General features: G+C 37.7%; 4 protein-coding genes and 1 pseudogene across 5 annotated transcripts in view; 2 read left to right on the forward strand and 3 right to left on the reverse strand.

The window, feature by feature from the left end:
- Nucleotides 1–209: 209 nt before the first annotated feature.
- LOC148158431 (putative G protein-coupled receptor 139) lies at nucleotides 210–1,182 on the forward strand (annotated as a pseudogene).
- Nucleotides 1,183–3,080: 1,898 nt separating this feature from the next.
- eif2d (eukaryotic translation initiation factor 2D) lies at nucleotides 3,081–9,109 on the reverse strand. The gene is made up of 15 exons (XM_014973008.2): nucleotides 8,624–9,109; nucleotides 8,138–8,328; nucleotides 7,973–8,056; nucleotides 7,802–7,892; nucleotides 7,606–7,713; nucleotides 7,063–7,364; nucleotides 6,793–6,910; nucleotides 6,664–6,709; nucleotides 6,475–6,581; nucleotides 6,208–6,360; nucleotides 4,958–5,047; nucleotides 4,416–4,511; nucleotides 3,950–4,070; nucleotides 3,351–3,525; nucleotides 3,081–3,258 (listed from the first exon to the last, which is right to left on the reverse strand). Exons 1-15 carry the CDS (start codon nucleotides 8,677–8,679, stop codon nucleotides 3,188–3,190), a joined length of 1,809 nt encoding a protein of 602 aa, XP_014828494.1. The 5' UTR covers nucleotides 8,680–9,109; the 3' UTR covers nucleotides 3,081–3,187.
- Nucleotides 9,110–21,637: 12,528 nt separating this feature from the next.
- On the forward strand, nucleotides 21,638–27,933 carry fmodb (fibromodulin b). Its single transcript, XM_014973752.2, has 2 exons — nucleotides 21,638–22,531; nucleotides 27,041–27,933. The coding sequence occupies exons 1-2, from the start codon at nucleotides 21,643–21,645 to the stop codon at nucleotides 27,190–27,192; spliced, it is 1,041 nt and encodes a 346-aa protein (XP_014829238.2). The 5' UTR covers nucleotides 21,638–21,642; the 3' UTR covers nucleotides 27,193–27,933.
- An 8,642-nt stretch (nucleotides 27,934–36,575) lies between these two features.
- Nucleotides 36,576–50,418, reverse strand: csf1b (colony stimulating factor 1b (macrophage)). 2 transcript variants are annotated; one of them, XM_014973756.2, is made up of 9 exons: nucleotides 49,875–50,416; nucleotides 48,342–48,461; nucleotides 48,204–48,266; nucleotides 47,917–48,087; nucleotides 47,581–47,782; nucleotides 47,353–47,489; nucleotides 37,433–37,476; nucleotides 37,306–37,343; nucleotides 36,576–37,202 (listed from the first exon to the last, which is right to left on the reverse strand). In XM_014973756.2, exons 1-8 carry the CDS (start codon nucleotides 49,914–49,916, stop codon nucleotides 37,307–37,309), a joined length of 816 nt encoding a protein of 271 aa, XP_014829242.2. In that variant the 5' UTR covers nucleotides 49,917–50,416; the 3' UTR covers nucleotides 36,576–37,202; nucleotide 37,306. The 2 variants fall into 2 exon arrangements, with proteins under 2 accessions (XP_014829242.2, XP_087863390.1); XM_088007264.1 differs by having other exon boundaries at nucleotides 48,204–48,461; nucleotides 49,875–50,418.
- Nucleotides 50,419–65,991: 15,573 nt separating this feature from the next.
- The window catches only part of ren (renin), a 6,684-nt gene continuing 586 nt past the window's right edge, over nucleotides 65,992–72,089 (reverse strand). Inside the window, exons 2-9 of the mRNA XM_014973754.2 lie at nucleotides 71,696–71,843; nucleotides 71,145–71,268; nucleotides 70,423–70,541; nucleotides 70,114–70,310; nucleotides 67,700–67,822; nucleotides 67,423–67,564; nucleotides 67,235–67,333; nucleotides 65,992–66,456 (exon numbers count right to left, since the gene is read on the reverse strand). Coding sequence (XP_014829240.1) covers nucleotides 66,295–66,456; nucleotides 67,235–67,333; nucleotides 67,423–67,564; nucleotides 67,700–67,822; nucleotides 70,114–70,310; nucleotides 70,423–70,541; nucleotides 71,145–71,268; nucleotides 71,696–71,843 — 1,114 coding nt within the window. The 3' untranslated portion in view covers nucleotides 65,992–66,294. The remainder of the gene's footprint in view (nucleotides 66,457–67,234; nucleotides 67,334–67,422; nucleotides 67,565–67,699; nucleotides 67,823–70,113; nucleotides 70,311–70,422; nucleotides 70,542–71,144; nucleotides 71,269–71,695; nucleotides 71,844–72,089) is intronic.

The raw sequence follows: 72,089 nt of genomic DNA on the forward strand, positions 1-72,089 counted from the left end.
ATTTCTTTAAATTGAGGATTGAGGATTTCCTTATTGCTGTTGCAGAAGGACCGCTTGGTCATCAGTGCCTCACAAAAGTACAGATTGTTTACTCACTGTTATGATTTTTATAATAAGGTGAGGTGGGAGTGGCTGTCTGCTGCCTGAGGCTGAAATGAATACTGATCCTCCAGCTTCCACATACTGCAGCTTCTGTGGGGTGAGAAGACATGAGCTCAAACAACCATTGGATGGTGACACTGCAAGAGCTCTTTTATCCAGCTCTGGCTAAAGTCGGGATCCCATGTAAGTAAATGTTAAGAGCTGCTGACTGATTTCACTCCGACATGCATAATTCCCATTTGACTTATAGGATCTGGTCGGGGAAATATCAGCTATGATTCCTCCACTGATCTAGTTATTATCCTCAGCCAACACCCTCAGCTTCCTGGTCATCTGGAAGAGGAGCTGCATGCTCTCCAGGTCCAGCTCATACTATTTAATGGCAATCTCAGTGGCGGACAACCTCGTCCTGATCTTCATTGTGGTTCTTGAGCTTTCTCTGAAGTACTACCAGCGGGAGCTGTTTTGGAGTTTTGAGCCGTGGCGCAGCCTGAGGGACGTTTTTCACCTATGGGGCCTACAACGCTTCGACGTGGCTGGTGGTTCTATTCACAGCAGAACGTTTCATCAGCATCCACACCTGGAAAATAAAAACTAAAATTTGCACGCAGACGTGCGCTGTATGGACAGTCGTCACAGCTTTTGTCGTCAGCCACCTTTCTGCTGTTCCTTACTTTTGGTCCAACGCTTCGATCCAGGAAAACAACCACAGATCATGCGTCCACAAACAAGAGGCCCCGACTCAGTTTATCCATACCCTGGTTTGGCTGCAGACACTGCAGGCCTACATTCTCCCCTTTGTCGTAATCTTGAGTCTGAACGGGCTGACCCTGCGTCTCATTTCTCATTTCTCTCAGTAGCAGAGTTCACAGCTCTGCAGATGCAACTTCCGGGAAAGTCAGACTTCTTCTTCGCTCCCGGTGGAGAAAATCTGTGCTTCTTTTGGTGACCGTATCCATGAGTTTTGTGATGCTGTCCATCACCCGCGCTACGACTCAAATCATCCTCGGCACCACTGACATGTACACGTGGGATCGCGATGATTACGAACTAGCGGTAAACATATCTTACCATATGTGAGAGTTCAACACTAATATGAAAAGAGGTTTTACAGACGAACTTTATAGGCGTCACGGAACAGATGGAATATCCCACAGGTCATTCTCTAATTATGGCTTTGTTTTTCTTAGACACAAAGCGTTGTATCAATCTATAAAACATTTTATTACTTTTATTCACTCTGTCCCTTTATTTAAAAGCCGGATAATGGCTAAATCTCCATACTACCCATGCTGGCACATTTCTGCAATATTTGGTCTTGGACTCTAAACATGCTGATTTAATTTCCTGCAGTCGGTTTCCAGAACCCGAGCAAACAAACACGAAGATCGGACTTGACAAACATTAGGTCCAAACTGAAATTATGTGGGGTTTTTTTTTTTGTTTTCTTGTGTTACCAATAATTGCATTTAAACAGAACCAACCACTTTATTTTTCTTAATAAAGTGACAATCTCGACAATCTATCAACACAGGAAACACAGAACTTTGTGGGACAACAATTTGAAGAAAATATTTACTAAACATGCATTGGTTATATTATTGTAATGCATTGAATAATAGTGAAATGAGAAAAAAAAATTATGTATATATATATATATATATATATATATATATACACACACACACACACACGCACACACACACACACCCACCCACCCACACACACACACACACACACACACACACATATTGTTTTGTTCTTGAAACTATGAAACGAAAGCCCTGAAATGAGGAAAAGACTTTTTTGAAGAACCATTTTCTAAGACTGACCAAATTTTCTTTTTCTCTCAACTATAAAACTCGGGTGGCAAAAAAAAAAAAAAAAAAAAAAGTTTTTATGTTTTTGTCTTTCCTTCGTGAAACATTTTTCCCCAAAGATGGGCATAAAAGATTGTCAAAATACCATAGTGACAGATTTAACAAAAACAACAAAAAAAAAAAAAAAAAAAAAAAAAAATATATATATATATATATATATATATATATATATATATATATATATAAAGACATAAAAGTTACCCAACTTTAAAGGCTATTCAGAACAAATCTTCTGAAACTGTTTTGTTATTTGAGAAATATTTCCAAGTTGGTGGTCGAAACAGGAAATAGAGATGATTACTTGAGACTTTTACTTTCTCTCCAGACTGTAATACATTTTTCACATATTTCAACAAAAAAGCATCTTATCATCTTCAAAAACTCTGCAGCAAGGCTCTTACAAATAAACAAAAAAGCTCACGAGTCCTGTTTCAACGTCTTTAAAGAGGCTACCTGGTCACGTTAAAATTCAGACTTTGTCTATCAAGCTCCTTTCTTTGTTACTGAATTGTCGGAGCCACACACACACTAACTCGACTGCTTAAGCCTTAAGGCATCAAACTAAAATCTACCTGTAGGCCAAAGGACCAGGTGTAAAACTTGATGAGATTTATTTTTTTTAATTGTCTTGAGAATCTCGACTCATTAAAAAAAATAAACAATGAAGGCATTCTTATTTAATTGTGCTTTTCCTTAAAATAAATATTTTGTTTTACTTTTTTTTCATATTTAATTTATTTGTGTTTTAATGTGTACACTCTCTTACTGAAGTAAATTGTGATTTTACCAGTGACAAGTGCTACATAAATGTACTTTACCTACTTACTAAATGGTTTTACACTTACAAACATAACTGCGTTTAGGGCCTCAGAAGTTCCAAAATACATAAAAAAATAAATAAATTCAAACAAGAATTTTGAAATAAGTTTTATACCAAATGTTTTTTTTTGTGTTTTTTTTTTGCCATCAGACGTTAATAATCTTGCTACAACAACAAAATGTTATCTGGCGTAGCTGAACTCATCAATTAGTTCCATCTTGGATTCCTCAGTCCAGACTGTAGCCAAAACCTAACAGGAAAATAAGTTGAACCTAATGTCAGGAAGGGATAGTGAATGCAATTTAATTAAAAGAATGGGCAGCATTACATGTAACTTGATAACAGTTTTAAGTGCAATAAAAAGCAGGCACAGCTAAGTCCAATTTTATTTCTTTTTCCCACCCTTGGGAGCTTTGTCCAGGCCCTGGATATACTTGCGAGGAATCTGATAATGATCTGCAATTGAATTAGCGAAAGGAAATCATAATTCAGTTTGTTCAAATAAATATATTACCAAAAAAAAAAAAAAGAAGAAGAAAGGTTCTTACCAAGCAACAGGTTCCCAACCTGATGAACCTGGTTTCCTTGGATCTGGACCAGGACTCTGTCTTTAGCTCCAGGGAGGATCTGTAAGACAGCGCTGGCCTGGACTCTGTGCTGCAGAGCAGTGGCAACTACTGCGGGATCCAAACCATACACTTCCAAATTCTTTATTAGAGTCACCTACAGATGTAAATAAACAACAAGTAAAAACAGAGAAAGAGCCCAGATAATATTGAATTATTTTAAGGTATTTTGTTTATCATATAAAGGCTCTGAAAATTTGACGTTTTCAGCTAAAATGCTCCACAAAGTAAAAATATCCACTAGTTTTGGATTGTTTTTCTCACATTCAAAAATATATATTATTCAATATCTGTTGTACCCAGAGTTGAGTCAGCCTTTAAAAAGTGTTTATGTATATATTCCTACATAACTCACACTCTACTCTGTGATTGAACCTGGGATTAGGTCACTTCTGGCCTAATGTGACAGCTTAAAAATCAAAACCTGAACTGGAGTAAAACAAAAACTAAACAAAAAGGAAATTTTACTGGCAAATATCTATGTAGAGCTACAACTGTTAAGTTAGGAAAAGTTTTGTCACCTTCTTATTCGAACCTCGAGAAGCCACAGAAATGTCTATTGGCTCAATGTGACCCTTCTTTACTGTTGCCACCTGTCCAGGAAACACAACCTGATAACACTCTTGCATTCTTCCCAATGTCCTGTGAAGAAGAAGAGGATATTGAATAAAAACTACTGCGACAAGTATCGTGTCCCCCTCCCACGTTCTTGGTTTTCACGTGAACAGAAAATTTAGTGGAAGGAAACATTTCTATTTCTGAGCCATACACAGAGTCAGAAGCATCTTACCAACCTAAACAAGTATTTTAGTAGGTAAACACTTCAGTATTAAAAATCTGTTTTAAATTGGTGTTTGTATACCATCGTCAACTTAACAACAACTGGAGTGTGCAGTTAAAAACAGCTGGAAAAATTACAAAATAATGTAAATATGAAGCCACAAGCAGGGTACGACATTCATTCATATTCTTTACATTTTTTTTTACCTGCTAAAAAGATCATCCCATTTGAGAGACTCTACCTCCTGGTATTCTGATTTCTCCAGTAAGCAGTCACACAGAGTCGGGTTTATAGTCACATAACTGGTGGAAAGAAAAGAAGAGCTCTGGTTAAACTGTTGGCTCTAAACAAGGAAAATGTGGCCTTGTTTCCTCTGGTGAGTTGCTAATAGATTTGATTCGATTTCTTTTATTTGCAATTATAGTCTTATTTTAGAACATCTTGAGAATCGCTTGCTTTCACAGCATGGCAAGAAGAACTTTTTACTGCATCACATGTTCTCAGTACTAAATTTACTTAGCCGTGAAGGTGGACATTTTAACCACAGTTCTAAAAAACAATGAAGGGCGTCTCATTTTGAAGCTTATTTTTGTTTAATGTGAAGACAGACCAGGATAAACGGATGTAAAACAATAATTAATCAAAATAAGACATTGCTACTAATGTTAATTTTTGTGGTGTTTCCTAATTCTTGAGGCAATAATTGCTGCAGTTTGCTAATCAGAACAATTGTTAAACATCCACTTACTTTTTATTATTCTCATCCACCAGCTCATTTTTCTTCACATATTCAGTGATTATACTTCTGACATCAGCAGGAAGCATTGTCGTCCCTTTCCTAAACAAGCACACGTCAATCTTTTCATCAGAGTGAAAACGTCACAAATCTTCCAACACATGATTAGTTTTTGTTCTTGAAGCATGGTATCATGTTCCTCCTGGAACATCCCATCGTGTCCAGCCCCAAAGCATGACGCTGCCGCCACCATGCTCAGAAGCTAGTGCAATGCTTAAAGGTTTAAAAGCCTAATCTGGATTTCTTCAAACATTCCTTTTTGTCTTTAAGGCCAAACAGATGAACCATTGTCCCTTCCGACCACAAAGCACTTCTCCAGATGGCATTTAGTTCATGTGAACAGCAGTTGTGATTAGGAGTCAATTTTGTGGCACTGACTATTTTCTTGCTTCGACAATCTCTGAGACTATGCTGGTTTTAAACATCCTTCAGTAAAGACAAATAGTGTTTCAGCAGCTTGGTGGATTGTTTCTGACTACTTGGGTCAGCTGGATGAAACATGGAGAATAACCTGAGACACATATCAACCTGTGTTTGGTTAAAGTGGCTAACATTAAGCTTCTTGGTCATGACTCCAACCATGCTGAAGTCACAAGTTAATGTGGCTTCTATAGGTTCAAGTTCGTGGTGACAAGATGCAAATGGCCAGAGCCATTACACTTTGAGCTCAAATTTTTTGCCTTAAATCTGGTTGTTCCTAAAGCATAAAATCCTTTTTAAGAAAGTTAATATAAACGGGCCAAACCATTGACATAAAGTATTTCAAAGGCCTTCGTAAACTATGCTTCATCTGCTTTGTTCCAAGAATAACAAAAAAGTACATTTGTCAAATTTCTTTGTAGATGTACAGCTTTATATTTTCTTGAAAATGGGAATAAAAGAAAAAGAAAGTATATGGTGTCACACTAAAAGAAAAGAAAAACAAAAAGGATGATCTTGGGGTGTGCAGAAGACTAATATTGATTTGACTTTCACCTAGGGAATATTAACTTATCCCTTCACGAGAGAGATGAGAGGGTAAGGTCAGTTTAAGCAAACCCCGGACACTGTCCCTGCTGTGGTGCTGCACTATCTCCTCAAAGTAAACACCGGCTCCAGCTCTTGCTGTGATGGCCACCTGCTGCCTGAACCATGCAAACATGAGCCTGCGTGAGGAGCCTGGGGGTGAGGAAACTTCAAAGTGGACACACACACGCACACACCTCTTATTTGCATCCAAAAACAGTGGCTCCAACCGAGCAGAGACAGAGTACAGAGTAGTGATCTCTGGAGGGTGGTACGGGGTTTCTCCTTCTCCACTCAGCACCGCTGTTTCTTCAACACCTGCCTCCTCTGGAATGCTGAAGGACCGTAGTCTGAAAAATGTTTTAGTAATTCAAAGAGCGACGAGCAGAGTTAAATGTGTGAGGCTTGCAGAAATTAAATTAAAGCAAAAAAAAAAAAAAGAGATGAAGCAGGGTTCAACTCACTGTTGATTTTTCCAGTCTACCTCCACAATGCTCTCCACGCCCTTGGTGAGTTCCTTCACTCGAATAAGATTATGCTGCTGTTGCATGACTTGTAGAAACTTGGACAGCTGTTGAAAAGGTGCAAATTATACATGACGATAAGAGTGTAATATAGCTATGGCTTAGTCCTATTCTGGGGATATTTTGTACCTTTTTATAGCTGGATTTCTTAATATCCAGTTGCTTTCCGCTAGGGCTAGAAAAAAGAAGAGGATGCTCTCAAGAGTACTAACTTCAATTTGTTTTCAGCAGGTTTGAACAGATTGGTGAAGACCTTACCAGCAGGTGAACATGTGGTTCCGGAGAAATGTGCTAGTCAGCAGAGGGAGCTCTGACTTCTTAATCTTGCTCTTCAGAGCATGCAGGAAGCACTGCAGCAGCAGGGCGTCCATTTCCTCTGTAGGATCAGGGTATAAAACTTTTTCTGTCTCATGTTATTTTTCTAACATCAAAAATAAAATCTTCATCTACAGGTGAAGCTTTGAACATATCAAAATTGGGACATTTTTATCCATTTGTAGACAAAATCTATTTATTTATGCTTGCTACCTTGAGGAGTTTTCTGCTCGTCCTGGTTCTCCTCGCCTTTTTCATTGCTACTTTCCACCTTGTCTTCCTCCGTCTCAGTGAGGTTCAGCTCCTCAAAACCAGAAGAGGCTTGATCTGTAACGGTTTCGCCAGAGCTCTGCTGCTCCTCTGCACACGTTCCAAAATCATCATCATCATCATCATCATCATCATCATCTCTACGTTCTTCTTTCTCGCTAACTTTGCATTTCTCTCCATTTGTATCTTCTATTTCATCATCCTCATCTGGTAAGGAGGGAGGATTTGATTTATCTCCAAACGCCCTGTAAAATAAAATACAAATTTTGAAATGTATCCATCTATGAGGATGCATTTGCATGTAGTGACACTGAATAAAGTCCCTACAAATGGGGGTGTTAATAAATAAAAAAGAGCAACAATATCACTGTGACTTCCAAGGAAGTCAAATAAAGCTTACTGAAATAAAAAAAAAAAAAAAAATCAACACCAACTCGTAAATGCCTGATTGGTTTATCTCTTATGCAAAAGTTTTAAGTCCCTCACCAGAGGTAATCCATGTACGTGTGAAGAACACACACTCCTCTCCCTTTCATACCCGAGCTCTGCATCTCCGCACTTGATGCTGCAGCTTTTCCAACAGCAACAGGAGCCCTGCCAACAGCAAGTAGAGCACAGTTATCCTTATATCATTGAGGGTGGTGAAAGAAAGCATCTGCATTTTTTAAAATCTGTGCCACACCTATTATTCACAATCAAAACAGCACAGCAGGACCCTTGTTTTACATCTGGAAGCCCGCATGAAGGCATCACCACACCTGGCAGCATGAGATCTGTGGAGAAGCACATCATTTTCATTACAACCGAGACAAGCAGAGACACAACATATGTCATGCTGAAAAGGGAAACTTACCGGCCCCTCCAATCAACTTCTGAAGCACAGGAGCCCATGTTCTGAATACTGGTAGGAGAGAAGGGTGTCGCCATAGAACATATACTGAAAGAGAAATCAACATTCCGAGCACATTCATCATGCTTTAGTTCCTGTTTACATTATGCTTTATTTATTTTTTAATACCTGTAGGATAAAGTCGTTTCTCCACTTCAAAGAAGATAGGGTTTTTATGAAGAACATAAAGAGTCACAGCTTCTCCTTTGTGTGCATAAATCTTCACGACATTAATTTCTTCTTTGTTGGGGACGAGCTCAGACAGTTCATCAGCAGAAAGGGATGGAAATACAGCTGAAAGGTCAGTTTTCAACTTTCTCCTACATGCAGTTAGAAGGAAGATTTTTCTGAGTTAATTTCATTTTCTTAATTGTATTAAATGGCTTTTAATCAATAAGTTTAACGATTGAACATTGTACTAGAGCCTAGAGAATAACACTTAAAGTGCTCAAATTAATAACGGACAAAACACACACACATAAAAACTAGAAGTTTGGAAGGACACATGTCCTTAGTAGACACGCCAATTAATAATTTTAAAGAAATTGTGGGGTCTATCTTAAACACATAGCTCTAAGAAATATAGTGTTTGTGGTGTCAGCAGCACTGACTAACCTGTCTGATCCTTTGAGTACAGTGTTGGATTTGACACGAAACGGTTTGGCAAACATCTTTTCGCAAATGAAATCTTTACAGCGACTACTTTACCGCATCCACCATGAAACCTCTGTGGTTTAATAAGTCAACAAACATTCATTACAGCTGCATGTTTCTCCCACAGTAACATGTCTCCACTGTTTCTAAATAGCTTTGCAGCGATCAAGTGCTTCTCGGTCCTACGCTTATTTGTTTCCGTCTGGAACATCTACCGCGACTTTAGAGAGGAACATGAGTTCCGCGCAATCAGACGCTTCTTACTTTTTCTGTTAGACGGAGGTGAGTGAATAAGTACCCAAAACTTGTATTCTTGTATCCCAACAAAGTTAAAAAAAAAAAAAAAAAAAAAAAAAAAAGCAAAACAGCCATCCAAGAAATTACTCAATTAAAATAAAAAAGTATTTGAGTGCCTGATCAAAACATCTGATTTAAATAAACCTGGTCTCATCAGATAGATAAAACATAAAAATATGTAGAAATTGTGCTATTCTAAAGACTAAAATAATGATTAAAAAAAAATCAAATAGCAACAGATTCACACAGAACAAACATCTTCCAAATAATACTTATAATTAGAAATAATGTAATCACAGCATTTACTCATACTTACAACAGTTCACCCTGAACACACCATAGTAATGGTGGCATTATGTTGTGAGAATTGTTTTCTTTTAAGTGGACTAGAAAATTGGTCCGTCAGTGGTCATGAAATGACATTCATTTTTCACGCACAGAGCGTATCTTTATTTTTTATCTCACCCACTTCGGTTATTTGCAGTCTGTGTAAACACATGATGAGGAACAAAGTCTCTCGAAGCTCGATATACTTGCTCAGAATGAACAACCATCATGCTTTTAGCCCGCCTGCCTTTTGTCACATGTTCACAACAGTTCGCAGAAAGTATCAAGCTGTGATTTTCAACGAAAGTGAACAAATGTCTCATATGTTTCCAACTACTGAGTTTACTGTCTTGCAGTAAGAAACAGGAAGAAATTAGATTTAGATATATTGCCAGAGGTGTTGAAGTGGATTCCTCATTATTCTGACATAAATAATTGCTGAATCTTTCTTTCTGTTTTTGGTGACACGTATTTTCTGGCATTTAAATGTTTAGACTCAGGCAGATTTTTTTAGTGTTTCATTCTATGCAAGTATTCAAAATTAAAAAATAGGACCCTAGCCATCCATGCTTAGCTGTTTGGAGAGGCAGTTTATTATGTGAAAGATTTCAACTACACAGAGAAGGAGAGATGCCAGTTTCTGTGCAGAGCACCATGAATGTGGCCATTGGTGAGTGAAAATGCATAACATGTAAAGGGTACTTTTGTTTACATTTGTGGTGATACTTTCTATAGTAAGAGAAAAAAAACAGAAAAGAAATATAATTTGTCTGATTACATGACCTTTTTTTGTTACCACAATTGGCTGGATTTAGATTTAGGAGACAGAAAAACAACACATGGTTTTGATTTGCCTGTTTTGTGAGGTACAGCAAATAGTTTTTCACAAGTGGTCCCAAAAGGCTGAGTTTGACTTAAAGAGGATAGACATTTGAGCTGCCAAGCGCTCATGTCAGAAATATCCAAAGATCTTCTTAATTAACATAATTTACAGCAAAAACAACTCAATTAAATGCTTTGTCTAGCATTCCCTTTTTACAATGCCTATGAAGTAACAAAATAATAGAATTTATCTGATAAGCTTTTAGTAGGAGAGACAGATAAGCTATGTAAACGGTTTACATTTGTAAACAAATGTTTACATTTGTTTTATGGCTCTAGATTTAGTCTCACAACTGTCTCCCCTGAGGCACTTTGTGTAGTAGTAGGCAGCACTACCCCTAGTCACTGTCTGTTTGGGGTGTTCCTGGTCAGGATATCAAGGGAGTACATGAGGTTCGGGAAGATAAATCTCATCTCATCACTCAAAGATGTGACTCTGTTCACATCTTTGGAACATGGCCCCATTGTTGTGCAAGGGAATAGTTCACAGACAAGGGTTAAGCAGATGGGATACAATTGAGCTCCTCTGACCCCACAGTTCTTAGTCAAAATAAAGGCTAAAACTGCTCCCTGCAGCTTGGAGAGCAGTTTTAGCCTAAAGTGAAAGAGTTTAAGTAGGGGTAGACGATGTGGCTGAAAGATGTTTCAGATCAGTCAATATCAATTATTGATTAGTTTTCTGTTTTAAATATCTGAAATACTACTAAAATGTTGGTGCGACCCTTCATGTTTTATTGACAGTTTCACGCCACACTACTATTTATTTTTAAGCAGTTACGAGACATGGTGGCAAAGCCTTGAACTGCTGCTGTGCAAGTTACTCAGCAAATTGTTGCTAGGTAACCGAGGAGTGAGTGACCACCAGCCTTACTTGGTGGCTGAGTGACTGAAGTATTTTCTCTGCACATCCCCCAGAATGCTGTGTGGTTCTGGTTTGAGTCCAGGGAAATTATTGAATATTTTACCAGGCATATTATCTATTGATATTGATCACGTATATATTGCAATAGATATTGTTATTGTTTTATTGTTCAGCCCTAAATTAAAATATTTGGGTGTTTTTCTTCCCAATTTATGGCAGATTGGACCTAGAGGTGCAGGGGAATTGATGCTTCGTCTGTTGTTATATGGACATTATTCCGCTGGTCTGTCGTGACTCATGATCAAGAAAGAAGTACACCAAGTACTTGAGTGTGGGGTTCCTTGGACACTGTTATGACACAATCTGCATGAATGGATGGATGGTTTTACAGGAGGAAGAAAGGAAGTAAGAAAGGAAGTAAGAATGGATAGACAGACAAAGGCTGAAACAACACCTTAGTTTTTAAATATTTAACTGTATTTACTCTGGGCCACACAAGAACAAAATCTGATTGTTCTTGTGCTTCTGCAGAAGGAGGAGTTGCTGCTTGTCCCTACACAGTACTCATTGTCACTGCTGATTCAAATCTCATTCAAAGGTAAGAAGCTCCATCTCGGATGAAACAGTTTTATGTAAGCCAAGCACTCACAGATAGGTGCAAAAATAAATTTACGCTTTTCAGGGTTCATTGTGAGTTGATCACACAGTTAACAAAATTCTGGAAAAAATACAGTGAAAATTAGTTGTTAATGAGATGCGGATCGTTAATGAGATGCGAATAAAAACGATTGAAAGAATATGAGAAAATATTTGGGACTGTGCAAAACCTAATTTGTATACATTGCATTGCCACAGTCATTAACGGTAAGCAGTGCAGTAAGGATGCTATAGATAATGGAAAATTGCTGGCAATCCAGCTGCCAGTAACCTTCTATAAGTGCAATAAAAAACAATAGTACACTAGTATCACCCAAATCCGTTAAAACAGTAATGTGCTGTATAAATAACACCTTCAAATAACAATAATTGATGGCAACTCTGCTGCCAGTAACTTACTGTAAATATACAAGACAATTCTTTATAGGGAATGAGATTTTCTTCCCTGAAGAAAATACCTAGTGTACTGTATTTTTCTAGGTTGTGCTGTTATCCTACGTGCTACAAATAGGCAAGGTCTTTGGATTCACTGTTGCAAAGGAAGTAACAGATGCCAAAGACTGCACTGCCAAGTATAAGACAGACATAGTTCCTTTGCCACAGTATTTATGGGTGTAATCAACATGTTCTATGCTTTATGTAGTTGTCTAGTTGAAACATTCACACTGTGCACAATAAATATGTGTGGGGATTCTAAACGGAATATTACTCAATAAAAGTTTCACAAAATGAGCTCTATGTTGTTACTACCATAAAGAAGAGATAAACTTAGAAACAGTTTGTTACCATCTACTTGGCTTGACAGTGAGCAGCTGTTACTGAATTACTTTATGAGATTGGTGATGTGTTCTGTGGCTTTGACATTTAGTATTTTTGAAGAAGAAAAATGAAAACAATTAGTTTCAAAGGCTTTTACTAGCAGATACATAAAACTTATCACAAGAGTTAATATTTTCAGTGTTAGACCTTCAGTTTCATAACCGCTATTCACTCTGGCTTGTTGAATCCTCCTTAGAGAAAAAGTCTTGATGGGGATCCATTCTTGTCTTATTAGTGCCTGGAACTCATCACAAAAAGTTGGCCACCAGATTCCCCACCAGCTATTTGAGACATAAACACAGCTTGTAGTTTCCTAAATAATGAAGCCATAAGCTTGACACTCTCCGTCCTTCCCCTTCGGTCCACTTGATGACGAAAACGACAAAAAAACCAGACTGTGTCCTCTTGATAAAGGTTAACGGTATATTTCAAAAGTAAAAACGGTACAAATGTTACTTTTGCACAAAAATAATAGAGTAAACAAAAGAGTCCTAAGCGAGAGAAAGAGAGAGAGGTCAAAAAACTGTGTGGCTCCACTCCAACTGCCCAACTGATTCTGCCTGGCCACACCCTAAAATCCTTAACTGCAATTCCATATGCAAATTTACTTAATTTAGCCCAATATAACAAATTAGTATGCAACAGAGATTTAACTAGTAATAATTTTTATCCAAATAAACAAATTGCCATAAGAAATATAAACATAATTTATCCTAAAGGTCTGAATGAACTAAAATTCAATTTAGGCCTCTACACAGCCTGTTATTGGTGTTTCACGGATACAGATCCAAAACTTCTGTGTTCTGATCTTTAAACTGCCTCATCACTTATTTAGTCTGGCACAGTTAACTACAGATGAACACCAGCCAGTTCTCTTTCGAGGACCTTTTGATCTCACCTTTCAGCAAGGTTCTTGGGATAATTTATTGTAAAGTCCACTCCTTTGGATGAAAAGCAAGACCACACATCATTTCAGGTTGCTTCAAGATCTCTTTCAGAAATAATGATTTCCAGCTGAAAGGTTGATTAATCAGAGAAAATGACTTCATACATGTCCATCTATGAAAGCTGCAGTACGTAACTTTTATAAAGAATGTTTTTTTTTGTTTTTTTGTTTTTTTTACATATTTGTTAAAACTGTCACCATGTTGTTCCAGTATGTTATGAGACAGATAATCTGTAAAAAGATTGAGCTCCTTCACCTCCTGCCTGAGCTGCTCTGCACCGCTCCTGATGAAAAACAGCAAATAGGAGCCACAAGGACGTCTTGAGACTCAATGTGCTCAGTGTGTTAATGGCGAATAAACAACTTACCACTACAGAAAAACTTTTTATTTGCCGTCGTTGGTGGATATGCTAACTAGCCCCGTTAGCAGATGCTAACGGGGAAAAAGGGAATGAGCAATGCCACATGAGATTGTGACTGACAGCACTACTTGTCTCCAGTATTACCATTTCCAAATTATGTGATCAATTTGCAGAGACAGAGACATTAAAATAACTTTTGTTCAAGTGAGACCAGTTACGCTTAATGTTCATTTTGAGTTTTATTCCAGAATTTCTCTTCCAATGTTTTTCGCTCACCTTGTTTTTTCACCTAAACACAAATTTGGATGAACAGTAATTAATAAAATGAACACATAGCTATTTGATGAGTTTGTGCAAAGATATTGAGACTGATGGGAAAACTCTCATATCGACCATTTATGAAAAATACTGCTGCAAGGTGAAAACAATTACTTTGCTAATGCAGTGTGAGTATAACTTTACAGGTGCTGGTCATAAAATTAGAATATTGTGATAAAGTTCATTATTTTCCATAATGTCATGATAAAAATTAAATTGTCATATATTTTAGATTCATTGCACACCAACTGAAATATTTCAGGTCTTCTATTGTTTTAATTTTGATGATTTTGGCAAACAGCTCATGAAAACCCAAAATCCCTGTCTCAAAAAATTAGAATATTATGAAAAGGTTCTCTGAACGAGCAATAAAAATAATCATCTGAATCAACAAAGTAACTCTAAACACCTGAAAAAGATTCCTGAGGCCTTTAAAAACTCCCAGCCTGGTTCATTACTCAAAACCGCAATCATGGGTCAGACTGCTGACCTGACTGCTGTCCAGAAGGCCATCACTGACATCCTCAAGCAAGAGGGTGAGAAACAGAAAGAAATTTCTGAACGAATCGGCTGTTTGCAGAGTGTTATATCAAGGCACCTCAGTGGGAAGTCAGTAGGAAGGAAAAAGTGTGGCAGAAAACGCTGCACAACGAGAAGAGGTGACCGGACCCTGAGGAAGATTGTGGAGAAGGGCCGATTCCAGACCAAATTAAATTTTCATCTCCATAAAACTTTTCAGCAGATGGAAGCATGAAGTGCTCCAAAATCTTCTGATAGCTGCTGCATTGATCCTGCCCTTGATAAAACCCAGTGGACCAACACCAGCAGCTGACATGGCACCCAGACCATCACTGACTGTGGGTACTTGACACTGGACTTCTGGCATTTTGGCATTTCCTTCTCCCCAGTCTTCCTCCAGAGTCTGGCACTTTGATTTCCGAATGACATGCAAAGTTTGCTTTCATCCGAAAAAAGTACTTTGGACCACTGAACAACAGTGGTCCAAAGTGCTGCTTCTCTGTAGCCCAGGTCAGGCGCTTCTGCCGCTGTTTCTGGTTCAAAAGTGGCTTGACCTTTGACCTGGGGAATGCGGCACCTGTAGCCCATTTCCTGCACACGCCTGTGCACAGTGGCTCTGGATGTTTCTACTCCAGACTCAGTCCACTGCTTCCCCCAAGGTCTGGAATCGGCCCTTCTCCACAATCTTCCTCAGGGTCCGGTCACCTCTTCTCGTTGTGCAGCGTTTTCTGCCACACTTTTTCCTTCCTACTGACTTCCCACTGAGGTGCCTTGATATAACACTCTGCAAACAGCCGATTCGTTCAGAAATTTCTTTCCGTTTCTCACCCTCTTGCTTGAGGATGTCAGTGATGGCCTTCTGGACAGCAGTCAGGTCAGCAGTCTGACCCATGATTGCGGTTTTGAGTAACGAACCAGGCTGGAAGTTTTTAAAGGCCTCAGGAATCTTTTTCAGGTGTTTAGAGTTACTTTGTTGATTCAGATGATTATTTTTATTGCTCGTTCAGAGAACCTTTTCATAATATTCTAATTTTTTGAGACAGGGATTTTGGGTTTTCATGAGCTGTTTGCCAAAATCATCAAAATTAAAACAATAAAAGACCTGAAATATTTCAGTTGGTGTGCAATGAATCTAAAATATATGACAATTTAATTTTTATCATGACATTATGGAAAATAATGAACTTTATCACAATATTCTAATTTTATGACCAGCACCTGTATAAGCTGTAGGTGGATTTTTATACACTGGGATGTTTTTAGAGAAAAGTCTGGAAAGGAGAAAATATCTAGTAAACAGCAGTGGTGAGGACAAAGATCTTGAAGCCCCATAAAACCACACTGCGTACCACTCAGCTGAGAACAGGAATCTTAGCCACCAAATCACATACGGACCCCAAGATTGAAAACAGCAGATTGGGAAAACATTCCCAGTAAACTCCCAATGAGTTTCAACAGCCTAAGACTGTTGGGCTACTATGGGTTCATAGATATGTACAAACATGCAGCAGCTATGCTATCGTTTTTAATGTGGACTAAAGGAATTTTTAAAATACCACGTGGAATCTATTAATTTTAAGGCAAAAGGAGGTCTAACCCAGTACTAGTAAGTTGAGCACATTAACGTAACTGGTGAGTGTTTTTTATAATTCTGTCAACGCAGTCATTTCTTGAAAGTTAAGGAAAACGTCTTTTGTATTTTTCTAAAGTAACAGTTTTAAAGCAGCCCACTGCAGGTTGAGAGTAGATAAAGAGCTAATAATGGGTTAGTCTGTAAACAAAGGAGCAGAAAAAAGTCACAGGAAAAAGACTGAATTATGTCATGCGATTCTTGCCATCAACCACTAAATTCTTTGAATTGCAAGGCAACTTGAGACTGAGCCACAACAGAAAGACAAGTCACCTTATTCTTGGCCTTGTTGCTGAAGGACAGCAGCTGGTAAAGCAGTTTATTTTTGCGCCTAAACATATCTAATCAACTTTATTTTTGAAGTTACTTCTTTGCAGTTGAGCTTGATATCTTAATCTAGTAATACATCTTCATAGTAAAGGTCTGCCTTCTGTATTTTAGAGGGTATGTTGGACTTGCTATTGGCTTCTGCCAGCTTTCATCACAGATCAGCATGTAACCCACATGTAGTGTGTTAAGAAAATAAATTTTAAATATGCTAGTTTTAAAACTTAACATGTCTTGATTGAAATAGCCTAATTATAGTTTTAAAATCAGTAACTTATTCTGGCCTATTGACCTTCATGTTACCTGTAGTTAAAGCAGATTGTTTGCTAGGATCGTTTGAACTGCCTTTTGTCTGTGTGGGAAAACAATACAGTAGAAGTTCTAGCTTTTCACATTCATCTGTGAAAAGCCGTAAAACAGCAGGAGTTCCTGGCTTTAGAGAGGGTCAGAGGTAGCTCCTGGTTGGAGGAGCAAAGATACGCCTTATTTGAATAAATTAAAGATAAGAATATGCTTTTTACTATAAAACTTTCTACACAGAAGTAACAAATTAGATTTGCTCTTGCAGTTCTCCAGACGCCTGCCTTTCTTTCTTTCTTTCTTTCTTTCTTTCTTTCTTTCTTTCTTTCTTTCTTTCTTTCTTTCTTTCTTTCTTTCTTTCTTTCTTTCTTTCTTTCTTTCTTTCTTTCTTTCTTTCTTTCTTTCTTTCTTTCTTTCTTTCTTCCTTCCTTCCTTCCTTCCTTCCTTCCTTCCTTCCTTCCTTCCTACCTACATTTCAATTAAACTAATTTTGATCTGAATTAAATTTACTTTAATAAGATTTTCTTTTGTTAATCTGTTAATTATCAAATCAAATTTTATGACCTCTATTTATGGTGCATTAATTGCTAAATGCAAATTTTAAGTTACCATCCTCTGACTAAAGGAGAAAATTGAGGGTTTTTTTTTTTTCTTTAACTTGAAACATGCATAAAAACTATTCAATGCACTAGAAGGGTGCTATTAAATTTTCACTCTTAATGAACCAACAATAGCTTCCAGAACAAGCATACAAATGTTCCAGGTTTAGAGGTAGATTGGATGCAAAATAAAAAGACTTCACATTTGAGGTAAGAAAATTATCTAGATTATCTGATTTAGCTATTTTGTGAGCTGTGTTTTTTTTTTTTTAAACTCTCCTCCTGAAGTTAGGCTAAGCTCTGCTTATTATGCATAGCCATTTAGTAACTTGTGTATGTTGCTATTTCACAAGCAGTAATTATTTGGTTTGATATGAGGGACAGTCAATATTTGGACTTTGCAGTGAGACCTTCTTCCCTTCAGCATGAGGAAACAATAAAGTTGGTATTTGTTGTTGAAATTTGAATGTGTGCACTTTGTTACGACTGTTTCTCATTTAACAATAAGACAAAGCCTCTCCTTATTTTTCCACTTCTCTGTTATCTCATAAATTCCAAAACAATAGTGGTATCAAATAATGCAGCATAACCAAATAAAATTGAGTAAAAGTGGTTTGGAGAACAATCCTCCTGATACCAAAAGATTATTATTTTATTTTACTTTCTTAGACAGTTTGTTCAGCCCCAAATGAAAGACGGATCACCAAGGCAAAGCTCTTACACTCTCTGTAAAAATAAAGAAAAAAACAAAAAACGGTGATCACGGAAATAACTTAAAACTATCAAAAGTAATCATAAATAAAAAATTACAGATATTTAACCAATGAAAATCTGACATTGCCTTTGAATTGTGGTTTAACTGAATCTGTTGTGATCTGTGTTTTCTGTGTATCTATTTTGAGATTTTTCTGTTTATTACAGTGGTCTGTTCCCCTGAGTCTCTGCCTTCCCTGTTGATTGTTCCCAGCTGTGTCGTTTCTTTGATTACCCTCCCAGTGTATTTAGTCCCACCTGCTGTCTTTGTCTGTTGTCGGATTCTTGTCATGTGTGCATCTCTGTCTTCTCCGTTGCTCCCTGTGCAACCTGTTTGGATTCTGTTCTTTTGTGGAGTATTCATCATTAAACCATCATTCAACTTTATCCTGGGTCTGCCTGCGTCTTCCTTCACCTCACCAAACCACCAATCATGACAAAATCATACACAAATAAAAAACTAATGAAACAGGCAGGCCTGGACGAAAAATATACTAGTCCCTTAATATTTTGTTGTGCAATCTTTTGAGGGAATCACTGCAAATGATTTCTGTAAACATTAATGAGACTTCTGCACATGTCTACAAGTATTTTGACCCATTTTTCATGACAACTGGAGCAGTTTTCATGGGTAAACTGCTCCAGTTGTCTCAAGTTTAATTGGTGCCTTCTCCAGATGTCATGTTTCAGCTCCTACCACATGCTCAATATGCTTTAGATCAGGGCTCCTTGAATCCAGTTTAAAAAAGTCCAGTGTTATCTTAGCAATTCTTGGGTGTTTTTAGCTGTTCTTTTTTTAGTCACTATTGTGATGAAAGACACATAATCAGTTGGCAACATCTCTCCAGGACACCTTAATAGTCTTGAGTTTAAAACCAAGCTTCTATTTCACAGCAGGTTCTTTGCTTGGTATGCTTCACTTTTGCGTCTGTGAACATAGAGATGATGTGCTTTGGCAGAAAGCTCCAGTTTTGTTTCATTGGTCCAGAGGACATTTTCCCAGCAGCTTTGTGGCTTGTCAATATGCAGTGTGGCAAATTCTAGTCTGGCTTTTTATGATTCGTTTTTCAACAGTGGTATACCCTCTTGTTAAATATGTGTTTTATATTCATGTAACTAAAAACAGCAGCTATTAATGGATAGCATTAACGTTTTTGTTGTTGCATAGTTTAATGTACCAAGCGATTTGATGTCAACTAATGTTAACCCTCTTTGAACATATACATTTTTATGATTTTAGGTAGGTAAATATTGTAGGTTTCCTTATGAATTTTTAAAATAAGTTACATCAAGCTGTCAAAACTGACTTTGTTAAACTGAATGTTGTAAGAAAAAGATAATGATTCTAAATGTTCTTCCTGGGTTCAATTAGCCTCAAAGATTGTAATTTAAATTCAAATTTTAACAATAAAATATCTAATGTGAGAAAGTTAATTTCAGTGGTTTACCACTTGACCTTGTCCTTTAAAGATTTTACTTAGGCTTGTCCCTAAAAGATTTTATACTTCAGTTAGTCAAAGTGACTGTTTCACTTGGTTTTAATATCCTCACCCAAAGCATTGAACGAGTGACACTCATTTCTACCCTATCTCCATATTTAAGTCAACTTGACAACTAAAAACACAAAAACCTGCTTTATTGCTTTTTCAGCAATAAAGCAGGTTATTGCTTTTGCATGAACATTTGGATAAGACCCTGTACCTTGATTCTGGTTTCTATTATTGTATGCTTCTTGTTTAACAATCAGTGGCAATCAACATTATGAGGCATTGTCACTGTCTAACACAAAAATCTATGCCATAATTTCTATGAACTCCAAAAACACAACAGTAAAATTACTTTCTTTAATCCTGTTTGTCGATGCTCATATAATATAGTCGATGCTACTAAGCCTAAAGCATTGTTCCCAAGCATAAAAACTTCTCTTTTAAGTCTCCTTCATAACTGCATCTTGGACCATATAGAGCATGTTTTACAGCTCATTACTGTTAGCCCAACTAGCCCAGACCTGTAGGGTGCTTTCCTAACTGTGACACACTTCAATTATAATATTATTATTTATTCCCTGTTTAAATGCTTAAAATTTTCAGGAAGTCATATGAGGGAAAAAAACCTGCCTTCAAAATAAAACCTCAACATTTTAAATTTATATCTCCACCAAAAGCTATACAAAAGACAATGACAGCCATCTTAAAAGTGTATGTTTTGGAATATGTAGTTTGACATGCTCTTGTGTCTTTATAAATATGTTTTCATTAGTGTAGAATGATGGGCCCTGAAGTGTTTGAAAATTGATTCATAATCTTTCCCAAATTAATGAGAAAAACAATTGCTTTTCTTTGAACATTTCCTGCCCACAGGCTAGCATGTGCCAAAGCATACAGTTGGCAAGTGTTGTTGGACAAACAAATAATGACACAAACTGGCATGGCATAGTATTCTGACAGCTTAAATGAAATTGAGGGAATTTTTCTGTTTTTGTTGTAATCTAAAGCTCATTAAGATCCATTACCTTTTTAACAAAGCTGATTCTTAAATCAGCATGTCGTCTTTGCTTCCTCAGTGTGGCCTGGAAAGGAGATACACAAAGAATTCACATAATCACTTGAACTCTGCATCCAATTTTCTTACCCCAGAGGAGGATATAAGTAGTTTTTCTTTTTTTTTTCTGAATCGCAGTTTACAGGACTCCAATGGTTATCTGATGTATCCAGGCGCCAGCAAAAGCTGAACTTCTCCATGACTTGAATACTGTATTTGTTGAAAACAGACCTTGAAGTATTCAGAAGAAATAGGTAATGGTGATGTTCTTGGACAAACAGCAAGATTTAGAATACTTTGTTGACGCATACCAATTGTAGTGTACAAAAGCACACAGAAACAATGTGATTGTATTTTAAATGATAGCTATGATTATCACATCTTTTGTGGTTGATTAAACATTCAATATCTGAGGCCCCAACCTCTTCATAACCTCTATGACACAAGAGTAAATGACAAGACATACTTTGAGTTGCTCGGCTAATAATAAGGTTTGAAACTGTGATGGAAAACAAGGAGGTTGAAAAGCAGATGTCGCAACCAGCTCACAGATGGTACTAATATTTACGTTGCTGCAGGGTATAGGTTGTTATGTAGGTTACATGAAAGCGGAACAAAGGTATGTGTGGTAATGAAACAAACTGTTTGGGGCCACAGCTGCAAAGGGGGTGGCTGGTGATATTTATTTTAGGCAGGCAACATATTCCACTCATTCACACTGGGATACCAGAGAGGTGGATAACAAGGAGGCAGCAAGAAACTGGTAGGTATACTGCAGCAACATTGGAATGAATCGTGTGTATTTATCTTTAAAATATTCTTTACCTTTCCTTAAGTGATCATGCGAGCATTGGTGTTCATCCTCTTGATGGAAATGGTGGATGTGAACGTCAGCCAGGAATACAGCCCCTTCCAGTGGCTGTCCCAACTGCGAGGCCGGAGGCAGAATGCAGGCTGGCAGTCTGAGGCTCTCGATTGCCCCCTGGAGTGTGATTGTCCAGCAGCCTACCCCACAGCTATGTACTGTCACAGCCGCAACCTGCAGCACATTCCCTACGTCCCATCACACATAAAGTATGTCTACCTGCAGCGTAACCAAATCACAGGCATTCAGGATGGAGTGTTCGACAACGCCACCGACCTGGTGTGGGTGATTTTGTCGCATAACCAGCTCAGCTCGGAGAAAATCAGCGACAGTGTCTTTGTCGAGCTGGGAAGCCTGGTTCGACTCTACCTGGATAACAATGAACTGACCCATGTGCCTCGTAACTTACCAAGATCCCTCACTGACCTGCGACTTTCCTACAACAAAATCACAAACATCTCCTCCAACTTGTTTGAGTCCATGTCCGACCTCACCACCCTTCAACTTCAGGGAAATGACATTGAAGAGGTAGACGGTGGGTTAACGGGACTAAAATCTCTTATGATGCTGGACATGAGCAAAAACAAGCTGATGAAAATTCCTGACAACTTTCCCAAAGAACTACAACAGCTCTACCTGGACCATAACAACATAAAGAGTGTCCCAGCTGGTTTTCTTACCATGTATCCCAAACTACAATTTATCCGCTTGAGTCACAACAGTTTGACTGATGAAGGACTTCCCTCCAATGTCTTCAACACCAGCACACTCGTTGAGCTTGACCTGTCCTTCAACCAACTGGAGAAGATCCCACTTGTTAGCAGGAACCTGGAAAACCTGTACCTGCACGCCAATAAGATCAAAGGTACGTACACTTCTTTAAATCTTAAAGTAACAAAGTGAAACAAAAGTTTTATTGAGAATTTTAATGACACTAGTGTTAATTTTATTTATCTTAATATGTGTAGTCACTTTTTAACCAGAGACAATTCGTTAAAGGTGACCTGTTATGCTTCCTCAAATAAGTTTTTGTAAGTTTGTTTACTTTTTTTCCATTAAATTTGATGCTACTGCCTGCTGCATTTGGATGCATTCAACAAAAATACAACATGACATGTTCTTTTTCAAGGACTGTAAATCCATTCCCACTGGCCCTACCCTCCTCAACTATAACTGGGACAGCCTATTCATTAGAAACTTTGGGTTAAAGACAAAAGGTGCAGGGCAAGAGGTGGAATGGGAAGGAGTAGGAGAGCTGCAGCCAAAATGTTTCTCCATGAAAACTCAGATCTAACAATGCATCTTGGTGCAGAGCAGGAAATGAGTCAGCAAAGATCGTGGGAGTTTTTCCACCAACCAGATCTAGCGCTAATGGGGTGTTATCAGTAGCTGTGTATATAAAGACCAAAGTGCAGGCACAGCAGCATAAATGCAAAAATATTAGATCAGTAACAAAACTCAAAGTCTGAAATTTCAGAGAGTCACAGAACTAGAACAAGATTAATATGGAGGAAAGTGCTTACTGGAATCAAAAACAGGCCAGACAAGTTTAAAAAGTAAAAACAGCTGAGAGAAAACAGACCACAGGAACAGAGGGGATCAAAAAAGAGAAAATGACTGGAGAGAAGCCTAAATACTGTTCAAACAAAAACGTAGCATAACATTTAAAGTGAGTCAAAAGATGAAGACGAATGATAACAAAGAACCCCAGAAACAGAAGTGACAGAGAAAACAGCAGATACGTAGAACACTAATAAAGATGGACTTCCCAAATAAAGCACGAGCTAAAATCTACAATGAGAAACAATAGCTGACAATCACAGAACTATAAACATGAATGTATCACAGGCTTAAAGCAGCAGTATGTACGAGTTGTGTATATATATACTGCTCAAAAAAAATAAAGGGAACATTTCACTTTAATTTTGTGTGTGGCTCCAAATCCAGGCCTCCATTGGTTAATAAATTTGATTTCCATTGATGATTTTTGTGTGATTTTGTTGTCAGCACATTCAACTTTGTACAGAACAAAGTATTCAATGAGAATATTTCATTCATTCAAATCTAGGATGTGTTATTTGAGTGTTCCCTTTATTTTTTTGAGCAGTGTATATAATGATGGCCTCAAAAAGCCTTGAGACCCAGAAACAATTTGTTTTCATAGCCCCAGCTTTATGGGACAAGTTTTTCTAGTCTCTGCCCTTCATTGTCAGCTGAATGGCCCTGGAGCACTCATCCATGTGTTTACAAGTTCATTGCATCAGTTAATGCATTACTAAGGGGTGCGTGAGACTGCACCTCCACAGGCTAAACCACCAGCCTATTAACCCAACCAGGGGTATCGCTGTTGTCCTGCATGGCAGTTTGCACCTGTTCTTGATTATGGCAGCTTTGGTCTTCCATACTTGAGGTTGTGAATGTGACTCAAAGAGTTCTTTATTAAAATCCCCCAACTAAACAGCAAATATACACATGTTCACAGCTTGGCATGCAACTGAAGCTATAACTCCAACTCCAGACTTTAAATATCCATTGTAAAACTTTCTATGGTAATTATTCATAATGTACTTGTGTAGTGGCAAGCATGTCGCTGATACAGTAAGACCAGATGCACAAGAAAGTGCATGTACACAGAGGCGCAAAAAATGGGTATGCACCGTATGCAACGCATAGGGGCGCAGCACCAGAGGGGGCGCCAAAACCCCGTCTGGAGGGGGCGACACACCGATTATGTTTTAAAATCACATACCATGAAAATGACCCAATTTAACACATGGCAATGACCCAATTTAAATTGATTAATTGTTATATAGAGCTAAAAAGCAGCAACACCCAATAATATTTTGTGTCAAGCTCATTGATCTTTGCTTTTTATAAGGAGAAATGCTGCAGATATTTTGAGAACTTGCTGTGCAAATTGCAGAATTGTTTATTTATATCACAGAACTCAGACAAAAGTCAATTCAAAGTGCTTTGCACAAAGTTGAAATTCAATTTAGCCACGCTCCAGTTTAAAGTTCAAAAACCAATAAGATTTGCAAATAGAGCAATTAAATCTTTTTGTTTACATTCTGAAAGCACAATGCACTGGCTGACAGGAGAGGAGACTGGTATGTCATCCTTTAGAGAAAACTTAGCTGTAATATATCAACATGTAGCATGTTGTTGTATGATTTTGTTATGTCACTGTTGCATATAAAACTTTGACAATGTGAGCGTTTGATGTTGCCAAATCCTCATTCAACCCCGAGTTGGTGATCAGAACATGCGGTCAACGAGCAGATAAACATTTTGCAGTATGACATTTCATTTGTTTATCTGGGATCTTTTCACATCAGAGACTGTGAAAGCAGAACAATCACCTGTTATTCTACCTGCTTCACTCGAATTATGTATGTTAAGTGCTAAATTTTGAAACGTGAAAGTTGGCTTATTTTTTTTACAAACAATCTCAGAGGGCAATGCCATTTAAGCAAAAATGTACTGCTTAGGATACTGGTCAAAATCGGATCAATTTAAAAGTGAGCTTTATGTATATGCTGTTTTTGTCAGTTAACACACATTTTATGTGGAAAGTCCCCAACATGTTGTTATGAAGGTGACGGCTAATTAAGTCAGTCAGATGATAAGAACAAGAGGCGTTCTTATGTCGATGTGGCTGCGGACAGCCACATCGACGTTACCTAATTGGTGCAGCAAATTAAGATTTCAAACAATCAAACAATATAAATGATCGTATCCGCAGACTGGTGTGCTGCTTGTTGGGTTTCTGCTCTCTCCTCCTCCTTTCCAGGGTGTGATTGGCAGGTGTAGCTTCCAGGTGGCATGCATTACTGTCATCAAGGAGTAGTACTTAGAGGAGTGGCTTCTCAGAGACAGAAACCAGATGGTTAACTACTACTTGTGATAACTACTGCTTAGTCTGCTCTCACAATTGAGTCTTCTTGAAAACTTACCCTCGATCTCCTCCTTCATCACAGTTTAGTCGTCAGTGTTCATCCTAGATCCTCAGCTTCACCCTGTGGATTTCCTCTCCCGGGATCTCTCTCTCGTTCTCCTTGCTGCTCCTGTTCAGGGCACCCACCTGTGGCTCACCTCCGTTACTCAACTGCCTGTCCACCCTCCAACGGTCCATCCTCTCCTACTAACGAAACAAGAGCAAACTGATCACAACTGACTATTGACAATTGATCCAGCAAGCAGCCAAGCACCAGATCTTTGGATACACCGCTCCCCTCCTCGATCGTTTCCCTTCTTTATAAAGTTAGACCCTGATTCCATCCATCCATTTTCTTTACACCCTTATCCCTTAATGGGGTCGGGAGGGGTGCTGGTGCCTATCTCCAGCTAACGTTCCAGGTGAGAGGTGGGGTAACTCTGGACAGGTCACCAGTCTGTCGCAGGGCAACACAGAGACACACAGGACAAACAACCCTGCACACACTCACACCTAGGGACAATTTGGAGAGGTCAATTAACCTGACAGTCATGTTTTTGGACTGTAGGAGGAAACCGGAGAAAACCCACGTATGCACAAGGGGAACATGCAAACTCCATGCAGAAAGACCGGGGCCAGGAATCAAACCTAGAACGTTCTTGCTGCAAGGCAACAGCTCTACCAACTGCTCCACTGTGCAGACCCTGATTCCTTCTTCTGCAAAACCAGTTCTACTGTAGATCACGCCCACTAACAACCTCTCTGTCTTTCAGTGTAGAACAGGTCATGACTTCGTATTTTCCCTCTTGCAGACAAGTCTTTCAAGCATTTCTTCTCTTCAATAAATAAATCATTTACCTTCCAATCCCTGCGGTCTGTAATTGTTGTTTGCATCAGAGTCAAACACAATCAAAACATAAAGCCAAAAAACATAAAAAAGCTACAGATCATAAAACTGACAATGACCAAGTCATGCGGTACTACTTATAAAACATGTCTGTAATATTTATTGCAGTGGTATCAAAATGTGATTCTACATGCTGAAAAACAACAGGGTCATTTATTGCATTTCTGTATTTTATCACTTTAATCTGGCAACATCCACAAAGCAAGCCACATTCAGCAAGCACAATAAAAAATGGTGATGTAGAGGCAACTAAACCAAGCCAGTATGGACCTGACTGGGTCAAACTGATCTATTCTGAACTATGGAGATAATTTTATTTATGCGCCTGCGTATTTGGCATGAATACAGGAATGCAACCCAAACACAGTCCTTGAGGCAAGGCATAATCCACCAGGTGCGGGAAATAATATGTTTTCTTGGTTTTTTTTAAGTGTTTCTGATTCCGATTCCAATTTTCTTGTGGTTTGTTTGGCAGTTCTTTTGATGTGTTCATGTTTATAACCTGTTTCCACATTTCTCTTCCCTTTCAGAGTTTTCCCTGAGCAGTTTCTGTGACACAATCGACGGAACAAACTTCTCCAGGCTGAGAGTGCTGCGTTTGGATGCCAACAAAATCAGCGCCAGAGACATTCCTGTTGAGGCTGCCTACTGTTTGAGACTGGTTTCCTCTGTTAATGTTTAGAACTTCGTGTTCTGTCATGATTTTTTTTCTCCATCTCTAACTCATACTCTCTTTGTTACACGTCTGCTTCATTGGTCAAGACATTTTTTTTATCAAACAATTATGTTAATAACATTTCAGTGATATCATAATTCCAGTGTTAGTCAACAGGAAATACCAGTGTTGCATAATTGAATATCCAGATGGCAGTCAGATAGTCATGAGAGAGCTGATGGATTTTCTTTAGAAACATTACAATCTAAGTTACTGGTTTATGCCAAACCAACACTGTTACACATAATTACACAATAGCTGATGAAGACAATTTTAATCAGCATCAAACTGTCAATCATTTGTAGAAGATTTAGTTTGGATCTTTGCCTCCACCATGTGGAATGCCACAAAACTTCACATCAAGAAATGGTTTGTTGTTTTTCTTGAAGACATTTTTTCTCACTTCATCACTTTACTGGTTGCACAATTCATATAAAATCTTTTATTCCAAAATGTATGCACTGGGTCGCTATATTATTTTGAACTGACTTTAGTTAATATGCAACTAAATATTTACTTTGAAGCCCACATGATCTGGTTTTAACAGCATTTTATAAAGTTAAAACTAAGGAATGGTGTATATGCATGAGATGTTGAAAGCAAATGTTACACTTGATAACAATAAAGTCTTTTAATTGATTTTTTTTCTTCTTTTGATTTTGTATCTTTTTTTTTTAATTTGTGATTAAATCAGGACTGTTCCAAGCAGATTTACCTCAGTTGAGTCATTCATTTTGTGTTGTACATATTGAAAGGAACGTTCTGGACCAGGTCTGGTGTTATATCCAGTTTTTTTTAGCAGCAACAAATTCCACCAAGAACTGTTTTGTTTTTCCAAACCTGCTCCCATGGTGTCCAAGCTGTTTTGGCAGTGCCTGACCTGGGGAGGCCAGTCTATGTCTGAAGGTATTCCATTGCTTGTTTTTCTATCCAGGTGTGACGGTGAGCTGCAGGTGTTTTATTTTCCTTTTACTTTGCATCACAAAGGAATCATATTTCTTTTATGGGACCCTGATAAGAATGTGAATACATTTAAATGTGTCACTTTTCGGGGCAGTTTCTTAGCTATTCCCAGGACTGTGCTCTTCTAGAATCAGGTTTCAGAGGTTGCTCCAGGAATCTGCTGCAGTCCCTCACCAGGGTTCAAGGTCACAGCCTGAAACACGCTGTTGACCACTGAGGCCTTGACTCTCCACAACTTCTCCATTTCCTCTTTGAGCCATTTGGTATTACTCTCATGTTTCTTCTTCTTGAGGTTGTCCCTTGAGACCACTATGGTTATCAGATCTGCTCATTTTTTCTTCCACTATGTCTGGTTGTTTATTATGTGTTGGACTGTGTCAGAAGCATCGTTGTCCCGAACAGACCTCTATTGCTCTTGTGCTGAGTATTTGTTCCTGTAGTGCCATGATTTTGTATCTCTGTGCTTTCCTTTAGTCCTCGTAGTAATTCACTTTGCCAAGCCTTTGTATTGCGATTCAAAGGCTTGTTTCCACCCGGTTTTGTCTTGCAGTCCAAGTTCGTGCTACTTGAGGCATTTATTTAGCAGTTTGTAATTTTTTTGGTTATGCTCCCATTGAATTTCAGCTGTCTTGTCCTGGATAGTAATGTTGACAGATTTCTTCACCTCCCGCGTTCCTCTTGGTCCACAGTCTCACACTCTGGGTGGAACTAATAGTCAGTGTAGGGAGCTTTCTTGTCTTGATTTCATTAACTGATCTCTCCCTTTAGTCAGGAGTATATAACAGTGGTAGTTGGTGAAAGTAGTTCCTGGTGGGGCTGATGTGCCAGAAGATTTCCCTTCCTACTCTAGAATAAGCATTCAGTCAGAAAATGACTACAATTCCATGATTTAAAAATTACATACTGCATATTTCACTGGACAGACCTTCGTATGTACAGATATATTTGTATTTAATAAATTACTTTAAATCCATCCTGTAATCTGGTATAAAACATTGAGTTCATATTTCTGTATTTGGAATGTTTACTGTAAAACCATAGGTCTATGCAGTCCTTCGTTTTGAAGTGTGCCCCACAAAGATCTCAGTTATTAGGGCCAAGAACGGGGCATCCTTTTTACCCTCCCCCATCAGTGAAACAACTGCAATGCTTTAACCCTCACCATGCATGTGCAAAACACACAGCTAGGGTTAAACATGAGGAGAGAGGAGGGCAAAAGAGATTTAATCCCCTTTACCAGCAAACTCATGCTGAATGTTTAAGATTCACACAGCGATTCTGATCTGTTTCATGTGGTGTGGACATTGTTCTAGTTAAGCGATTTATTGTTTTTCAAACTTCATTCCAGTTTGTGTGTGATGTTTCATCCAGACCTCTGCTTCTGGTTGTTGAAGCCCTTCTAAACTGCAAACTTATTCTAAAATAATACCATTTAACCAGGAATGCTTCCAGTTTTTGCTGAGCTTGTTGATTAAATGTTTGGCCCATTTTCTAACTACATTGTCATAAAACACATTTCTGCTGCCTTTGCCAAAAAGCAGAGGCAGAATTTATGGTGTTAGTATTCCCACAACACCCTGACTTTGTCAGCGGTGCGATACTCAGTTTTCTGATCCATATTTGGGTGTGACCCACCACTCTTTTGTAGCTGGAAGAGTAAACCTGTGGTGCTATGAAACTCTTATCTTTGTTGGTATTAATAGATCTGAATGGAGATGAAGATGGTTCTTTGTGGGACACGCTGCCAAAGCTATCATCTGTGTGACAGGCACAAGACCGTTGCTTCTGATTTTACAATCCACTTCAAGAAGCTAAGTTGTCATTTAAACCTTTTGTGTTCGTCTGACATCTGTTTAGGACAGTGAAGATAAATTCAATTCAATTAAGTTTATATAGCGCTAAGTCACATCACATGTCATCTCAAAGCACTTAACAATAAAGGCATTTCAATTCAATCACATTATTTCTATTTTGATCAAAGAATGCAAGTGTTGCTATTCAAAGTAGTTTTAGAGCATATACACACAAAAAAGGAACAGAAGAACATACAACCCCTGGCAAAAAGTATGGAATCACCAGTCTTGGATGAGCAGTCATTCAGACATTTCATGCTGTAAAACAAACTCGGATCAAAAACATGATACAATATTAAGGTCATTCCAAAGTGCAACTTGTTGGCTTTCAGGAACACTCAAAGAAATGAAGAGAAAACATTGTGGAAGTCAGTGAATGATACTTTTATTGACCAAACACAGGGAAATAAATATGGAATCACTCAATTCTGAGGAAAAAAGTATGGAATCACTCAAATTGGAGGTAGAAAAAAGGACACACCCAGTCTATTTCCTTTCCCTAAATGGACACCTGCCCCAGATTAGATGTGCCCGTTAGTGTGCAGTTCAAAACACCTGCAGTCATGACACCTTGGAGGGCTGCTGGACGAAGTGGAGTGGCGAGAACCATGACTCCAACAAGAGAAATGTCCCTTGAAACAAAAGAGAGGATTGTGAAACTTCTTGAAGAAGGTAACCCTTCACGCATGGTTGCTAAAGATGTGGGCTGTTCACAGTCAGCTGTATCCAAGATATGGTCCAAACACAAACAGCATGGAATGGTTGTTAAAGCCAAGCGTACTGGTAGACCAAGAAAGACATTAAAGCGTCAAGACAAACAACTAAAGGTCATTTGTCTTGAAAACCAAAAAAGTACAACTAAACAGATGAAGCATAAATGGGAGGAAGCTGGAGTCAATGTATGTGACCGAACCGTAAGAAATCGCCTAAAGGAGGTGGGATTTCAATACAGGAAAGCTAAATGAAAACCAGCATTGACACCTAACCATAAAAGAACAAAATTCCGATGGGCTAAGGAGAGGCAATCATGGACTGTGGATGACTGGATGAAAGTTGTCTTCAGTGATGAGTCAAGAATCTGCATTGGACAAGGTGATGATGCTGGAACTTTTGTTTGGTGCCGTTCCAGTGAGATTTATGAAGAGGCCTGCCTGAAGAAAACAACCAAATTTCCACAGTCCTTGATGATATGGGGCTGCATGTCAGGCAAAGGCACTGGGGAGATGACTGTGGTTAATTCTTCTATCAATGCACAAGTTTACATTGACATTTTGGACAGTTTTCTCATCCCTTCAATTGAACAGATGTTTGGAGATGATGAAATGATTTTCCAAGATGACAATGCATCGTGCCATAGGGCAAAAACAGTGAAGGCATTCCTTGAAGAAAGACACATTCAGTCGATGTCATGGCCTGCAAATAGTCCAGATCTCAACCCAATAGAAAACCTGTGGTGGAGATTGAAAAAAATGTTCCACAAGAAGGCTCCAACCTGCAAAGCTGATCTGGCAACTGCTATCAAAGAGAGTAGGCACCAAATACTGTTTGTCCCTCATCAAGTCCATGCCTCAGAGACTAAAAGCTGTTATAAAAGCCAAAGATGGTGCAACTAAATACTAGTGATGTATTTTGAATGGTCTTTTGTTTATGTGTTTTTCATGATTCCATACTTTTTTCCTCAGAATTGAGTGATTCCATATTTATTTCCCTATGTTTGGTCAATAAAAGTATCATTCACTGACTTCCACAATGTTTTCTCTTCATTTCTTTGAGTGTTCCTGAAAGCCAACAAGTTGCACTTTGGAATGACCTTAATATTGTGTCATGTTTTTGATCCGAGTTTGTTTTACAGCATGAAATGTCTGAATGACTGCTCATCCAACACTGGTGATTCCATACTTTTTGCCAGGGGTTGTAGGAGTACTTTCTATGTTAAAGAATAGTGAATAGCAGGATGACGTTTAATTTAATCTTAGGTCTTTATACTTGTGTGGAAAGCTTGTCATTTTTTTAATGTAGATACCGTATTTTCCGCACTATAAGGCGCACTGGATTATAAGGCGCACCTTCAATGAATGGCCTATTTTAAAACTTTTTTCATATATAAGGCGCACCGCATTATAAGGCGCATAAAATAGACATTACAGTAGAGGCTGGAGTTACGTTATGCATCCACTAGATGGAGCTCCACTAAATGGAATGTCAACAAAACAGTCCGACTCCGGTCGGCGAGGAGAGCCTTCCGCGACTGGGCCGGGGCGTGGCCGGATGATGGTCACCCTTCTCTGTTCGCGCACAGCATGTTCATGGAGAACGTGGTGCTAAATGACCTGCAGACGACCTGATTATAGACCGTCGGTAGGTAGATAGGTCAGTCAAACTTTATTAACAAACCAGCGTTCTGACAACTATCCCAGCATGCACCGCGCGCTTCTTCTTCTTCTACGGGCGAAAATGAAGTCGGCGGCTGCTTACCGTAGATACTAGACCTGTTGTGGCTCAATATCGGTCCATATATAAGGCGCACCGGATTATAAGGCGCACTGTCGGCTTTTGAGAAAGTTGAAGGTTTTTAGGTGCGCCTTATAGTGCGGAAAATACGGTACTTTTGAGTGTCTCTAAACTTTAAACACTTTTAAAGCTTTACTAACAAGATATATGATCTTATGAAAAGGGGTAATTTCATACAGAAATCAGTTGGTGTGACATGTTATTATAAAGCTGCAAAAATCATGAACAGAATCATTTGGGCCCTTAAATCCATGCAATGTATGAATGGATTAGGCTAATAAATCAAACACACTTTAGTGTCAAATTAAATTGCTGTCAGAGCTCTGTTCTGTGACTTAGTGTTATTTTTTTTTTTTTTTTTTTGCTAGATTCCAGTAATAAATAAAAATTAAAGCTCCGCGGAGCCTCAAGCGGCCCTCGCAGCCAAGCGCCGCTCAAGCCTATAGCCACCGCGTATGTTCCAGCACCGCCTCCCGCCGGCCACCGCCGACGCTCGCGCGCCGTCCTCCACGCGATCCGCTTTTATGCCTTCGGCAGCGTTCCCTGGCCATGCACCCAAAATCTGGAGCAGATTGGGCCATGTGGCAAGGAGATACAGCTGTTTGATTAACCTAGGGGGCGCAGTGGAGTCAAATTGCAATTAAACTGTATTGGGCTCCTCAGAGGTTCACAAGTATCACTCATAAAAAGTCTGGTGCAAATTGGATGATGCGTTTGTGAATAGGAGACGATCTTATGCATATGGCGAGGGACAGCCATTTTGCCACTCCCCCACGGGTCAGTAGGCATTGACAAAGTTTATCATCATCTCATGTTATGTCAGTCTGCACAGGGTTGGAATCCATGACACATCAAGATGTTTTAGAGTGTAAAAGTACGACATACAGTAGAAAAAACAGGTGACTTCCTGTCGGAAGTGGGCGGGGCTAAGGTGATTTCATCAATCGACCACCTAACTGTGATGAGGACAGGTCTATAATGAGACATAGAAAGTCTGATGCAGCTGTGACCTTGTATGTGCATGTTATGTCACATTCATGTTTCATGGTGAATAGTCAAAGTTTGGGACTAAGCCACGCCCACATGCTTTGACACACAAAAATTCCTGTGATAACTTCTGACCTTTAATGTCTCAACTCTCTGCTGACTGAGTTTGAAGTCTGTATCTCGAAAGCTGTAGGAGGAGATAGATCAGATGTGACGTCTATGAAAAACAGTAAATGGCGGATTTTGATCCAAAATGGCCGACTTCCTGTTGGGTTTGCACCATGGCTCCAAGAGACTTTTTTGTAGGTCCTGACATCATACACATGTGTACCAAGTTTCATAATTCTAGGTTAAAGCATGGCTTGGGGCTGATTAATACATGTGGCTAATGAGACAATATGTTATTCTAGCATTATTGAACACATGATAATATTCTAGACATAGCCTATGTGCTAAAAGTGAGGACAAAGCCACTTTGATTCACTTCTTATGAGAATATTCAGAGATCGAAATTTTGGAAGGACATTTTGGATATAAAACTTTCTTCCAAGGTATTTTACTTTCCAATGTTGGTTTATGAACACGGGACCCCTCCTGTTTCCATTGTGTGTTGTGAGAAGAATCAATTCACTTCAGTTTATTTATATTGCACCAATTCGTAACATGCCGTATCAAGGCGCTATACCAAAAATAAAGTAATTTTAATCCAATCATACATGCATTATCCCAGTAATCCAACAGTCACAGTAGTACAAAGTGAATGTACTTTGACTACTGTGACGGTGGCCTACTAGGTAGGAGTTGTCGGTTCAAATCCCTGCTTTATTTGTCTCAGTTTTTGGCCACAACTGCCTGCTGAAAGGACCCAGGTCAGCTGTGGCTGAAATGTAATTTACCACCATCAGTGTGTGACTCAGTCTATGAATGGGTAAATGACTGAATGTTGTTTCCTCTGGACTTGATATACACTATACAATGAAAGGTATTTTACTATTAAGCTCACCTCTGGAACTTCCTCATTCTGTGAGGTCAAATAGGACACAAAGTTGCTGAGTTTGAGTTCTTTGAGGACTTCCTGGAAAACCATCTTTGCTGGTTAATTCGCTACGTCTTGGGAATATTCTTCATCTATCATCCTTGACACCTCCCTTCCTGTTTTGCTCTGCAGAACCAATAGGTTACTCAAGCAAATGTAAGCGAGGAAATATAACTAGTCACTATCCACCTCTCAGGGCAATGCCTTGTTTTAGAAAATTTGACAAATAATCATTTAAAATGCATTTTAAATTCTAAACAGAATATTAATGATTTTAATTATTTCCATTATCTGCCTGGAATCTGTCTTAACTTCTCTGAATGACATGTAGTCTTCAGAGAGATTACAGAGGAACCATGGGTATTCAATAAGTTACCATGGTAACAAGGTGTTTGCATACACTACCTTAACTCAGGCGAGACATTATTTATTTGCTGAAAGGATCTTTACTTACTTTCTAGACTTGAGTCTTACAAGTGAAAATCTAAATCGATAGTCACACTGCCAAAACTGGAACAAATCCAACAATATTTTCCCATACTTTACCTCTATTTGATCTTTTTATGACCTGGCTGTACGTCACAAATCAGATTTTCTCAAATCAGGCATAGGGAAATTTCACATGTGCTCCTAAACTGGAAATGTTTCTGAACGGTCATGCCTCATTTCTTCTCACTCTTAAGTGATGACATATTTGATGTGACAGATTTAAGAGGCAGGAATTTATTCACACAACACCCCAGACAGCCCTACTTATTACATGTGCTTCAAGGTAGCAAATATTTGAGCAGACATTATTGAGCTATCGTGACACAAAAAATAAATAAAAATTACCTTCCACTTGCACAGCTATCATACAACAAATAACATATTATTACGCTATTTTTACATCTTATTACTTTTGTAAGCTCAGTGGCTGAGTGTGATACGTCTTCTTCTGCACATGTGCATCACTTCACCACTTTTCTAGACCTTTCATGCTTGAACATGATTGAAGTCACGTTACCACTATAATGTAAACAACCACACTAAGAAAGCATTAAGACATGCATTGTGTGGACACAATCTCAGTTGTTGCTTTGATTTTCTATCTGTGATTTTTACTAAGGAGCAGCTCAGAAAATGTTTTGGAACAATATTTCTGAGATGGAGACTTTGTGTTTTCAGACAGTAAAAAAAGGAAAAAGCTGGGAAAGTTAAGAAAAAAAAAAACACAGGGCAGGATCCCTTCTAACAGTCTTGCTAGGCAGTTCCCACATCATTATTGTTGAAGATAACTTGTCTTTTCATCTTGCAGTCTATCACTCCACAGCTGCTTTTAATCCCCCAAAGAAGAGATCCTACATTGAATTAGAAAAATACTTTCCCTGTTCAGTAATGGAGTAACGTCTTTGGATAAAAAATTGATCACTGCCACTGCAGAATGATTTGCAAAAGGAAAAGTTGTAGCTCCAGAGAATACGTTTGTTGGAGGTCATGTTGTATTGCAGTCTACACATGCTGTGTTGTTGTTTTTTTTTTCTTTTTTTCCCTTTCATCCTCCTCATCTGCTTCCTACACAGATACTTAAAATACAACAGCGAGGCCAACACACATGCACTTGATCACATGTGGAAATATTTTCACAGTTTTTACTGATGGGCTCCTCTGAGACACCAACAAAGGTTTCACTATATAAGAAGCAGATTTCCCAAAGTCAGACATTATGCAATTTGATATTATAAAACATAAGGTGTGACCATTCCTTGGTAAACATGAGTTGAAATCATGACAGACGGCATCTTTTTTTAGCAGTGTAGTGTCATGTTATTATCAATTACTACGTATTAATGAATAAATATGATACACTTATGAATAAACTGTGGCAGGATGTTATTCCTACCACATGACATGTGGTATGATGTGAATACATCCCTTGTAAAACTGCCACAGTGAATAGTTTGTGCATATTTCATTCATTCCGTCACTTTCTTCCAGTAGGAAAAACTCAGAGGAAGTGATCAATAACAGTTTATTGACCAGAGTTTCTGTTGAATCTGCACAGCAGTCCAGTATGGCAATAAATTTTGATATACAAATATTTAGTGAGAACTTGCTTAAAACAGACATGAGAAGATTTATTTACACTGAACATCACATGATATCTTATCGGAACTTCAGTGCTTTCCAGAGAAGATGCTGTCTGTGAAGTTATGGAGATCCTTTAATAAAACATAGATATAAACTGGTAGCTCACAGCACAGGGTGAATCAATTAAGTCTGCTACTCATAGTTATGTTTTTATTATTATTTTTTTATTACAGTGATTGAATAGACTTATGTAAATAAATAACTTATGGGAACAACATCACAAACACTTGGTTAAGTGGACAAAAACAGAGAGGAAAAAAAATGCCACAGTAAAAACAAAAGAAATTAGTTAACCTGAAAAAGACACCTGCAACACATAATGCTCAATATACACAGCTCCAAAAACATCCGTTTTTGTTTTTGGTCAAATCTAAGCTTCTGATTAAACTGGTAAGCTGAATACGTCACACATATATGGACATGAAAACTTGGATTGGACAAAATGTACAGCTTCCCAAGTACTGTGATTGCTGATGCAGTGGTGGGCTCCTCGATGTCTGAAGAGAGAGAAGAAGAATGAAAACAATGACATTATTACACGTGTTCAGCTGTATATGTTTGACTGTATGCAAAATCATACAGTATTTGATGAATACTCACATCACTGTGGTTCCATCTCTATATCCTGTTGGTCGGTGCTTTAATCAGAGAGTGGGCACGTTAGTATCACTTTTGCATTTGTGAGAAAAAAGCATGACTTTTGTTTTGACTTTTTGCATGTCCTTACTTTAAGTTTGTGTCTAATCTTGATCCATGATGGCAGTAAATTTTCTGTTTCGGAAAGAAAAGATTTCATGTTATGAGACAAATATGCATAATTAGAGAAAACTAAAAACAAGAACAAGAAACACAAATCATTTTATTGAATTTCACTTTCATTAAATATCCTAAGGGCAAAAAAGTGAAGCAGTGAATTTTGTGCAGTCAGAATATTACTGGAACAGAACATAGTTGCAGCGAGATGACTGTGATTATTTACACATTGTTTCCACTGTTTCAAAATCACCACAGATTCCACCACCTACATCCAAGTGACTCATTTTTCTAGGTTTTTTGTCCAGATCTATCAATTTCACAGCAGATGAACATCTCATTCAGACAAATTTGTGGTGGAAAGGCCCCAGGAACGAGGTGGTTATGTGTTTTTTTTTTTCTCTTGCCCCTGTCGTGCAATTACTAGGCAGTAGATGCCATGAGGTAAGAAGCAAGTTATTTTAAAGAGAATCACAGTCAAGATAAATATGTCTTTTGGAGTCAAACATAAGCTGGACAAAGTCAGAGCAGGAAAACTACATTGTAGTAAGGATGGATCAGTATCTTTTACTGTTTTTCTCAGTTGCATTGGTGCATTTCTCAAATCATTTTGAACATTTGGAAACAGTAAGTGCATTTCTCAGAACAATTTGTACAAACAGCAAAACAGCCTGGACTACCTGCAAAATCCAATGTCTTTCTCAAAATCCTTAAATGAAATGTCTTTATCAATGAACATGTCAGTGCTTCACAATGTCAAGTCCTTGTTTCATTGAGTTTGGGCTAATCAAATGGATAAGTCATGTTGTCAATGTGGCGTTGTACTCTGGAGGGATACTTTGGTGTAAACTATGGCTAAAGCTTTGATGACAAGAATTGTAAATTATGATGGTGGGAGATCCAAGATTCACATTTGTGATGTAATTTGTTGACAAACTATGGAGTTGTGATACAGAAAGGAGAGCACAATTAAAAAACAATAATAATAAAAAAATTAAAGTAGCAATAGGAAGGAACATACTTAAAAAAAATCTCCTTAAAGAGATTCACTGCCTTGGGAATTACAGTCCAGTCTTTCTACACATTTCATCTCCATGCTGAGAAAATTCCTCAGTAGGGTTAAGGAATGAAGAGTACGGTGAAAGGAAATCCATTTGAATCTTGTTGTGAGTCTCACACCATTGCCTGATGATATTGGAGCAATGGAAACGGGCACAATATCTTCAGCCTCTTCCTCAGTTTCGCCTCTTAGCTCCTTTGCCACACCCTCACTCCTCTTCCTCTTCTCTCTGGCTGTTGACTCCGTCCAAGTCCTTGTCCTTCCACTGTCAGAAATGTAACATTGTGTTGTTCTCTGGCTTTATTCATGATGTGCTTGCCAGTTGATGCACCTTCAGTCTATTCAGAAAACTGGTTGGTCATTGGTTGATCTAATGCTCCACACATTTACCTACACTGGAGAAACTCAGGAATCACCTGGGAGCAATTTACCAGTTCAGGACAGATTTAGAAAAAGGTTTAATGGAAATGTCTAGAAATATGATAGACATATTACAACAATCTGTTCAAGCATTTTGCATGTTAAGACTTATACAATGAAATTATGCTTAAATGTTGTGAAGATCGAGTCTGTTCAACAGAGACCAGTAGAATACATTTTGATCAACATGACAAAAGCAATTGAAAATGTAGGAAAAAGCAGATGATCATACATAATCACTTGCATGTTCCACAAACGCATTTGCAACTTGTTAAAAGGAACATAAAATTGCTTTTTTGATGTGTACAAGTGACAAATTGAAGACTGAGCAAGTAGTTTTGAGAATTTCAATTCTGTTCTGAGAAATGCACCAAAGCGACTGAGAAAAACTGTTCTTCTGTTTGTATCCCCGTTCACTTGTAAGTGAGTCCTTGGAAAGCCCAGGAGCAACAATCTTATCAGGTTTGATGAGATTTAAATGAATAACTTTATGTTATATAGCATCTAGTATTTTGGGCATCTAGGCTGCGTACAGAATATGTTGAGCCAATTACAGAGCAACTATTTGAAAAAACAGGAGGAGAAAACGCAGGCTAGAGATAATTTATCTTCCAACGTGATAGAGACCCGAAGCACTCAGTCAAAAAGCAGAAGAGTCTGTGAATCTACTTGAGTGGTGCAGCCAGAACCCAGACTTCAATCCAAATAACTGTTTCTGAGAACACCTAAAAGAACAATTTACTTTCACTTCCCATCCAAACTGACTGAGCTTTATAGGATCTGCTCAGAAAAAGGGTAGAAATTTCTCAAACCAGTGTACCGAGCTTGTAAAGACACAGCCAAGAAGACTTAAGCTGATTGCTGCCCAAGGCCCAAAACAAAAAAAAACAATGTTAGGTCGAGAGTGTGAGTACATGTGAGAAACACTGGACTAACAAGCTTTTGGCAATTATAAAAAAAAAGAAAAAAAAATCTTATCAAATCATTACAGGGTACTTGATTAAAATACTTGAATCATTTTTAAAATAAGTAAGAAAATATTTACAAAGTCAAGGGGTGTGAAAATTTTCTGGTGGCATTACATGGATTACAATGATGCCAAAAAGATAAACAGAATTAACAACAACATCATGTGGAACCTTACTTAATCCCACAAGGTTCAGTTTGTTTAAACACCAAAAGTTAGGCTATTATTGTTACCCAGGACCAGATTTTTGTTAGATGTGGAAGATTGACCAAGATTACTTGAATATGTAAATTGACATCTCAAAAATGACTGTTAACTGTGCTCACTGATCCACACGCCCCCACAAAGACACGCTGGCAGCAGTGGTTTGAAAAATAACTCTGTTGTTTACAACTGTGGCTACTTCCTGCGCATTTTAGCTACCCTGTTGTACAATAGCCAAGCATTCTCCCTGCAAACACAGATGATTTTGATCAGTGTGCAAGCACTCAATGCTTAGGCACAGCTTGTATGACAACGTATCTTAGCCACATGCGGCAGGAATAAACACTAAAGAGAGATTCTAAAGGCAAACAAAAGACTTTAAGAGCACACAACTTCAAACCTAAGAATAGTCTTCCACATGTGAGGAATTATCCACTTTAAGAGGAACTTTTGTTGTTCCACTTTTTGTGCATTTACTGTAATAACATTTGACCAAAGGAACAGATAATTTGAAAAACTTGTGAACCTTTCAAGGTCATAGATTTAAGGTGAGCAAGATTGTGCCACACCATTTTTTTGACAGACATCAAACTCTTTATGGTTTGATACGGGGTCGATTTGAATAAGAACACGTTGTTATGTACGCATGTATGTGATTTGTACATTTATGCTGGAGTAGTGGAGGGTCATTTTTGTGTTAAAGGGGGAGGAGACGTTTAAAAAAAAAAAAATTTCCTGGAAACACTTCAACTGAGAGCATGAGTCGTATGTGCAAATATGTCCACAAGTTAAGTAATTTGCAATATCTATCAATCTATGGACAAATATAAAGCAAAGTTAATATACTATATATATATATATATATATATCAATCCATACTATCCATCTATGATGTTCAAAAATAAGTCTTCTAGAGACAAAACAGCACTTTTTAAAAACAGGGTCAATCTTTGAAAATTTCTTTCAAAACAACAAATCAACAGTGAATAGTCTCTTGTACCTAAACTAGTAAATTAGCAATATAAAATCATCACATTATATGATTATTTCTGCAATTAAATTATGTTTTCTGCTGGCTGTGTCTCAATCTGAAGAATTTAATCATCAAAATAAACCACGCTCTGTTGTCCAGGGGTCATCTGTGGCTTCATGTAGATATCTGTGTTGCTCTAATGCCATAAAGGGTTTCGAATATTCAACCAATGCAAGCAGACTTTCAAATATTGATCTAACAAGCATTCACAGTTGTCCATTGGCTACGGCGCATTGCATTTGAGAATAAATTTCCACAGTTAACTGTAACTTGAAACCTCTTGGTTAGGGACTGCATCTGTCTTTTGACTTCCAAATTTTTTTGAACACCAATTACAGCTCATTAGATTGACTGAAAAACACAAACATAATTTGGTCAGGCCTTGTTCTTTCGAATCCAATACAATGTCTTGCATGTTTATAACTTTTGCAACTGTCTCTAACTACCTAAATTCAACCCATCTAAATTGTTCTAGCTTCAAGTACAACTAGAAGCTAGAACATTGTCTAACCTAAATTAAAAGCTTGAAAGCTTGTGATCAGTGAATTCTGCTATCCTCACTGCCAAGAACAAGCATACTTGATGAATTAATAAACCAGTAACTAATTAAATGCTAAATTTGCAAAAGGTGTTATTACATATATTGAGAAATAACCGGAGTCAAATGTTACATTTGATTTGTGGTGTACAAGCTATAGGATTAAGAAAACCCCTTTAAGTCATTCAGTCCTAAAATATTTACTTTGCACATTTACTAGAGTAAATAAGTGTAATGTACATGCAGAAAAACAGTAGAGCCTCATAATAATCACAATTTAAACACTACTATCATGTGCATATTGCTCCCTCCTCTATGGTATGCCATGCCACTTGAAGGAATCAGTTTGAACAATTGATACTTCCCAGAAGAGAAATGAGTCCCACATGCTTTCTCGTGCTGTCTGCTCTGCGTACCTGCAGTTTAGGGTTCGGCCAATGAGTCAATCAAATCATGGCTGAAAGAGAATGTTCCCATCCCTTTTCTCACTGGAGAATCGTCCTATTAGTATTCAGTAATATTTGTCAGCATAGCGCAAATTCCTTTCCACAAATAGTGGTGAACGTTGCTAATCCTTTTAGACAGGAAAAACAACATCAAATCCGTGAAGCATAATCAAAACTGTTTCAAAAAGAGAGCATGCCAAACCATATCAGTGAGAGCATGAACTCATCTAGTTTCAGCTGCGAGGGAAGGAACTCAAGTCAAAAAAACTCAAGAGTGCACTGATAAATGCCTGAGAAGATGATGGCAGAGCTATTTACCTCTTTTTATTTCACCACACCACAAGACTCTGCTGGACTGTTATAAACTCTACAAATGAGGGGGAAAAGGAATTCAAAATTACATCTATTTGTCAACCCCTATAAAAGCTTGAAAGGACGACTGAAGTATTTTTATTTGAGCAGTTCTATTTTATCTCAATCTACTGTCTTGTTCTGTTTCCTTCAGCTTGTAAAGAACCACAGGAGTCCTGGTAGGTATTTCTGTCATTATCCTGACATCATTTTATCCCATAATGGGGTCTTTGCAATTAACACAATAGGGCTGTTGTGAGTATACTCAAAAACAGCCACAAATTCCCCAAAATATAACCCATCACTGCTAAAATTAAAAGTGTGTCAACAAGCATTATTGTCTGGGTCAAGACAGCAAAATTACAGCAAGAAGTGAGAGGGAGGAAGTATTTTAAAAATGTCAGTAGGGGCAGATGCTGACCTAACAGAGGAAAAGCAGGTAACATGCTGACACTATAGATGAAATGCATTGTTACAACCACCGAGTTATGACTCAGGTGCATAATTTTTTAGATCACAGCATGCTGTGATATGGACGCATCCTTTTGTTGTACACACAAAGCTCAAAGCACACGGTTATAGTGTAAAGACCAAACAGGATTGATAGGTTGATAGGTTTTGGTTTATCAAAATACCTTTGGGATTTCTGGGGTGTAGTTTTATCCCGTTTTTCCATCATCACCTTCAGGAAGATTGTTCTCTGATTTTATTGAAAGGAGCATGACAGTTGTTGGGTGAGAAACCGAAATCGATGTTCGGTAATTCTCCCGAGGTAAGTACAACGGTCAGATCCATGTGTGTGCTTATAAAGGACAGGCCGGTATCACAGAATGAGATTGATGTAAGCATCATTGTTGCTTGTTTTCAGAAATTACAGAGATGTGAGAACATTATTTTCACCCACAACTTTCTTTGTTTTATACTTGTTGTCATGCTTAAATGTTTCAGATTCTCAAACTACTTTTAGTTCCAAGCAAAGATAACCTGAGTAATAAAAAAAAGCACTTTTAGCAGGATGATGTCATTTGTTAACCCCTTAAATGCTATTTCTATTTCATTGTTGAATCATGAGGCAAGTGAGGCCTTGAAATCTGAGGATGTTGTTCTTTTTCCATTTGCGACTTTCTGGACGAGATTTGCAAGCAATCTTGGATTGATTTTAGGCCAGCCACACCAAAAAGTGTTTATTATTGTTCCATGTTATATATATATATATATATATATATATATATATATATATATATATATATATATATATATATATATATATATATATATATATATATATATATATATGGGTCATTCTATAATTGCAGATACATTTGATGTCCAGAGTCATTATTTTTGGTCTGGTATATTAAAATATTTCAATTTTTAAATGTTTTCGTAATTTATTACTCATTTTAATGGATCATAATATTTAACAAGTAAAAACATTTAAGTAAATACATTTAAAATTGTTTTATATAGCTGAAAAACCAAGATTTCTTGTCGTCCGAGTTGGGTACTGTCTTTTTTATTAACCTGAAAAATGATGCAAAAACCTATGTTTTATTATTTTTCTTTGGTGAATTTGTTTTTTCTGTCTTTTTTTAAACTGCCTAAAAGGTCAATTTAATAACAACATCACATTAAATTAACTCAAAATACCCTTATTTTTGAAAAAATATGTGTCCGAGAATTTTTTGTCAACTCTGTTACCATATGGTTTTGTCCCTGTAAATCTGGGAAATTGCCTTCTACGGCTATATAAACTGCATAAAATTAAGTCATTTACTTTTACTGATAAGACCTGAAACACACAGAGGTCTATGTGCCATTCTCTGGGAAATATTTTAGTTTAAAAATCACAATCACCAGGTGTTATCGTTTTCAACGTCAATCTTGTTACCAAAGAATCATGAGAAAAATACCACAGATTTTTGATCAGAGACAAGTTTTTTTAATGGTTTTTAAACCATTATCTCAGTGGTGTCATGTTTTTTCACAATTTCTACTCACAAGTGGAGTTTTTAATAAAAATGTTTGAAATTGTCAATTCTGTTACTGTCAACTCTGTTACCAAATAGGGTAACAGAGTTGACAGTAACAGAGTTTTCAGTTCTAAATTATTATGGTCCTGTCAATTCTGTTACTAACACCAACTCTGTTAGATAACAGAGTTGACATGTTTATGACATACTTTCACCAAAAAAAAAGGAAAACTGTTGTCTAGAGCACCATATACATTGTTGGTTGACTTCTGCTGTGATTTAGTATTACTGACCAATTTTATTTCTAAAAGAATGATGGTTTTCAATGAGTTTTAATGAAAAACGTTTGACCCTATGCGAACAACTCTGTGAAAAGTTGAGTATCTTTTGATTGTTTAAAATGTATTTTTAAGTAAAACATCTCCATTTAAAGTATTTGGGTAGTAGGACACTTGGTGTAATGGAATAAAAATATTTTAGTCTGCTAGAATTTATTGTTTTTTTCACTCACTGTCTATATTGTCCGTAACAGAGTTGACATAACATACCGCAAAATATACGTTTTTTCTGAGAAAAAATTATAAAATATGTAGCTAATGTTTGGCAATTACAGATTTTTTTAAAGTTTAATGCCTTTTCAATAGACTACCTAAGAAAATTTTTAAGAAATGAAAAGTTTTTTTTGGTCATTTCTTGAAGTGCCAAATGTATCTCCAATTATAGAATCACCCATATATATATATATATATATATATATATATATATATATATATATATATATATATATATATATATATATATATATATATATATATTTTTTTTTTTTTTTTTTTTCTTTTTTTTTTCTTTTTTTTGCATAAAGTCTTTACTGTGGTTCACTGCAGTCTCGAAGCCTTAGAAATGTTTTATAACAATTTCTAGACTGACAAATGTCTAGAGACTTTGCTCGTCATTGGTTCTCAAATTTGTTTAGATCAGGAATGATGTGTTGCATTTTGAGATATTTTACCCTTCTTCATGCTATCACATGGCTTCTATTAATTTAATTTCTTTATTTAAGGTCTGACTGTAATCAGAGCTTGTTGTGACTAGTGATGCTGAACTCCAAAAAGTTGTTAATATCAGTTAATTAATGATTTAACAAAGGCAAAAAAAAAAAAATAATAACACTAGTTGGTTTAATTAGTGGTTTCCCCCTTAGTAAATGAAACAACTATCTAAACAACCTTTTTTTAACTCAGGTTATCTGTCTCTGGCACTTACATTTGTTTGTTTTTCTGTAACATGTAAGTAAAACAAAGCAAAAAACAAGGTCAATCTGTGAGGGGGCAAATACTTTAGTCACTTTGAATCCATGCCAACCAAAACATGCAGCAAAATGCCTGTTGTACTCAAGAACTTTCCAGAACTAATCAAAGTTCTGACCCAGAATCGGGCCCTTAATGCCAATTACTTTCCTCCACTATGCCAGCGCTCTCCAATATACATTTATTTGGATCATAAGTAAACCAATGGTTTCTCTCCATGATCACTGACATTTTATATGGTTAATAAACAGAAAAGAGCAGCTTTATCAGCAATTACACAAAATGACCGACTTGTCTTTTTGCTTTTTTTGGTTAGAATTTTTTTAGTTTTTCTGGAAGGAGATTCAGTCCTGTGTGAAGTCGTTCTTGTTGCTCCAAAGAAGCAAAATCATGTGTGGCTTCTCTGGGTTAACTGAATTTCATCAAAGCTTCAGTATGTAACTTTTATAAAGAATACGTTTTCTTACATGTTTGCTAAAACTGTCACCATGTCATGGCAGATTTGTTATGGGATAGATAATCTGTGAAGTCAGACGTTTTATTATCAATCAATTTTTTTTTGGCTATGAACATGTGGACGAAAGTCCAAATTGCATAAAAATCGATTTGGTTTATCTGGCTACATGTGGACAAGGCCTCAATATCATGTACTCACTGCTAAATGTGCAAATGGCGGTAAAATAACTTACCGTTACAGGAAAACCATTTATCTGCTGTCATTGGTGACTATGCTAAATACCCTGAGCATTCACAACCAGGAAAAAGAAACTGCAGCCTTAGCAGGGAGCAAAGGGACAGAGGGGGAGACAAAATCCATGTTTCTTTAAAAGTTCAAAACGACTGAGCGGTCAAGATTGTTTCTAATCAATTTTAGAGATGTAAAGAAGTAAAACTAGAAGGTGAATCACATATATCAAAACACAGAAATTGGGGTTCCTTTCACAAAAAAAAGTGGCAAAAACATGTTTATCGGTTGTGATATAACCTCACATAATGTATATAAAAATGTAGCATCATTTCAGTTTCACGTTTATGCTCATAATGAATCAAAAACAAGCTTAAAAATGCATCAATATCAATTTTCAGATTCATGTTTTGTCAAAAGAATCTGATGATGAGATCAATTATTTCTTGAGTCTGGACGCCAAAGGGTTAATCTCCAGGCTGGTCTTTTTAACAACTTGTACTGTATTGGGTCCTGAAACTCCAATAATAACCCCACTCTCCTTTTATGTCTTTGAAAGAATATCAAGAGCTGAGAAAACAACACATTTGGAAACTAATGAGAAGTTTTCAACTTGTGCAAAGTATTAGGGAGAAGGAGCATAATTACACACATCTGCCTTTGGTGATTTTTTTTTTGTTGCTCAAAACATGTTTGGTCAGCCTGCCCCCTGCTTTCTTATGAAAAATGAAGTACTGTAGGTCTGACTTTTATCCACAAAGTAAAACCACAGTAAGAGTAACCAAGCTGCCAATGGCTGTTTTGTATTATTATTTTTTTTTATTTTTTTTTTACAATAGTAACGGAATGCACTGGCAAGCCTTAATAGTGTACATGTGAATTCTGAAGTTCACAAGAAACATGCTGATACCTTGTGGACGATGAGACAGTAGAGCGTAAGAATGAGCACCAGTCCCCCGCTGACGGACGCAACGATGAAGCCAAACTTGTACACATCCCTGACTGGTTTTTTCTGCGAAGTCTTCGCTGAGTTCCAATCATAACTGTCTGTGGAAATGTTCACAGGATGTGTGATCACAGCCTTCCCAGACATCTGCATTATTCATCACACAACATTCCAGAAGTTTGAGTTTCACACCTGTAAAATATTGAGCGGTTGACCCTGCGGGTAGCTCTGTCGAGGAGCCGAAGCTTTCTGAGTATTCCTGCTGGCATCTCCAGTCAACCGGTGAGTCACTGGTTGTCACCAGTTCCCAGTAAACAGACAACACCTCTGAAACTCTCTGCAAAGCTTCCAACGGAGACCCTCGGTAGACCGCCTCAAAGCTCTCTGGCTTATCCTGCAGCACAATACGAGAAACAAACCTTATTGGTTTTTTTTCTTTCCAACAGAGCAGGAATGATCTTTCAGAGAGCTTGGACGGCTCTCGCAATATTTATTTAAATTTATCTTCATTCAGAAGCACACATTCACCTCCACCTCTTCATTAATCTGAGGCACGCATCTCTGCGAATACATGTTGAGGATAAGTGCCCTGAGGGACTGAACATAGCCGTCATTTATTGAGCCCCGGCTGTACTTGAAATGGGTGGTTAGCAGCTCCAGTATCCAGGGTAAAGCAGCTTTCACAAAGCAACATTTGCTCTGCAAGGAAGGAAAAGAAAATCAGCAGATTCAGAGGAGTTCTTTTATTTTATTTTATTTTTTTTCCAGTTCACTTTTTGTACAAAACAATCTGCTTTGGACAAATGTTGTCTTACCAGAGTTCTCTGTTCTATGAATGTGTAGGTTATTGAACACCCACTCCTCAACTGGTTGTCCATCTGTAGAAATAACAACGGGAGGATTTCAGCCAGAGATATTTGATCTGATCTGTTTGATGTTGCTTTAACACCTACCAGTTGCCTGACTATCAGCAGGTGTTCTCTAGTGATTGAGTGCCTGCATGGACCGGGTACCTCTGCCATTGACAGAGGGAAACTCAGGAACATAAGCACACACAGACACTTTACCTGCAACTGACAAAACTGAAGATTATCCTCAATCCAACTCAAATCCAGATCTTGCAAACCTAAGTTTAGTTTCGCTCAAGCACTCATTCTGAGCTTCTGTATTCGAAATACGAGCATTAAACTCTTACATTTTAAATGGTGAAATTGCTCAATAAAATCTTGTGCGGTCTGCCCTATTCCCTCACTTATTTTCCCACTCCCTCTCATTGACATTCACTTGACTTGTAAATCATTTTACATGAAGAAAAAAACAATTAGAGAAAACTTCAGTAGAATTTCTACTGCTGCAACATTTTTCACAACTGGAGCGGGACCAGTTCTCGCCTTTCCACCCAAACAGCAGCACAGAGGAGAGGAGCTGCTCAGAGAAAGTCAAAATAAAAAAAGAACGTCTCCACTGCTGAAACTGTTAAACTGGGGTACGCACCGGGATTAGATTTGGACAGAAGTACCTGATGTTGGACCCTGACCTTGAGAGAACTTAGAGATAAATCTGACTAATGGTCATATTTTTTCTTTATGCCACAGAAGGTTGGCTAGTGAGAGGAGCACTCTGTCTCCTCCTGTAGCTCATGATGCCTGCTACCGCACACCTTTTGGAATCCGTAACAGTGAAATGGGCTCCAGATGGACTTAAGCTCTGGATGGACTGAAACACGGTGACAAGCATCATTCTTTCCACCTCAGAAAGAAAAAAAAAATCTGTACTCAGTTATACTCGGTTGCTTTTAAAAGTGACCATTCATGTAAATTGCTTAGATGTTGTTTTTCAACGGGATAATTATTCCACACCTCAACACAGATGTGAGAAAAGCACTGAAATGAGACGGGGTTCGCTTTATGTGCAACTTCTGATATTAATCAGGAAACAAAAGACTTTCTTTGAAAGCTGCAGAAATGAGAGGGATTGCTTTAATGTTTTTTTTTTTTATGTTCTGGATGTAATGAAGAGCTGCCTTCTGGATTGATTTCATGCTATGAAACAAAAAGGCAGAAAGAAAGGGGAAAGCTTCATGCTAACAAAGTTGTTGCTCTAAAACAATGGTAAAATAATTCACTTTGATATCTGAAGCAGACAAGTCAAAAGAACAATTCCCTTGTAACAGAACTGGCAATGTGAGCATAAATCCTGCCTTGCCCCACTATTATCTGAAGCCCAGTTAATGACTGATGAGGATACATAATCTAATTAATGTAATCTAATAGAACCATAAATGTGACTGGTGTGTGGCAAATGTGGTGGCACATGATGCAAATATAACTTTTATCACATGATTTGTTGTCTCCTTATGTATTAAAATTAATTTACGTCGGTTAACTGCACAATCAAGCGCCGATTATTTTAGACAGATTACAGAGCAGCAGACTTTTTTTTTTTTTTTTAACCATATAACCAGATAGTAAAAAGTTCTCACCTACCTTAGCTTTGCTCTGACTCACTGTTGACACAGGGATGGTCATCTGGTACGTGTTTGGCAATGGAAAACACCAAACTCCTCTGTCACACACATTGAAGCAGAGAGATCTTTCTCATATATCCACTTCCACTCCACAGAAAGGAATTTCTTCTTAAGTAAATCTGACACTTCTTCATGTGGCGCTGGTCTTCAAAGCTTTGCCTGATGTGCTCCTCCTCCTTTGAGTGAGTTCAAACTGAGACTGACTGTTTCAGCTGACAGACAACCTTCTTAAAGACCTCCCACCTTTTTCTTTGCACACATAACACCAAAACGTTTTTCTTTTTACACCGCAATTCAATTATGATTGTGTGGATTTGTTGCTAGAAAGAAACGAATACATAAAGAATAAAAATAAAAACACCCTCATTTAGTGACTTGGTTGGATGTTATCTGCTACTTAAAAGAGCTTTTTAATGACTCTCATTAAATAAGTTTGGGTATTAATAGGAGTAGATTTTAAAACTAATGTCTAATACTGAAAAATGGAAAACAGAAGAGATAAGAGCGACATGTTTTATCCCGTGCATTTACCTAAAGAATATCTCAGATTAACTGTTTGAAGCATCCGTTATTGCTTGTTGTTTTTAACCTTTATTCTTTTGAGTCTCATTAAAGTCTAAAATCAGGATTTAGAAATTAAAGAAGCATTGTCCATGGCTCTTATGTACCATTGTTTTTTGCATTGCAAATTCAGTTTACATAAGAATAGGCAAGATAGCATTTAACATATATTTTTTTTAAATAAAATTAAAACCTGGCCAATCAAAATAGTTTAAAATATTACTGATTTGAACTGGGCTTTCAGATAGATAATAAAACAATCCTACCTTTTCACAACATCAGAGTCCATTATTTGCGCGAGAGGAAGCTTAGTTCACTATCTGTTCTTCAGCATAACAAATCAGAGAGAAACAACTTCCCACCCATGATTTAACCTGATCTCATAGGGGAAGTCTCTAGCCCATATGTGTGATTACCAAAAAGAGCACTTAATTGGTGTAAACTGAGAAAAAAAATAAGCAGGAAATCAATTGGGCTTGATTAAACAAATAACCAAGGAGACGTACAGAACACTGAGAAATTGGCGTTGGCAGTAATTTAAGCAAATATTATGCTGCATAGGAAAGTGTATGTTTGACATTTACATTAGGTGGAAACACCTAGAGTTTACTCTCCAACCCTTACAAATGTTTGGCTTTGAAGAGTTGAAATGTTTTCACATGAGCAGATCAGCGGTGGTCCATGTTTGAAAAGGGTCCCAAATTCATCCTGAGTAGCTGGAGGATAAATCACATTCCTTCTGGGATTTATCCTCATGTTGTTGTAGTTGTGTCCACACTACAGCATTTCAGTGCTGGCTGTCATACATTTAAAACCACATATCGACATATAGTATGCAAAAAAGAAAAATCAGACTTTTGTTGGTGCTGACATTAAATCGGGATAGACGTTTCATGTTTTAGGCCAGTTAGGGACAGAAATTTGATCAGTTTGCTAAATAGTGAAATAATAAGAAAATTATTATTTTTTTTAGAGAATATTGTTTTACTTTCTTCAAATTCCAAAAATTGCATACAGTTTCTTTATATTTTGTAGCACTGGCTTCACACTGTACCAGTCTGCTCAAAAGCTTTATTCGTCCTTCCACACGCTACTTTGATTTGCTTCTTATAACTTTGTCCATTTTAACTTTTGTAGGCCACTGTGCTAGCTCACAAACATTGGCTTTGTTGCCCTTTAGCCACTATGCTTAAGGTCACTGTGACCTGTTGAGGGATAATTTCTTGACCCACATGCATGACTTATAATCTAATTTAAGTTAATTAAATTAGATTATGTTTTACTAAATGGATTGGACATATGTGATTAAGGAAGTCTTGGATCAGAATTTGGTGGCATATTGATGAATAGAGGGATAGCTAGAAATGGGAAGGGTAATGTGGTGATGAATCCTTAAGGGGGAATTTCAGAGGAATGGGTTCCTGAAGTTGTGTGCAGGGTTGTTTGTCCTGTTTGTCTCTGTGTTGCCCTGCGACAGACTGGCGACCTGTCCAGGGTGAACCCCGCCTCTCACCTGGAACGTTAGCTGGAGATAGGCACCAACACTCCTCCCGACCCCACTAAGGGACAAGGGTGTTAGAAAATGGATGGATGGATGGATGGATGGATGGATGGATGGATGGATGGATGGATGGATGGATGGATGGATGGATGGATGGATGGATGGATGGATGGATGGATGGATGGATGGATGGATGGATGGATGGATGGATGGATGGATGGATGGATGGATGGATGGGTTCCTGAGGTGGAGAGGAGAGTTAAAAATTGTGCCAAAACATGGTGGTGTATAGAATCTGGCAGATTTCACTGGAAGTGGATTAGAGATCTTGATGGTGTTTAACAGAGAGCATTAGAGACTGAGCAGGAAGATGAATTTGAGGAAGAGGGAGCGGTAGTGGATGACAATGTGGTGAGTGAAGAGATCTGACTCAAAGAGATTGGTGAGGGAAACATCTGTCTTATTCAACCTAAGATGTGGAGAAATCACAAGGAGTAAACTGGAGTAGGATAACAGAAAGCATAAACTGGCTTTCAGAACAAAGAGGAGAAAATAACCACTCAAAGCTGACACTGGGTTCAGAAAGTAAAGGCCAAGAAAGGCAGCTGCCTGACATTTCTTTAACTCTTCTTCTTGATTTTTATTGGCAATTGGCAAGAACAGTTCCTTAACATGTCCTCTAGCAGAGATTTTCTCTTCTGGAAAATAGTCTAACAAGCACAAAACACACCTGCACACACATAATCCAGGATCCTGGCACGTTTTGGAATGCCCTTTTATTGCCAAAGCTTTAACTTACTGGTTTATTTTTTCATTTTTCCAATCCAAATTCAGTTTTTTTCCTTGTGATCTGATCTGTTTTATGATGTACACCGATCAATCCTTCAGTAAAACATCATCACATTATGATGCTGACATGTCACTAAAACTAGGAAAAGAGAGCACATCGCCCCAGTCCTTGCAATGACTCCTTGGAGATCCGAGAATGGATTTAAAAAACACTTCTGTTCGTTCATAAATCACTAGATGGCTTAGCATCAAAATACATTAAAGATCTGCTGTTGTATCAGCCTTCCAGACTTTTGTGGACTTCTGGTTCTAGTCTATGCTACACCCTCAGAATCAGAACACATTATAAAGAAGCAACATTAAGTTTTTATGTTTCACTAATCCAGAAATCTGAAAAATCCTCTGAGCTCCTTTAAGTCAAGGCGAAAACCCCATTTGTTTTCCATTGCCTTTGATTTATAACAACTAGAACAACTTGGAGTGTTGTCTTGCTTTGTAACCTGTCATCATTTTCCCTTACTTTGCAGCTGCAATACAAAGTTTTTTTCTGTTTTTTATGTTCCTGTTTTATGTTCCTTTTAGTCAAGTAATGTAAAGATTCCCAAAGTGGGTCCTCAGGCACACATGTTTTAGATGTTTCCCTCTCCAGCCCATTCATATGATTACATTACCTCCTTGGCATTCCTTTATTTCTTCTTCTTCTAATAATTTCCGGCAGGCTGTACACCAGCTTAACATAATGCAACCCCTCCGGTCTTATTACGTGTTTCAACTTAAATTTTCAAAATAGAGGCATGCAAGATGGAGGAACTCCAGTGCCGCTTTATCTATTAGTAGTGAATTATAACCATAAGGAGAAAAAAAAAGACTTAAAAGAAAATACTCTAAGCCCCAAATTTGACAAGAATTTAAACAAAACTTCCACACAAGTATCTTGGGCAGCCCATCAAAAATATCCCAACTTCACAAGATGTGGCTTTGAACCTAACATAACTCTGTGGTTCTTCATATCAGTCTGTAGTTTGTTGTACTGAGATCATCAAACTAAAGTTTAGATCTACCATAACTGACTGACACCTGCTGGCCTCAGGTTTGCATCCAGCTTCTGACTGAGAAACCTGTAACCTCCTCCCAGTGTCAGAATCTCACAGAGGAAGAAACTGCATTAGGTTTTCTATTACCCTAATATGTCTGCTATAACCTTTGTATATTTGCATATAAAATAAGTCAATAGAGTTTAATTTACAATTTTTATATCTTCGTCATGAGGTAGATCTCAGCCGGTGAGAGAAATTGTAGATCTTGGTCTCAAGACGTTTGGGCTCCCCTGAGTGTTAATGAAAAGTTAATATATTTCAGTAACTCAGCTCTCAGATAAACCCTTTATAGAGTCATTATTACACAGACCATTCAAAGCTTTTATTTAATGAGACCTGACCAAACGTGTCTGTTTTTGGTTGATCAAACGCCAGATATGCTGCTGTTTTGGACTGTTATATTAACCCGAAAAAGCATAGAGGGCACAGAGGATTGTGAAAGTGAAAAAACTTTCACCATCCAGCCTGTAGTTCTGTGACGCCATGTTCTTTCCAGGCCTATTATGTTATAAAATATATACAATGTTTTCCTGGATCACTTCTGTAAAGAAAAAAACTAATTACTGTTTCCAAGTGTACTTGCAGTTGTTTAGAGGCAGTAGATTTAAACCTCAATACTCAAATTTATTTACTTTAATTTGAGAGAACAAAAGAAAGAAATGCATTTTTGACAAGTGGAAGGTAAGGAAACTTTATGACAAACAAGAAACTGAAAATTGTGGTGAGAATTTATAGTTAGCGTCTTTTACGATGATACCCCTCAGTAAGATCTGGAAGAAACAATTGGTTTTACAAATCAACAGCTTATTCCCAGTATAAATTCAAGGCCTTGAGATGTATGGAATTTTTTTTTCACCATGAACAGGGAAGCTGGTCAAATGTGAAGAAGAACAGAGCTAAATACTGTACAGGAATATTGTACAATTCAGGACTTTTCTGGTTTTTGTAAAACCATGTGCTATGATATTTTCACCTCAACTGTGTGTTTGTCTATCACCTAAAACCCAAATAAAGTACAACAAATGTCCAGAGAGTAAAAACCGCTGTGAATTTTAGTTTACATGTGGCTATTGGGAAACAGAAATGGAGCTGTTAACCAGCACATCAATGGCACATTAAGTTAATGATGATTTCTTAGTTAGTTAATGAAAACATGGCATTGAGGATTAGAATATTACATCAGCAGTGAAAAATATGTTTATTACTTGCTTAAATGTTATTTTCAAAAAGTACTTTTAATCTAACAAGCCTCTTTGGAACTCATTCTAATTTATTAAATATGACTACTATGAAACCTCTGTTGCTTTTTTCAAATGTACAGTGTTAAGAGAGGAAAAATTCTTGAACATTAAAAACCTTTTGACTCGTTAAATCCTCTCTTATGCCCGGGTTCAGAAAAATGCTGTGCGCAAAGACTGAGATCACGCAGAGATAACAGCGTCACAATACTCAGCATTTATTCAAGACAGATGCATACTATCACCAGACAAACACATCACAAAACACCAGAAACCTCAGAGCACAAACAACACATGAATTTACCTGAGAGAGAAACAGACAAAAGATGGAAACGACAAACAAAAAGCAAAGACGTCTTTGGAGAAGTTGCAAGAGCAAAATCTGATTTGTTACTTCTGTGTAGAAAGTTTTATAGTAAAGGCGTATTCTTATCTTTAATTTATTCAAATAAGGCGTATCTTTGTTCATCCAATCCAGGAGCTATCTCTGACCCTCTCTAAGGCCAGGAACTCCTGCCGTGTTTACGGCTTTTCACAGATGAGTGTGAAAAGCTAGAAAAAAAAACCTTTATTGTTTTCCACACAGTCAAAAGGCAGTTCAAAAGATCCTAGCAAACCATCTGCTGTAACTACAGGTAACATAAAGGTCAATAGGCCAGAATAAGTTACTGGTTTCAAAACCACAATTAGGGCATTTGAATCAAGACATGTTAAGTTTTAAAACTAGCTTATTTTAAATTTATTTTCTTAACAACAGCTTGTTGGCGCCACACATTAATTAATGTTTCGATTATGTATGTTTTCAGATGTTAATAGTAACTTCTTAATAGTAACCCTAGCAGTAATTTTAAAATGCTTGGTTTATTGAATAATGAATGTGTTCACTAATGGATGCCTTCATTTGGAAATCTGCAATCTGAAAGTGTCAGTGAAATACTTTAAACCACTCAGTCCTCAGGTCTGTCTAGCCTGCATGTTTCAGGTGTTTCCTTCTGTCACACACCTGGCCTCAATAAATGTCTGAGTAATGGATGAGCTAATGCTATCGTTTGTATCAGGTGTTCTGGAACAGACCCTTTAAAATGTACAGGGCAGTGTTCATGTCCTGTATAAAAGTATAAGATAGACAAATGTTTTCATCTCATTGTGCTATTTTCACTCTATATCTCAAGTTAATCACTTTTCTGGATGTTCTGTGTTTCAGTTAAATTGAAGTTAGGTTTTTATCAGGGGCACAACACCGTGTAAACAACGACGTGTGTGTGTGTGTGTGTTGGGTTTAAGAAAAGAGACTGCTCTGTTTGAGCACCAGCATTTATTTTTCCTCTCATGTTTGGGTGAACTCTTTCTCTGTGGAGGTCGGCCATCTCTCTGGTTCTTCCTGAAGGAGATCCATCAGGAGTTCTGGTGCTGCTCACCGTTCTCCATGTCAGCCACAGGCCTTCTCTCAGCGAGAATCTCAACAGTCATTCTTTTTCTTGACCTTTGAAAAAACATAACAGAATACCTTCTGGGTGTTCTCCCCGATTCGTTTTGTTAATTAAAACAGTGTCTCATATCAAAATAAGATTAATTTATTTTGAACACCCAAACACAGACTGAGCAGTGCACAATATTTTATTAAACAATTTCCTTAAAACATTTATTTTTGTAAAAACGAGGCTTCAGGCCTACTACTCGGTCCCCGGAACAAAAGGGAACACATAAGGTAAGGACAGACAAATTCAATTATTCCAAAAGAAATAAAACATGCAATGCAAAAGAAATTAGAAAATCAAACAAACAAAAAGAAAATTAGTAACTTTAAGAACACACAGCATATACAAACATGAAGAATGGAACACATCGTTGCCGTCATCCAGTTCCAATGGCCTTCGATGGGGCCAGAGGAGTAATGCCCCGCCCACACAGCCTGCCCAACCAGCAACAAGTTTAGTTGAGACCGGCTCAAACAAACAATGGCAAGACAAGACAGCAGAGCGTCCAAAGCGCTGCAGCTCCAAACACAATCAGGTGCCCAGGGGTGGAAACACAGCCTAACCCGGGAGGAAGCGGGTCAGCAGGTGAGGACCAGATGGAAGCCGCATGCCACAGCAACCTCCAGCTGCAGCCGGCAACGCCAGCAGAGCAACAGATTGCAGACGAACCGATCAAACACACAAGCCAAAAAAAGAATCCGACCTGTGCTGTTCACACTGCCATGAAAAGATCGGATACAGGTCGCATTACGTCAAAAAATTCGGAATTGAGTCACTTCAGGCTGCAGTGTGAACTGCAGCCTGAAGTGACTCATGCCCTATTGTGAGCATGAGTCATTTTTAAAACGGTTCCTTTTAATGTGTAACACCAGCACTGTTTTATTTCGAACTGAAGCCAGTGAGGAATTTGGTGCTGAGCTTTAAATCAGTTGGAGGTTGCACAAAGCTGCAGGATCCAACATATGTTTGAAATTCTAACATTTGCTTTTGATATTTTTGTCCTGAGACAAAAATACATATTTGAACCACATCTGAATTTTTTGAAAATATCCTAATTGATACAGGCCATTTTAATGTTTTTCCTATGTACCTGTGTTTGATTTTTATTTATGCTGGGGCTTCTTAAGAATAATTTTATTTTTAATTCTTGTTCACTTTGACATGCAACTTAAATGACCTTCATATTTGTGGCACTGAGGAATACCACTGAACCATACTACTGCACTCTAACCACAATGTGAATTGTCAAAACTCCGATTCACTTTGCCTGTGTATTGTCTGTAAAAACTGGTGGCAATTATATGCGAGCATTCAAATCTGCTACATAACATCTTCAACTTGATGCAAAAAAATCATCACATGACCACAATTACAAGTACAGCTTTACAGTAATAAACCAAAAATACATTGCATCATATGCATTTTAATGCAGATGATGCCAGAATTTACTGTTATTCCAATTATCTTGTCCAAACTTTCAAATCTCTCTAATCTGCTTTTAATCAGTTTCAGTCAAACCTTACTTGGTTTTAATCGGTCTTAAATGCAAAAAATACAAACAATAAAACAAGCTCCTTTTCAGGAGGTAGATTGCTACCCAAGTTGAGATAACAACTGCTAACAGGGCAGAGATTGAGATGGTGAATTGTTATACCTGGACTTGATCTAGATGAAAAACTTTCTTTAAAGGAGAACAATGAAAATCTTGTACCTAAACTAAAAGGTAAATTGAGTTTCTTTTACAGAAACTAGATCTGTTTTACTTAATATGTCCCAGATTACTTAATCACTACAAAATCAATTAATTACATTAACATTTTAGTGTATGAAAATCTATGTAATTAATCCAAATGAATTCATTAAAGTCCTGGCCCCAATTTGAAGGGATTTTATACATGTTTACAGAAGCTGCCAATATATTTGAATACTTCTGTAATTCAGTGCCATATGAAAATGATCTTGACATCTCTAATTGCAAAATGGAAATATTTGCAACTGAATGTCCTATTAATGAAAGCAAATGTTTTATTTCATTAATCGAACAGAGCTCTCAAAGTGAAAAGGTCAGTAGTTTAAATGATTGGACAAACCCTGAACACAAACACACATGGATACACTTATTTATAAAAACCACAACAAAATACTGTTGAATAGAATTATACGACCTACCCGATGCAGTTTGTAACTTCTAGTCATTTTTAGCAGGTGTTTAAAACGATATGAAGCAAATTTCCATGTTTTCCTAAGATATCCACATGACAGTGGTAAATGAAGTCACTTTCTGAATACATTGTTGTGTATTTTCTGCCATAACCACAGAACTATTAATTTTTCAAAACTTTGCTTTATTCATTGAGGCTTGTTTATGCACTACTCGTAAGATCCTGTCACAACATTTTAATCAAGATCAAATCTGTAGAGACCGGGCTACTGCAGCAACTGTTTTTGTGGCACTCTGTTGTGGATTTTCCAGTGTGCTTTCGCTCAATGTCCTGTTGCACTGTTCAGTTTCAGCCAATATTCATCCTTCAGATTGATGGGCTCCCATTTGACTTGAATCAAATTCTACCCTTGGTAAAATTAGCTAAGCAACCAAAATGCCAAAAAGCTAAACCTGTGAATGGTCATTCTGGCTGTCGAATGATGGAGTCCAAAGCTGTCGGAAATTACCTTTTAACACTTAGTAGATGTACGATTGATATCACTACTGCTGTTGTCCTTACTCCCTTTCTTTTTTAAACCACTTGAATCAAATTATCAAACTTAAAAAAACATATACATTTTTTTCAAAGTGGTTTTATTTTCTAATGTTCAGTGAAAGTATAGTTTGGTATTGGATCCAGATGTTGTGATAAATTACAATAGAAGCAACGAGAGAGGACTTTCTAAACAAGCATTGGCTGTGTTTTAGATAAATATGGAGTGTACTGAAATATGCTTGTTCAGAAGGTTTCTCCCTGATATTAAAATAAATAAAGTCTTAGACCTTACACCATAGTAGGCTTCATTTATCCAATGGTTGTATGCACGATTGCACATGGTATGTGTGGTATACGTGCAAGATTTGTTTATTTTTCTGCTTTCTCACACATGCTCCAGCACTTATTCATCACAACTCTTTGCAGTCACTCAAGTCATCCTGAGTACAGTGTGATGACAGGTGCATTAAAATATGTTTGAATTAATACATGTTTTCACACAGGTAAACAGATGCAATAATGAAATAAAAGCTCCCCACTCTCCCAGGATCAATGCTCAGAAGTGACTAAATCCCATCAGAACTGCGGGGAAAATTACATGAAGTGACCCTAATAAAAAAAAAAGAGGAGAAAACTTTAAATAAGCAAGAATATCTCAAAGTTATCATTTAGTTCCCTCCATGGAGCAATAAATCTTTTCCAGTGGATGAATTTATTTCTCCCGAAAGCATGTGAGGTCATTAATAACATGATGAGTTATGCATTGGCTTTTGGAGCTTTGGCAAAACATGAGTGATCAAAACTCCCAGAAGCAATGAATCTTCCTGTGACTTTCTTCAAAAAGTCACCCTTTGGGAGTCAGCAAGCAAACTATCTAAAATATACTTTGAGATATGAACTATTGAAGTCAGCTGTCACACAATAGTATGAGGGGCCGTTTAGGACAAAATTTACGTTTTGTCTCTCACACACTACCAAAAACTCTCGCACACTCAAAAAAATTACGTTTTGTCTCTCACACACTACCAAAAACTCTCGCATACTCCAAAAAAATAGCCTCGCACACTCAAAAAAATTACGTTTTGTCTCTCACACACTACCAAAAACTCTCGCATACTCCAAAAAAGTAGCCACGCACACTCAAAAAAATTACGTTTCGTCTCTCACACACTACCAAAAACTCTCGCATACTCCAAAAAAATAGCCTCGCATACTTAAAAAAATTACGTTTTGTCTCTCACACACAAACGTTAACTTGCTCGCTCACACACACTACTATCAGCTCGCTCACATACACTGTACTAACAGCTCGCACATTCACAAACGTTAACTTTCTCGCTCACATACACTACTACCAGCTCGCTCACATACACTACCAGCTCGCGCACATACACACAAACGTTAACTTTCTCGCTCACATACACTACCAGCTCGCTCACATACACCACTACCAGCTCGCGCACATACACACAAACATTAACTTTCTCGCTCACATACACTACTATCAGCTCGCTCACATACACTATACTAACAGCTCGCACATTCACAAACGTTAACTTCTCGCACACACACTATCAGCTCGCTCATATACACTGTACTAACAGCTCGCACATTCACAAACGTTAACTTTCTCGCACACACACTATCAGCTCGCTCATATACGCTGTACTAACAGCTCGCACATTCACAAACGTTAACTTTCTCGCTCACATACACTACTACCAGCTCACTCACATACACTACCAGCTCGCGCATACACACAAACGTTAACTTTCTCGCTCACATACACTACTACCAGCTCGCTCACATACACTACCAGCTCGCGCATACACACAAACGTTAACTTTCTCGCTCACATACACTACTACCAGCTCGCTCACATACACTACCAGCTTGCGCACATACACACAAACATTAACTTTCTCGCTCACATACACCACTACCAGCTCGCTCACATACACTACCAGCTCGCGCACATACACACAAACGTTAACTTTCTCGCTCACATACACTACTAACAGCTCGCACACACACACAGACGTTTATCTCTCACATACACAAGACTAAAGTTGAACACACACACACAGTACTAAGACTCATTTTTTGAATGTGTGAGAGCGAGACTTTTTTTGAATGTGTGAGAGTTGTCACGGAAGAGGTGGGGCATAATTTTTGGATCAAACTGCGCATGCGTAGATCCTAAACTATAAGTTTCGATTGTTGACTCACTGTATGTTCTATTACTTAGTATATTTGTGCTTTTAAATATATATAGAACGTTTAACTTTCTTGTAGATTAAATGTGCTATAGAAATAAATGAATCTGATTGATTGATTAAAAATAGCAAAATTGCTGTAGTACAATCTGTCCACTGGGTGCCAGCATTACAGGAATTATTAAGAGGTCTTGTGAGAAATTCTGTTCCCCCGTGAAAATCTGTTCCCCCTGTGACGGGAGCGCGCATTGCAGCCAGAGACGCGGATCCGGTGAATTAAGACCATTTTCACGGCGCTTCTGATCGATTTCTCGGTAAAAACTACTCATACGATCATGTCAATGTGTAACTTTCAGTTTAATCGGCAGCTATCAAAATAAAAATACATACATAAATAAACGAGGTCTGGTGTGGAGGTCTTTTTTCGCTGTTTTGTGTTATTTTGAAAGCGAAGAAAATCGATCTTTTTTCAGCTTTTGTCTCGCAAGCCTGACAAATAAAAGTCAGTCAACAAACACAGGTTCCCAACACGTAGTGTGCATTTATAATTTTTCATTTCTGATGAAGGAGGAAGGAGATTAATATACCTGCAAGATCTTTTACTTTGTTTTCAAAATATTTGCACTATGTTTGACATTTGTCCTTAACATAGTTTAATATAAGGTAGCTATTGAAAGATAGTTTCAATATATTTATATATATTTAAAAGCACAAATATACTAAGTAATAGAACATACAGTGAGTCAACAATCAAAACTTATAGTTTAGGATCTACGCATGCGCAGTTTGATCCAAAAATTCTGCCCCACCTCTTCCGTGACAACTCTCACACATTCAAAAAGAGTCTCGCTCTCACACATTCAAAAAAACGAGTCTTAGTACTGTGTGTGTGTGTTCAACTTTAGTCTTGTGTATGTGAGAGATAAACGTCTGTGTGTGTGTGCGAGCTGTTAGTAGTGTATGTGAGCGAGAAAGTTAACGTTTGTGTGTATGTGCGCGAGCTGGTAGTGTATGTGAGCGAGCTGGTAGTGGTGTATGTGAGCGAGAAAGTTAACGTTTGTGTGTATGTGCGCGAGCTGGTAGTGGTGTATGTGAGCGAGAAAGTTAACGTTTGTGTGTATGTGAGCGAGCTGGTAGTGTATGTGAGCGAGCTGGTAGTGGTGTATGTGAGCGAGAAAGTTAACGTTTGTGTGTATGTGAGCGAGCTGGTAGTGGTGTATGTGAGCGAGAAAGTTAACGTTTGTGTGTATGTGAGCGAGCTGGTAGTGTATGTGAGCGAGCTGGTAGTGGTGTATGTGAGCGAGAAAGTTAACGTTTGTGTGTATGTGAGCGAGCTGGTAGTGGTGTATGTGAGCGAGAAAGTTAACGTTTGTGTGTATGTGCGCGAGCTGGTAGTGTATGTGAGCGAGCTGTTGTGGTGTATGTGAGCGAGAAAGTTAACGTTTGTGAATGTGCGAGCTGTTAGTACAGTGTATGTGAGCGAGCTGATAGTAGTGTGTGTGAGCGAGCAAGTTAACGTTTGTGTGTGAGAGACAAAACGTAATTTTTTTGAGTGTGCGTGGCTATTTTTTTGGAGTGTGCGAGAGTTTTTGGTAGTGTGTGAGAGACAAAACGTAATTTTTTTGAGTGTGCGAGAGTTTTTGGTAGTGTGTGAGAGACGAAACGTAATTTGTTTGAGTGTACGTGGCTACTTTTTTGGAGTATGCGAGAGTTTTTGGTAGTGTGAGAGACAAAACGTAATTTTTTTGAGTGTGCGAGAGTTTTTGGTAGTGTGTGAGAGACAAAACGTAAATTTTGTCCTAAACGGCCCCTCATACAATAGCCGTTAGCTATTCAGCAATGAACTAACCATGCAGTGTTGTATTTAGGGGAACAAAGTGTTCAAAAATGGATCTGTAAGTTGTTGCAAATATGTCTCCTTAAAAGAAAGGCAGATATGTATTCATACATCTACAAGCAATCATATGGTCACACAAAAATCTAACTTGTTAGAATTTCTGATCACTGCTGAGGATTTTAACTTTTGAACCAGCGCCATAAACCAAACTTACCTGAACGTTTCATACTGTGCATAATTATTCAAGTTTTTTTTCTTATTTTTCTTCTTTGCAGTTCCTGATTCAAGAGCATGCAATGTACATGAGGGTAGGAATAATTGCTGGTTGACCAGTAAATCAAGAGCTGAGCCTTGATTGGGCATGCAGGGAAGTCATACAGTTTGGCAGTAAACAGCCCTTGTGTACTTGGTACATTCTTTGTTTATTTATTTATTTATTTATTTTTGTTGTTCTTTGGTTCAACAGCTTAGATATTTTTGGATTAAATAAAAAATTAGAAGTAATTGCACATCCTTTTGAAGAACCCAGATTAGAAGCCAAACATAGAACGAACTGGAGAGACATTTCAGAAATTGAATGTCTTTAAAAGCTGATTCCATTTTGGAACATAAACATTTACTATTCTGATTGACCCTCAGGGCATCTTTACATTGCTGGTTGCACTAACCCTTCTTGGCCCTGTCACAAGTCATGTGCAGGGTGTAGTAGTGACGCATCCAATAACTTATTTTTAATAATGTCTCTCTCTTGGCTGTTCTTCAGTGAATAACATTTTTGTGAGGAAAACAATAATCTGTCAATAATCTGTGTGGGTCTAGCACATAAAATCTCATTGCATTAAAATAGTGTTTTATTGAAGAACAATGCTTACTTAATGGGTTCTTGCTTTGAATTTAAAACGTTCACACATATCTGGATTTGTTTAATTGTTCAGCAGCAATTATATCTAGCAGACAGTTTCAAAGACTGCAGGAGTAGAGCTTTGCTTTATAACGTGCTACATAAGTTTCAGCTTCGGGATGACTCTGCTAGAAATAATATGGATTATGCAACTCTGTCTTCTGACAACTCTGTCTGCTGTGTTTATGTTAGTGATTGTTTGGACAGGTTTCCACTCAGTTACTTACGCTAACTCATACTGAGAGAGATGTTTTCGCATTGCCTGGATTTTTGATTAAATGCCAGAGTCCACGCTCACCTCACTGTGCACTTTCAACAGATACACTCCCAGGTTGACAATTCAAGGATATGGGAGCAAAGGCGCATTACTTCTCTATTGTCACTACAGAGTGGACGTCCTAGGGAGTTTGGTGAAAATGGGACAAAAAGATCTGACAAGGGCAAGTGATAAATGAAAATGCTGTTGTAATTTGTATTGTTTTATCATGTCCCCTGTCATCTGGGCTGGAAATTCCTGCCATTGTTCAATTACGTTCTCAAATAAAGATCAATGTTTGCTTGCAAGTTTTTGATTATTCAGCTTGTTTTATGATGAGCCTCTTTTCTTAAAAGACAAGAGTTTACCAAAAACAGTTTGATTTTCTGACAGAAACTGCACAGACACAGAGAGGTGTCTACAAAAAACATGAAGTGGATTATTATTATTATTATTATTTATTTATTTATTTATTTTTTATTTATTTATTTATTTATTTATTTATTTATTTATTTTTTAATCACAAACGGTTTGAAGAAGAGTTTCACCAGCAGGATGATAAAGCAACAATGTTTAAAAAATGCATCAAAACTAAGAACTTCCAGCATTTTCAGTCTATAAACTGACAGCTAGTATTTAATGCAAAGGGACATAAGCTTTGTAGTTTTGATAAAGGATGGGCACCATGTATTTTCAAGGGATTAACTCTGTTACCTTCAGTTCTTATAAACAATGTTGGATATCAAAACAATTTAAAATAATTTTGACTGTCAATCATAGCTGTAGCTGAAACCTTGAAATTGGCCTTTGTCTCTTTAAAAACCTCCTACCCTTTGCAACACTCTGCCTTCATCACAACAATGCTTCTTCTCCATGCCATCCACTGATGTCATTTACAACCGTTTTTATCAGAGTTGTTGTTTGCATGACATCTCACTAGACACTCAGTTCTACCAGGTGTTTGCTAATTGCTATTGCTGAAAATCTGGTGATGCTGAACAGAGTAGAGGAGCTCTGTGGGGGGGGAGCTATGCTGGTCACTTTAGCGCCAGGGCGGCGCATGAGCAAATGTTTAGGCAGCCACGAACTGCTGCATGGGAGATTCAAGGACAAATCAAAGCAACATGTTTTTGGTGAGGGAATAACGTTATAACATGATATACAAAGTACATTTTGCATAATACCGGCACTTTAAGGAATAATTCAAATAAACTTGGCAAGCTGTATAATTCAACACTTTTATATCTTTCAAAAAATCTACAGCAGATTTTTTTTCTTTTGCTATACTCCTTAGAAAAAAAATATCAGCAGGTCAGACCTCAAAGAAAACTGGAATTATGACCTTCAGGAAGTTATTGACACTATATGATGATAAATATGCTGACCCAGCATTGATGTTATAGATAAAATGTGTTGCAGTGTCTGTTTGCAACTACAGCTTAAGCTGTAGTTGAAACTACAATGCATACACTACACTGAAATGGAAACAAATGAGAACAATAATATCTTGCACTGCAATTTTATTCTCATAGGAAATATACATATGCTTTTATAACAAGCAGAGTGACAGACAGAAAGCATTAATTTATTGATAAACAAGAGTAAAATTACTTTTTTTATAATTTATAGTGCAACATGAGTCAAATAAAAGAGGAAAAACATCAGTAAATGCTGTTTAAAAATACTCATCTTGTAAGCAGATGAAAGTCAGTCCCCCACTTAGAGGTGACAAGAAAAAGACGGAAAACAGCAGTAAAAAAAGTAAAGTGGGGAGAAAGGTGATCACAATTGAACTTAAAGTTCTCGTCAGACTGCCGCAGCAAACCCTATCCGATTATTGCGACGATCAAACTCTGTGTAGTATCGGGCAATGAAGTTGGCTCCCAAAATCCAGATCGGACCTGTAGGCGGTGGCACATCCAAGCCCCTGAAGGTGACGATGCAGACGTCCCCTTCGAACTGTGATTGCTGTAACGATAGGTTTAGACTAATAATAAATATCTTAAACCAGAGCTAAATGTTTAAAAATGTCTAACAAATGTATCCTGGACATCAATGAATCCTTTAGACTACTTTTTCATGGCTCTATCTGAATGCTTCAGGTTGTTTCCCCTCCCCCCACCTTGACTCAGATCTTCTGCAGCCAGCCTAATAAAAACTGCAAAAAGAACTTCCAACAGGGTTTTTTTAAAGAATTGTTTTCTTCTTGTCAGTCTTACATAAGCTGACAATCTTGGCAGTCTACAAATTTTTGGGTCTTTTAGCTTCTCCTTTAAATGTTGCTTTCCTTGAACAGGCTGTTAGTTTAGTCATTTTCGGTTCAATCAGATTAATGTCTGAGTTAGGACATTAAGCGTGAGATGTTAACTTCATCCCTGACTTGTCTGCTGTGCTCCTTGGTCTTAATGTCGCTCTTTTTCATTAATGTTTTCTAACAAACATCCGAGGCCTTAACAGAGCAACTACATTTATAATGATTTAAAATTTTACTCAGATGAACTTTATTATTTATTAATTAGGTGACGTTTGACTACACAATTACTTTTGCCTTAAAATCACAGTAAAAAACATGGGGGTTCATAATTTCAACCAACTTTAAGAGTTATACATACTTTTGTAAGGCACGATAAGAATGAATATTTCCATTTTCAAAAGATATATTTTTTGTTTCTTTTATTTAAGACATTTTTTGTGCTCTACTTTGGAGGATTTTGCACAACACATTAGCAATCATTCGCCATCTTACCCATATTATATAATCTTCATGCGTCAGAGAGTAGTCCTGGCCTCCCAGGTGAAACGTGACACTAGGCAACATCTTCACAGTGTCGCAGTTGACTTTATACTGTATTTGAAGGATAATGCCAGGTAAAGTTTTTTTTGCAGCCTATTATTTTTCGTGGGAAACTTTGTTGCCATGAGTTTGTGACTTACTCCAGTTTCATCCAGCTGAGCTCCAATAGTTTTCATCAGCATTGAGACGGAGGAGGCCGGACCTGTGATGTATGAGGAGCCTGTGTCGATCACAGCTGTGCAGCCCTCTGCACAAAACATCATCTCCGCCCCCACAGCAACCCTACACCAACAAGACACAAAACATGTCATTTCTGAATGGTTGCACGCAAAAAAAAAAAAAAAAAAAAAAAATATATATATATATATATATATACCAACACATCCATATTGCACGTATGTTCAGCAAATATCTCACCCTTTCATGGTGACCTCCCATTTTCCCATCTCTCTTGTTTCCAGATAGTTAAAATTTCCAGTGTAGTAGTTTGGGTCAGTTCCCCCGAGGAGCAGTTCTCCGCCAGGGGATTGTTTTGGATCCCTGAAAAACATGTACAAATATGAAATGATTTACAAATGGGCCTGCTGGGCACAGGCCACTGGGTTCAAAGGCTCATAGGTCCCTTGACCCTCATTTCAAAGGCACTGTTGACATTACACTATCATAAAAAAATGCAAGATGTCACGAGACTTGCAGAAAAAACATAAACTGACACCTAACAGACAAATGATCAGGAACAATGACAATATGACTGCAAAGTTCGACCATTGTTATTACAAGATATAAAATTACCACAAAGAGACATTTTGTGACTACAAAGGGAAGGCAAACAAGCACAAAGAAACCCAAATTAACAAACAAGACTTAAAACTCTGAACACAGATGTAGGGTCTGCAGTTAGTTTGATACTAGGGAGCCATTAGGCTGCTCCAAGCCCCAGGGGTCCATGCCTCATGATGTGTCAGTGTTTTAAGCTCACAGTCTGAAGACTTCATGGTTTGCTATTCATTTTCTCCTTGTCACCACTGAAAATGTGGGTTTGGTGATTTATGATTAATGGAAAGTAAAAAGATTTCAGAGCAGAAGTTTAAATTTAAGGCCTATTTATTCAGTATGATAATAAGCCGACGACAACAACAATATTGTAGAAACTTACCAAAAATATTTCTAATTGCAAAATGCCAGAAGAATGAAAAATAATCATTTTTTTTTACTGCTTTTTTAAATTATTATTATTTTTGTATGTCAGACAGTGTCGTAAGTGTTATGTGACTTTATATGTCGCGCCTTTTGCTTACAGGACATTAAAAAGCAGGAGGCTGCAATCTAAGTTGTTATGTCTGTTATTTATGAGATTTTATAAAGATAAAGGGTTCAAAGTTTTATTTTAAATTCAGTTTCTTTTTGTTTGTTTTGGAATTGCATTCTGTTGCTCTGGTGCAACAAGCAGTAAAGTCATGAATTTCCCATCTATCTTTCTTCCTATTTTGGACAGCAGTGAGCCAGATGGTGAAGAAGTCTGAGAAAATCTTTATTAACAGGATGCAAGCCTTTACACTAAATCAACACCGTTTATTCAACACACTTAAATTATTGGCATCTTTGTAGCATTGACCAGCAATCATTACGATAAGTTAATCCTTATGTAGCAGAATGAGGCAGGCAAAAAATAATCACCTATTTGAAAATCAGTTTTTTTTAAACCCACAAGTCCCACTATCATTGTTTAATTTATTATGCCATAAAGTAAATGTAATAGAGTCCAAAGAACATCCTAAAAATCCCCTTCAGCCAACATGAACTCTTTTCTTCCAAGTCAGGCTTTAACATGTCATGGTAGGGCTTTTAAATCCAGTAATACAGAAGATCATATAATCAATTTCTGAATCTAACATGACGAACCTCCTAGCACGAAAAGCCAGAAATAATAATCTATGCTAGACAGAACAGCTGACATAACTGGCTGAGAGAGATAAAAGTGACGGGACCCTGGAACAAAAACACAAACTGGTTATAATAAAGCAGATAGGCCTGTTCAGCCCAGTAAGTAACTCTTTGTAGTTATATCCCTGGCAGAGCTGACAGATCAAAAGGGATTTCCATTTCTGGATTCCTGCATAGCATTAGTATCAGAACTAAGAACTAATCCATGACTCCCTGCCTTTCTGGGGTACAAATAAAACAGAACATCCATTATGAGAAAGTCTGTTGATCCTCTTATGTCAGGCTAGAAATAATTGTTACTTTCATAAAATTGTTTGTAATTAAATTGACCCCTATTTGCCTTACCAGGAAGAGCGGTTTGAAGGATGACATGGAAGATAAAAACATCCCCAAAAATCCCTGTGGCAGAATAGAATAGCTGCATTTGTTTTGCAAGAGGTTACTCTGCTGCTCAAAGCTTATTTTTGGACTTTTGGAGCATCCTTACCAGGGGTGGCAATAAATAATGCAATGTTAATGAAATGTACTTATTATTGGTGATTTCATATGAACAATTAATAAAATTAGTTTTTTTTTTTTTTTCATTTTGCTCAGATCACCTCCCGAGGGTGGAAGATCAGATTTAGCATGAAGTGACAACCTGGTTTTGAGCCACTTTTATTGCTCTACACATTCAAGTTTATTTCACACAAACAAATAGATTGAGCATGTTGATTATCATTTTTTTTGTAAACTCATAACATATCAAGTTTGTGAGATGTCCATTTATTTAAAAAACTGCCATGTCAAGCGCTTTGAACAGTCCTGACTAGCTTAGGAATCATGCTTCCCCTGTCATAAGGATTTTACTTTGCATGATAAAGTGCAGAGGAAATCTGTGAACACACCTGCTGTAGTAGATTGAAAACACTTCTTCTTTGAGGATGTGCTGAGACATAATTTGATCAAACACTGGAGTAATGCCATCAATGGCCACGTTAGGATAGCCCATCCCCAGAACTCCATCAAACTTGGCAAAGATAAATGGCATGGCAGACAGAGAGGTGGCCTCAGCAAATACTTGAACAACGGGGAGACCGCCAACCTGCAGGGATCAAATACACAGAAGACAGAAAGGTGTAACATGGCATACAAAGGGCATGTCTTTAAGTTAAATGGGTGTAACTCTGATTTATTGGTGCCAGACTCTGACTCACCACAACAACATCCTCGCTCAGAAATCCCCTGATAGTTCCAGAGGCGTAGTTGATTGAAAACCCGGTCCCATTCTCAACATGAGTGTGGGATTGGGAAGAATCATACCTGTTGTGAGTGACTAAACGTCCAAAATGTATTTTAAATGTCAAACATTTGAACAAAACTAATTAAGCTTATATATAGTGGAAACCATTCAAGTAGTTCAGTAACAATCCCATGTTGATGAGCTTCAGATGTTTGTGTCTACCTTCAGGTTAGTGTCCAGTAGAGAGGGTAAGACATACACAAAACAAGGAGAGTAGACTGAATCTCAGTTGTTTTGCCAACTACAAGGTCTGGCAAGTCCTTTCACACTGATCCTATCAACTATACTGTCACCACTTACAATCACAGGTCACTTCACAAAGGAAGCCTGTTCAACTGACTTTTAGTATAAATGTCCAATCAAACCATTAGCTCACAAGAACATGGGTACCAGAAGCTTTGACTACATGACTCACCAAAATTGGTTGGTAGCTGGCAATGTCCATTCCTGTTTTAACCATAGTATACTTCTGTTCTGATGGCTACTTTCAGGATAACATTACAAATTTCAAATCGCCTCAAACTGAATTCTTGTACATAAGAGTTTACTGCTCCACAGTGGTCCACACTTTACCAGATTTCAACCCAATACATGAAGTGTATCTTTCCAGTTATAGTTTAACACACTGCTACTTACAGCAAGCTGTTGAGAAAGGAGAGCAGCGCTGCGAGGGCACCCACAGGTTGGCTGAACCTGTGTCAAACACCACGTTGAACATCTGGGCTGGGGAGCCGATACTAATTTCTCCAAAGTACTGAGTCTGTTTAAAGACAAACAGGACAGTGTTTCTGAGGCTTTCTAAGAACTCTTTTAAAATGTATTTTCCACATGTATTTTCTTTCATAAGGGAGGTTTTGGGGGTGGGAGGATAAAAGATTACACAATAACTCTTAAATGAACCTCCAATTCAAAGGTAAATTAATCTGCAGTTTTACTTAAGAAGACAGACACTTTTAGCTTTGGTCCAAAGAGCAGTGAGGAAACTGCTCGCATTTGTGGGCCTCTTGAACCCTGAAGCCGTAGGTCTGTTTTCGTCAAAGTGCAAACCCATATGACTTCAATTTAACACGTCTTTATTTCCTGTCACCTGCAGAATCGTTTATACAAAAATATATGCTTTATATGTTTCAGATTTTTTTGGTGACTGCACCCAAAAACACATGGAAATGGGTGTTAAAATGTCTTACATCCAAGTAGTTTGTTAAAGGTGTGGGAACTGTCCCATTGTTGGGGTCGGCTGCGTTCATCTGGGCCAGTTCAGCCAACACTTGCTCTGCAGAAACTCCCATCTCCTGTAGCGTCTCTCTGATGGATGGCATCTTCTTGAGAGCAATTCTAGAGACATAAAAGCAAAAGAGGAAAATTTGAGAAAGACAAACTGAACTAAATTTAATGCAAATAGAGCTAATGAAGGTGGTCTAAGAAGAAAGGTTTCTGAGTTCTGTGAGAAATATTTATTCAATTTTTGACACATGTGTCTGGTCAAGGACTCAGTATGACAGTCATACTGTACTAAAGCCCAGACATATTTTTCCTCTAAACGCCAAGCCAGAAAAAAATAATAAAAAACATATGTTAATC

Source organism: Poecilia mexicana, unplaced genomic scaffold (genome assembly GCF_051168715.1).
Source record: "Poecilia mexicana isolate PSO_F unplaced genomic scaffold, ASM5116871v1 scaffold_7, whole genome shotgun sequence".
NCBI classification, from domain to species: Eukaryota; Metazoa; Chordata; class Actinopteri; order Cyprinodontiformes; family Poeciliidae; genus Poecilia; species Poecilia mexicana.

Coding starts and splice junctions, on each gene's coding strand:
- fmodb (XM_014973752.2), top strand. CDS start 21,643: ATGCGAGCATTGGTGTTCATCCTCTTGATGGAAATGGTGGATGTGAAC. Junction 22,532..27,040: donor GCACGCCAATAAGATCAAAG/GTACGTACACTT, acceptor CTTCCCTTTCAG/AGTTTTCCCTGAGCAGTTTC.
- eif2d (XM_014973008.2), bottom strand. CDS start 8,679: ATGTTTGCCAAACCGTTTCGTGTCAAATCCAACACTGTACTCAAAGGA. Junction 7,714..7,801: donor GTTTTGATTGTGAATAATAG/GTGTGGCACAGA, acceptor TGCTGTTGGCAG/GGCTCCTGTTGCTGTTGGAA. Junction 6,582..6,663: donor AGAAATCCAGCTATAAAAAG/GTACAAAATATC, acceptor CCTTTTCAACAG/CTGTCCAAGTTTCTACAAGT.
- csf1b (XM_088007264.1), bottom strand. CDS start 49,916: ATGACCATCCCTGTGTCAACAGTGAGTCAGAGCAAAGCTAAG. Junction 47,490..47,580: donor AACCGCTCAATATTTTACAG/GTGTGAAACTCA, acceptor ACATTTCCACAG/ACAGTTATGATTGGAACTCA. Junction 37,477..47,352: donor ACTGTCTCATCGTCCACAAG/GTATCAGCATGT, acceptor TTTCCGAAACAG/AAAATTTACTGCCATCATGG.